Raw genomic sequence first — 72,089 nt, 5'->3', positions numbered from 1 at the left:
TGTGTGTGTGTGTGTGTGTGTTGTGCTTGCGATACCGTGTGTTCTCTACTTTAGAAGAAGGCCTTTTGGCCGAAAACTAACTTGTTTAGCAGTCTCTGTGTATTGCTCGACTGTGACTCAATTTCTCCACCATATAGTGACTAGCGGTCTATTCTTTTAATAATATTGTCAGACATTTGTGTGTGTAATTCAATTCATATTTCACTCAGATCGCTTTTGATCATAAAAAATATTCAGAAATAGGCCACTCTTCGCATTATTGAGCTATTCTATGGTCACAGAAGATAAGTTCGCCTCAAGATCTATGATGTGGCACCTGTGCCACAACCTGATTACATATCTTGTGATATCATGGTTTACAAGCTGGCCACGACGAAGTATGACCGCACAAGATTAGGTCTGTATCTTGCTAATTAGAAAAACGTTATTAGGAAGATTCAGTTTGGTTTCAGTAAAAGGGGAATTAACAAGTGGGAAATGTTAAATTATTACAAGTATCAAATATAACGTCAGTTGCTCAACTTAAGTATCGGCTTCTGAAGAATCGTAACTGAGAGTAGTCATAATGCATCCTATTAATTGGGGCGTAATCATTTTTGTGGGAAGGTCAACCTTTAGGTGGGACTTAATCACCACCAAGAGTTCCACGTTTAGAATGTAAGCAAATGACATTTGTCTAGGAAGAATTTATCTGTAGCAATATACTTTATCTAGGCTTCATTTATGGAAAGTAATTGAGTGCTATTGACAAGGATTTCAAAATGATTCCGTGTTTCTGAATTTCCAGAAGGCGTTAGAAGCTGTACCGCGGAAGCGGCTTGCAGTCAAATTGCGTGCTTATGGAATAGCGTCCCAGTTATGTGACTGGATTCATGACTTCATGTTAGAGAGGTCACAGTTCGTAGCAAAAAAATGCTCAAATGTGTGGGAAATCTTATGGGACTTAACTGCTAAGGTCATCAGTACCTAAACTTACACACCAATTAACCTAAATTATCCTAAGGACAAACACGCACACCCATGCCCGAGGGAGGACTCGAACCTCCGCTGGTACCAGCCGCACAGTCCATGACTGCAGCGCCTCAGACCGCTCGGCTAATCCCGCGCGGCACAGATCGTAGCAATTGACGGAAACTTGCCACGTAAAATGGAAGTGATTTCTGGCGTTCGACGAGTAATGTTATAGATCCACTGCTGTTCCTTACGAATATAAACGATTTAAGATAATCTGAGCAGCCGTCTTAGGTTGTTTGCATATCATGCTATCGCTTATCGCTAACAAAGTCATTAGAAGATTAAAACATGAAAATGCATCTGTATGGTGAGAAAATTGGCAGTTGACCCTAAATAACGAAAAGAGTAAGGTCATCTACATGAGTGCTAAAAGGAATCCTTTAAATCTCGGTTACACGACAGATCGATCAAATCTAAAGGCCGTAAATTCAACTTAATACCTAGGAATTAGATTACTAACAACATAAATTAGAAAGAACACATGGAAAATGTTGTACAGCAGGCGAACTTAAGACTGGGTTTTATTGGCAGAACACTTAGATCTGCTTAAGAGACTGCCTACACTTACGCTTGTCCCTCTTCTTTTGGAGTACTGCTATGCGGTGTGGGATCCTTACCAGATAGGATTAACAGAGTACATCGAAAAAAAAAATTGTTCAAATGGCTCTGAGCGCTATGGAACTTAACATCTCAGGTCATCAGTCGCCTAGAACTTAGAACTACTTAAACCTAACTAACCTAAGGACACCACACACATCCATGCCCGAGGCAGGATTCGAACCTGCGACCGTAGCGGTCGCGCGGTTCCAGACTGAAGCGCCTAGAACCTCGCGACCACCAGCGGCCGGCTACATCGAAAAAGTTCAAAAAAATGTTCAAATGTGTGTGAAATCTTTTTTTTTTTTTTTTTTTTTTGGTCATCAGTCTACTGACTGGTTTGATGCGGCCCGCCACGAATTCCTATCCTGTGCTAACCTCTTCATCTCGGAGAAGCACTTGCAACCTACGTCCTCAATTATTTGCTTGACGTATTCCAATCTCTGTCTTCCTCTACAGTTTTTGCCCTCTACAGCTCCCTCTAGTACCATGGAAGTCATTCCCTCATGTCTTAGCAGATGTCCTATCATCCTGTCCCTTCTCCTTATCAGTGTTTTCCACATATTCCTTTCCTCTCCGACTCTGCACAGATCCTCCTCATTCCTTACCTTATCAGTCCACCAAATTTTCAACATTCGTCTATAGCACCACATCTCAAATGCTTCGATTTTCTTCTGTTCCGGTTTTCCCACAGTCCATGTTTCACTACCATACAATGCTGTACTCCAGACGCACATCCTCAGAAATTTCCTCCTCAAATTAAGGCCGGTATTTGATATTAGTAGACTTCTCTTGGCCAGAATTGATGTCCTCCTTGCTCCGTCCGTCATTGGTTATTGTACTGCCTAGGTAGCAGAATTCCTTAACTTCATTGACTTCGTGACCATCAATCCTGATGTTAAGTTTCTCGCTGCTCTCATTTCTACTACTTCTCATTACCTTCGTCTTTCTCCGATTTACTCTCAAACCATACTGTGTACTCATTAGAATGTTCATTCCGTTCAGCAGATTATTTAATTCTTCTTCACTTTCACTCAGGATAGCAATGTCATCAGCGAATCGTATCATTGATATCCTTTCACCTTGTATTTTAATTCCACTCCTGAACCTTTCTTTTATTTCCATCATTGCTTCCTCGATGTACAGATTGAAGAGTAGGGGCGAAAGGCTACAGCCTTGTCTTACATCATTCTTAATACGAGCACTTCGTTCTTGATCGTTCACTCTTATTCCCTCTTGGTTGTTGTACATATTGTATATGGCCCGTCTCTCCCTATAGCTTACCCCTACTTTTTTCAGAATCTCGAACAGCTTGCACCATTTTATATTGTCGAACGCTTTTTCCAGGTCGACAAATCCTATGAAAGTGTCTTGATTTTTCTTTAGCCTTGCTTCCATTATTAGCCGTAACGTCAGAATTGCCTCTCTCGTCCCTTTACTTTTCATAAAGCCAAACTGATCGTCACCTAGCGCATTCTCAATTTTCTTTTCCATTCTTCTGTATATTATTCTTGTAAGCAGCTTCGATGCATGAGCTGTTAAGCTGATTGTGCGATAATTCTCGCACTTGTCAGCTCTTGCCGTCTTCGGAATTGTGTGGATGATGCTTTTCCGAAAGTCAGAAGGTATGTCGCCAGACTCATATATTCTACACACCAACGTGAATAGTCGTTTTGTTGCCACTTCCCCCAATGATTTCAGAAATTCTGATGGAATGTTATCTATCCCTTCTGCCTTATTTGACCGTAAGTCCTCCAAAGCTCTTTTAAATTCCGATTCTAATACTGGATCCCCTATCTCTTCTAAATCGACTCCTGTTTCTTCTTCTATCACATCAGATAAATCTTCACCCTCATAGTGGCTTTCAATGTATTCTTTCCACCTATCTGCTCTCTACTCTGCATTTAACAGTGGAATTCCCGTTGCACTCTTAATGTTACCACCGTTGCTTTTAATGTCACCAAAGGTTGTTTTGACTTTCCTGTATTCTGAGTCTGTCCTTCCGACAATCATATCTTTTTCGATGTCTTCACATTTTTCCTGCAGCCATTTCGTCTTAGCTTTCCTGCACTTCCTATTTATTTCATTCCTCAGCGACTTGTATTTCTGTATTCCTGATTTTCCCGGAACATGTTTGTACTTCCTCCTTTCATCAACCAACTGAAGTATTTCTTCTGTTATCCATAGTTTCTTCGCAGCTACCTTCTTTGTACCTATGTTTTCCTTCCCAACTTCTGTGATGGCCCTTTTTAGAGATGTCCATTCCTCTTCAACTGTACTGCCTACTGGGCTATTGCTTATTGCTGTATCTTTTGCGTTAGAGAACTTCAAACGTATCTCGTCATTCCTTAGTACTTCCGTGAAATCTTATGGGACCTAACTACTAAGGTCATCAGTCCCTAAGCCTACACACAACTTAACTTAAATCATCCTAAGGACAAACACACACACCCATGCCCGAGGGAGGACTCAAAACTCCGTCGGGACCAGCCGCACAGTCCATGACTGCAGCGCCTTAGACCGTTCAAAAAAGGGCAACACGTTTAGTATTATCGCGAAATAGGGGAGAGAGTGTCAATGAAATAATACAGGATCTGGGGTGGACATCATGAAAACAAAGGCGTTTTTCGTTGCGACGGAATCTTCACACGAAACTTCAATCAATAACTCTCCCTCCTCTGAATCCGAATATATTTTGTTGACGCCGACCAACGTAGGAAGAAACGATCTTCATTATAAAATAACGGATATCAGAGCTCGCACGGAAAGATATAGGTGTTCGTTTCTTCCACCCGCTGTTCTAGGTTGGAATGACAGAATTATTGATAAGGTGGTTCGATGAAACCTCTGCCTGGAACTTATGTGTGACTTGCAGAGTATCCATGTAGATGTAGATGTTGTTATGTCGTTTTAGTTAATTCATACCTGTTAAATTATCGCTAGAATCGCTGAGTTTCATATCGTGCTGCAACTCAGTTATTAGAAAAAGCTGTTACTAAAAGTGCCTAAAAAGGAGCAATGCAGATCTGTTGTAGTATAGGTTTCGTGGAATTACCTCGTGGAATCTGTCTCCTTGCCCCCTAAAGAAACAGTCATGTCTTTTGCCAATTAAAGATGATTCTAACGGTCAAAAAATATTCGCACTATACGCATGCTTTTTAATAAGGAAGCTTATAGCAAAAACTTGAATCATATATATCGACAGGTTTAATAACAAAACAACACAACACTCCAAGAAATCGTATGTTGTAGTCGAAAATATATTACGAGAACATTGCACCAGAACTAAGTTTTACATGTGAAAATTTTGGGTTGAAAGGCCAACGAATTGTTGAATAGAAGCAGTCAAACGGAAATGATTTGCAGCTTCAATAAATTTTTGAATGTTGAGGCTGATGGATCCATAAGAAGTATATCGCAAATAAATCTCCCATTCACGAACATCAAGATTAAAATCCTCTACCGATCTTTCAGTTTTAGTTTCTCGAGGTTTTCCGGAATCACTTAATACAAATGTCAGGATATTTCATTTGGGTAAGGACACGGGATATTCCCTTCCTTGTCCGTGCCCAGTCCAAGCGTGCGATAGTCCTACATTTCTCTCGCCCCACAAGTGAACTTCATACTTGCAGGTTCGTCCAAGTCAATAAATAGTTCCTCGTCAGCAAGCGGGCATCGTTTTGAATGTAAACTCATGAGCAGCAATACGTTAGTCCATTTTCCTGCGCTATACGGTACAAAGAAACATGCGAAACAATATGTTGCACATTGCCACATACTCTCAATGAAAGGCCAGTAATAGTTCATAGCGATTTTTCGTAAGAATGACATTTCTAAACCAACTACCTAAATTAGTGAAAATGTCAACTGTTTAATAATACCGTAAGTGGAGTATCAGTGGAAGAAGAACTTACAGGGCGACACGTGAATACGACACGATAGGACGTCAATAGCGAGCGAGGTGGTGCAGTGGTTAGCTTTCAGGACTCACGTTCGGGAGGACGACGGTTCAAAACCCCGTCTAACCATCCATATTTAGGATGTCTGTGATTTACCTATCTTATTAAAGGTAAATGCCGGGATGGTTACTCTTAAAGGTCGTGGCTGATTTGCTTCGCCATCCTTCCTTATACGTCTCTAATGACCTTGACGCCCACTTAACGTTAAAACTTAATTTACCTTTCTTCTTTTGAGTGTCACTGACAAGTGTTGTTAGCACATCAGTTAACTGAGTATTAACTTTTCCATTGATTATTAGATTTACAGATAAATGATAATGCTCTTTCCTCAACAGATGGGGAAGTGTGGAATATATAATTTTACATATTTATATCAGAAAATGAATTCCTATTCAGTGTGATACCTACTTATTTACCACACCAAGTCCTCAAAGTGTGCAAGGGGAATATACAAAAACACCTTAGAGAGCGTGACGTGTTAACTATTGAGCAATGAGACTACTAGTGTATACTGATATGGTTATCATAAACGGATAATAGACGATGGACTACAAGTACACAGTGTTGCAAAACATTTTTGAGGCTGGAGAAATGTTAACGTAAAATCGCATGTTTGTAAGATGGAACATTACTTGACGATAATGCTTCTTCTTGGGTAACAGGGCGGCCGCTGTGGCCGAGTGGTTCTAGGCGCTTCAGTCCGGAACCGCGCTGCTGCTACGGTCGCAGGTTCGAATCCTGCCTCGGGTATGGATGTTTGTGATGTCCTTAGGTTAGTTAGGCTTAAGTAGTTCTAAGTCTAGGTGACTGATGACCTCAGATGTTAAGTCCCACAGTGCTTAGAGCCATTTGAACCATGCGTAACATACGCAGTAGTAAAATCTGTAGAAATCTTGAGTCTCTGAATCTGATGTGTGAACACATACTGTTGTTATATCGGAAAAATTCTTTTCTGTGAAGTGATCGAAGTAACATCAGAGCTCTCGTCAATTTTGTTGTCGCAACATTTTCAAATTCTTGCTACGTTAATGAGTCGTGATCCGAATCTCACTTAAAGTATTTTTAACGTATACACATAATTTCATCCAAAACTATAAATGTGTTATTTTGCAAATGGAGTTAGGCGCTTTGATGATTTCATAGAAAAATTTGTGTGTGTTTTTTACTACTGTGTTCCTATTCATTTTGAACGGATTAATTTTGGTGTGGTAGGAAGAAAATCACAGAACAGGAAGCTCGTATTGTTCTAAAGTCTGTCCATGATGTACACAGACTGAGTTTCGTTTGCCCAAACAGTTAGTACAGGGTGTTATACTAGTAAATGAATGGCGTGATTTTAAAAATTAATGAGAAATCAATTTATTACTTTATATGGACAATTTTTACAGCATAAGCAGCCCCCAACTGTCCACGTTTTCGACGCGCTACCCGCTGTTCGCTTGTCATGCTTACTGGGCAACCGTAACGTCTGTTTCCAAGATGGCGTCGAAATAGGAAAAGGTTTTTTCTTCAATTTGCTGGCTTTCGGGCCGTGCCCATGCAGCCATCTCAACAGTAATGTGAATGATGGAGACACGAAAGTAAGAACAACACAACACCCAGTCCCTGAGCAGAGAAAAATCTACGACGCGGCTGGGAATCGAACCCAGATCCCTTCGCTTAACGGTGCCCACGCTGACCGCACAGCTAGCGAGGCGGACAGGTGAAAAAGGCTTTCTTGGCTCCGTTTCGAGTTGTCCAGATTTGTAGATAAACTGCAGCGAGAATTTCGTACACGGCTTAGGGAAGGCCTACCACTCAAGAATAACATAGGTAGTTGGTACAGACAGTTCGTGGAAAACGGATGCCTTTGTAAGGGGAAGAGTTCTAGTCGAACTCGAGTGTCTGATGTAAGCATCGAAGGAATGCTCAAGGCATTTCTCCGAATTATTCACAAGTCACTTAGTAAAGCACACGGAGAATTGTTCAGGGAAAATATTACGATGTGGAAGGTGTTGCGTAGGCGGTTATGTTTCAAATGGTGCAAAGCAGGATTGGCGCAGCGCCTTACACCATTAGACAAAGTGAACAGGGGTGACTTTTGTGAAGAGGTGCAGGTTCCCCTCCGCCACACACCGTTGGGTGGCTTGCGGAGTATCAATGTAGATGTAGATGTAAGAAAGAAGGGTGCTAATTTTGTACTAAAATTAGTCATCTACAATGAAGCCACTTTCCATGTAAGTGGCAATATGCACACACACACACAATGTCCGTCTCTGGAGATGCGAGAAACCACATAGGCTGATACAGCATCAGCCAAACTCTCCGAAATGAGAATGTCTTCTGTTCAGTGTCGCGCTAGAAGGTGTACAGTCAATTTTTCTTCGAACAACTCTTTTCGAGACATGCTGGAAACCTGGCTTTTACCACAGATGGACATCCGTCCTGATCATTACATTTTGTAATTGGCTGGTGCTCCACCCCATCTTCACACGATGTTACGAGAGCTTCTTAATCGTGTTCTTCTCCAACACCGGATTGGTCGTGCTGCAACAGCAGACAACACCCTCCACTCTTGGCCACCCTGTTCACCGAATTTAACAACACGTTGTTATTTCTTTCTGTAGGGGCTCGTGAATGACCGAGTTTATGTACCTCCAATTCCCGTGTCGCTTGAGGACTAGTGCGGTCGGGTAAAGCGTGTACTGCAGACCATCACGGACGACATGCTACGCCGACTACAGGAAGGATTCGATTGCCGTATAGATATATGTCGTGCGATCAAGTGCACACATGTTGAAGAATTGTGATTAATGCATTAAAAACTTGGACAGCTGGCGCTACTTATGCTGTAATGCTGGTCCGCATAAAGTAATAAATCAATTTATTATTAATTTTGGAAGTCACACCATTCATTCTTTAACACTCTGCATAATTTCCATTTGGTTCTTTTTTTTATTTTTTATTTTGTCGTGGGGCTTTATTTCTTCTTTAACTTTGCAATATGGTAAACTGTTCAGTATAACAGTGCATCTTGGGCCGATTTGAGATGTTATCCCTGCAGTCAAAGTAATAAGTGCTGGATCATCTTATACGTATTTTCTAATACTTGTCGCTATTAGATATTTGAGATTTGCAAAACTGGCCGACCTGATTAATTCACCAAGAAATTTATACATAAAGTGTCTTGTCACTTAGTGTGGTCTTCTTATCCTTTTCCGAAACGTTTATCCTATCTAGTACGGAGTTCGTTTCTTTAGGATTTTGCACATTCAATTTTCATGATCTATGTGACCGAATGCACTTCTGAGCCGCAGTAGTCAAGATAACCCGAGGCAAGCGATTCGTGTGTGCCGTCTGTTTGGAAATCGTGTAATCTGTGTGTTACCGTATTTTAACTTTTTGCGTATCGTGTTCTTTGAGGTAAGATTTGTGAACCAGCCTAGCATTTGCCTAAATGAGCGTGGGAAAGCGCCTAAAAACTACACGCAGGTTGGCCAATGTACCTACCTATGATCATTAATTTGTTCTATCTCGGTCTGGCTGACCTACCTATCTTACAAGCTAGTGTGCTGTACATTACACTATACGAGCAGACCACTGCAATTTTAGGTGGTATTTGGAAGTATGTACATGTGCACAAAGGAAGAATCAGATAAGGCGTAACATCCATTAATTCAAAGAAGCAATGGTCGCCCAGACCACATCATTCCTTCTTCGACAATTATTTCTTGAACACAATAAGACGTACATACAAAAAAAACGACGTTCCTTCAACACTCCCTATTTTTCTACGTTATTTCCATCCCGCAAGACACGAAGGCGTATATGCCCTGTCGGTACCATTTCTTGCGCTTCTCATGATCCCATTTCTTCACTGAGCGAGTCACCACTTCATCATACTCAAAACGTGTGCCTCGAATGGCATCTTTCAATGGCACACACAAATGGAAGTCTGAGGAAGATATGTCAGGGCTGTAGAGTGGATGGGGTAACCCTGTCCAACTTTGTTTAGTGATATGTTCCAAAGTCCTCTACCATGTGCGAGGCCGAGCATTATCATATTGAATCAAACAATAACCTGAGTTGTTATGATGCCGAAGTCGCTGAAAGCGCTTCTAGTTTGGCTGATGTGTTCACATATGCTTCAGAATTAATGGCGCTGCCTCTTGGCATCACGAATGGGCACATTATTAGGCTGCCGTGAATGGCCTCCCAAAACGCTGCAAATCTTGGAGCTCTGCCTAATCGCTTTTCGTAATGGCCTCACGCTCTTTGCTCAGCGACTAACGGTACTTTTGTAGATTGCTAGCGCCATAAACCGCACACAAACATCTGTGAATGTCCCAAACAGTTTCTCTCTCCGCTGTGACAAAGTCAGTGACGACACTCTGCTTGTAACGTACATGAATTATGGACGCGATTTTAAAACACTGCAACAGCTATGCTATCTATCGGGGAAACGGAAAATTTGCACGCGCGTTCTGGAAACTTCAAATGATGCATACCTAAAAATTTGCGTTTAGACCACTGTTGGCTGAGAAAAGAAATGTAGTGCATTACTTTCTGGGTGACCACCGTAGATAAAACCTGACCTTAGCAATAGGCAGTACACGTGAGGGCACGTAATTATATATTAGTGCTTAATACCGTTCAGTCTTGTATCGACCGACATACTGAAGTAAGTACAGCTTTTTTTTAAAATGTAACAGTGTGTTTTTAATGTCATTCGAAAGATTTCGTGAGTGAGTACTGCGATATAAAGCTTGTTAATGTTGTAAGTGAAACAGAGGAACGTGGAAAAACTGAGACAGGAGGCGGGGCTACTATTTGCTGGTGCAGTGTACACACAGACACGTGGCGCTGTCATTTCGGGGTCTATAGCTGCATGCAGTAATCTCACAAGCTGATTCAGCAGACGGAAAAATGTTAGCATATTTCTCAGTTACGTCTGCATCTACATGATTACTCCGCAATTCTAAATTAAATGCCTGTTAGAGGGTTCACTGAACTACCTTCAAGTTATTTCTCTACCGTTCCAATCTCGAACGAAGTGGGGGAATAACGAACACTCCAGCCTTTCCGTGCGAGTTCTGATACCTCGCATTTTATTACACTGCTCATTGCAACTGGTATAGCTGTGCGCCAGCAAATTATTTCCGCATTCAGAAGAGAAAGTAGGTGATTAAACTGTCATGAGGTAACGCCTTTATTTTAATGATTGGGACACCAGTTCGCGTATCACATCCGTGGTGCTCTCTCCTGAAATTTGCCGATAATACAAAACGAACTACCCTTCTTTGACCTTTTTCGATGTCCTCCGTGAGTCGTATTTAACGTTCATCTCACGCCGCACAGCAATACTCCAGAAGAATATAGACAAGTGTTGTGCAGGTAGTCTCTTTAGTAAACCTGATGCAGCTTCTTCTAAGTGTTCTGCCAAAAAATCACAGCCTTTGATTTGCTTTCCCCAGAAAATTTTCTGGACGGTCCTTCTGATTTCAATTATTCGTAACTGTAAGCCATAAGTGATTAGTTGAATTTTAGATTTGTATCATTTTTTCGTGTAGCCAAAATTTGATGGATTTTTTTGGTACTCGTATGGATGACTTTTCATTATCTGGAGTTAATTTTCATTATTCGCACCATACAGATATCTTTCAACTGGGCCGGACGCTGTGGCTGAGCTGTTCTAGGCGCTTCAGTTCGGAGCCGCGCTGCTGCTAAGGTCGCAGGTTCGAATCCTGCCTCGGGCTTGGATGTACGTGATGTCCTTAGGTTAGTTAGGTTTAAGTAGTTCTTAGTCTAGGGGGCTGATGACCTCAGGTGTTAAGTCCCATAGTGCTTAGAGACATTTGAACCATCTTCCAACTGGTTTCGATCAACTGATTATTTTGCGAGACGGTAAAGGAAAGCATCATCCGCAAACAATCTAAGTCGGCTGCTCAGATTGTCTCCTAAATTGTTTATATAGATTAGGAACAGCAGAGAAACGTTAGATATCACTTCTGTTTGACTCGATGACGTTCCATCAATTGTTACGAACTGAGACCTCCCTGACAGGCAATCACGAATCCAGTCACACAAGTGAGACTCCACAGGCACAAAATTTGATTAGCAGTCACTAATGAGGAACGATATATGGACTCAGTTTCAGATCCCCTGTCTATACCATTCATTACTTCATCTAAATAAAGAGCTAACTGAGTCTCACAATACTTTTGGAGTCCAGCCAATTTACTAGCGGAGCTTTTGTTGATTTACTGCTAATTATGTGAAGGTTTATTACTACATTCAACCCGTGTTTCTGTCAGGTTGGCATCTGAGAAGTGTGTAAAACTTATTTTGATGTCGAAACATGTAAATCTCGGAGCAGGGCAACAGAACTATGTGAAAACTTAATGTTGGACGGAAATGTGTGGGGTTCACGCTACATAGTTCTAAATGCAGACTAGCCAATACATCAGACTATTCGTGTGCAAGAAACCAATCTGTTTCCTATCAAATTTACGTACAGAATTCGACTGCAAAACAAAATGACCCGGGTTAAAATGTTGGCCCTGTATATTGCTACTCTTTAATTTTAGTTATAGGAGTTTTCTGGACTGCAACCGTATCATATCTACTTCTTGCCACAATATTTCGACTGGCAACTGTTCAGCCATCTTCAGGTGTCCGCCACTGGAGACAGTTACTTCACGGTGTCGGCGTTATAACAAATATTGGCGCGGAGACGCATGTGCCTTGGCAGTGTCCTATATCGAAGTCTACGCCCTCTGCGGTTATTGTTCCATCTGTGGTGCACAGGTCATTGCGCAGGGGTGAAGCTACATATCCGCCCTCTGTCGGAACGCGGACTCGCTGCGCTAAAAGCAAACAAACCACAAATTCCATACTGAACTCTTCTCCAAAATTCATCGCATACCTTGGGTCCCAAAGCCTCCTTAACGCCTCACTCTACCACACCCAGAAGTAAACCACCTCAACCTTCCCAAAACCCTTCCACACTCCCCGCACTGATCTCAAAAGTCGGCCTTGACATCACAGATGAGGAAGTGGCATCTGAACTGAACAACCTCCCGGATTTAGAAGTCCTAAAAGCCCTACAGATCAATAATGACCTCGGTCCCACTCGCCTCGTCTTTATGAAGATGGTTCAAATGGTTCAAATGGCTCTGAGCACTATGGGACTCAACTGCTGCGGTCATTAGTCCCCTAGAACTTAGAACTAGTTAAACCTAACTAACCTAAGGACATCACAAACATCCATGCCCGAGGCAGGATTCGAACCTGCGACCGTAGCGGTCTTGCGGTTCCAGACTGCAGCGCCTTTAACCGCACGGCCACTTCGGCCGGCTATGAAGATGGTATCTGTTCTTTCGGACATATACCATTAGTGATCTAGCAACCCTCGAAGAACGAAATTACAATGAATTCTAGACCATTAGCTGCTCACAGGCGTTGATAAATATCAACGGGGACAGTTGAAAATGTGTGCCCCGACCGAGACTCGAACCTGGGATCTCCTGCTGACATCGCAGTCGCTCTACCTCACTGAGCCATCGTGGACACAGAGGACAGTGCGACTGCAGGGACTTATCTCTGGCACGCTCTACGTGATACCCACACTTCCAACTTACTGTCCACAAACTACATTTGTAGTGCCCCTGCCAAATATACTCATTACTCGCGGTAGTCAATCTACCGATTCCCGTAAGAGTTTGAGCATTGTGAGTGCGTCCACACTGAAGAAGACCATTGGCCGGTAAACTTTATCTATACGAAGATGACATCTGTTCTTTCAGACATATACCTTTAGCGATCTTGCAGCTCGCGAAGAATGAAATTTCAATGCATTCTAGACCATTAGCTGCTTACAGCCGTTGATAAATATCAACGGGGACAGTTGAAAATGAGTCCAAAAGAACAGATACCATCTACGTATAGACAAGGCTTACCAGCCAATGATCTTCTTCATTGTGGATGCACTCACATTTCTCAAACTCTTACGGAAATCGGTAGATTGACTACCGCGACTAATGAGTATAGTGGGCAGGGGCACTACAAATGTAGTGTGTGGACAGTAAGTTGGAAGTGTAGGTCTGACGGGGAGTGTGTCACAGATAAGTCCCTGTAGTAGTACTATCCTCTGTGTCCTCGGTGGCTCAGTCGTATAGAACGTCTGCCATGTAAGCAGGAGATCCCGGTTTCGAGTACCGGTCGGGGCACACATTTTCAACTTTCCCTGTTGATATTTATCAGTGCCTGTAAGCAGCTAATGGTCTGGAAATCATTGTAATTTCACGCCTCGTCTGTGTCTTCTCTGAATCAGCCACTACCATAGACTTTCCCCTTAAAGATAGAGCCCTGATGTACCACAACCGCCACAGTGTGAACCTTCAGAATCCCGTCCTCAGTGGTATTATTGCCAAAATGCCGCATTTACGATTATCATCTTACTGCAGATTGTAAAAACCCACCTATCTGTCCTCGCTGCAAAGCCTTCCATTTTCTTAAACAGTGCCCTAACCTAGCATCCCCTCCTACCTGAAACACCTGCAATTACTCCCAGTCCACTTGCTCTGTGAAATGCAAAGATAAGCCACAATTTCCAAATCTGAGCTACTGTCCCAACCCATCCCATTGATAGCCCTACTCATCCCAACAATTCCCTGTGCCCAGCTGCCACTGCTGAAGATATTATCAGATTCACTACAATCGTCCTCCAAAACATCCGTCCATCTGAACGTCCAAATACCATCTAACAAATCCACAAATCCTCCAGCAAATCTTCCTTGTCCACTCCACCAACACCCAGGCTACCTACGCCCACAACCAAGTTCACTTCATTTCCACCTGCCTCAGCACTCTTGTCTAAACCTCCTCAGACCTTCATCCACATAAAGCACTCTTAGCCTTTATAGTAGCGTGACAGCACCACAAAATTCTGAACCACACCATCTGCACCCTCCCTGCCAATAAACACCTTTAATTCATACCCTATTACAACACAATATCCATACATTTATCCTTAATGAAACATTCCTCCAACCCTATCACACCATCCACACCTCTCCCTACATCACTACACAGATAATCCTTTTCTCTTGGCCAGAGGCGATGCTGCAATTGGCCACAACAAGAACATCACTGTTCAGCCACAACCCATACACAATACTCCCTCCGTACACCTTAACCTTACCCTCTTTTTTCCACACCCCTACATCTGATCTAATAACCCCATCCTGTTTGACTTCATCACCGACATATATCGTACATTTTCCACCTGGATTACTGACGCAGACCTCAACATCCATAGCAGATCCCCTGCAGATCTCCAGCAGTGACATTGTTCCCATCACACACCACATTCATCCTGAAAGCAACACCACCAATCTCCTTGGACGCCTCATTGCAGAAGTCCTAGATCCCATTGGAAGTAGCCACCCACATGAACTCCTCACCATACCCCCCACACAACCTCATCCCTGTGCATTGCATCCGAATCTCCAGCCAAAAGTTATCCAAGACCACCCCAGTACCAGCTGGAATGCCTATCAGAAATCCACAGAAACCCAGACTGGAAGCCACCCCCTGTCCTTCCAGCAACCTGATAATATCCCTCATGCTGTCTCCTTCCAGGAGCAGAACTTGTCATCTACATCTACATCTACATCTATACTCCGCGAGCCACCTTACGGTGTGTGGCGGAGGGTACTTATTGTACCACTATCTGATCCCCCCTTCCCTGTTCCATTCACGAATTGTGCGTGGGAAGAACGACTGCTTGTAAGTCTCCGTATTTGCTCTAATTTCTCGGATCTTTTCGTTGTGATCATTACGCGAGATATATGTGGGCGGTAGTAATATGTTGCCCATCTCTTCCCGGAATGTGCTCTCTCGTAATTTAGATAATAAACCTCTCCGTATTGCGTAACGCCTTTCTTGAAGTGTCCGCCACTGGAGCTTGTTCAGCATCTCCGTAACGCTCTCGCGCTGACTAAATGTCCCCATGACGAATCGCGCTGCTTTTCGCTGGATCATGTCTATCTCTTCTATTAATCCAACCTGGTAAGGGTCCCATACTGATGAGCAATACTCAAGAATCGGACGAACAAGCGTTTTGTAAGCTACTTCTTTCGTCGATGAGTCAAATTTTCTTAGAATTCTTCCTATGAATCTCAACCTGGCGCCTGCTTTTCCCACTATTTGTTTTATGTGATCATTCCACTTCAGATCGCTCCGGATAGTAACTCCTAAGTATTTTACGGTCGTTACCGCTTCCAATGATTTACCACCTATGGAATAATCGTACTGGAATGGATTTCTGCCCCTATGTATGCGCATTATATTACATTTATCTACGTTTAGGGAAAGCTGCCAGCTGTCGCACCATGCATTAATCCTCTGCAGGTCCTCCTGGAGTACGTACGAGTCTTCTGATGTTGCTACTTTCTTGTAGACAACCGTGTCATCTGCAAATAGCCTCACGGAGCTACCGATGTTGTCAACTAAGTCATTTATGTATATTGTAAACAATAAAGGTCCTATCACGCTTCCCTGCGGTACTCCCGAAATTACCTCTACATCTGCAGATTTTGAACCGTTAAGAATGACATGTTGTGTTCTTTCTTCTAGGAAATCCTGAATCCAATCACAAACCTGGTCCGATATTCCGTAAGCTCGTATTTTTTTCACTAAACGTAAGTGCGGAACCGTATCAAATGCCTTCCTGAAGTCCAGGAATACGGCATCAATCTGCTCGCCTGTGTCTACGGCACTGTGAATTTCTTGGGCAAATAGGGCGAGCTGAGTTTCACATGATCAGACGCTATATCCGCCCACGTCCCTGACAAGACCGTATATCCGCACCATCCCTCCCACCCCTACAATCCCTACAACTCCTAGAGAATCCCATCGTACATACCATTCCTTCTTTGGAGACAATGATAAATTCACATGCCACAGGCAAATACAAAGACTTATGAGGAATTTACTAACTGCGAAAAAACAGCGGGACTGGCATCAGACGTACACCAAACTCAATGTTACACTCCCCATTAACTCTCCCAAGTACTAAAAAGCATTCCATCGACTCACTGACTATAACCCCATACCTTACTATCCGCTTTTCCACGATAACCATCCCTTACCTGACAACCTGAGCAAAGCTAACTACTTTGCATCCTATCTGTCTGAGCTCTTCTCCATCCCTGAGGACTCACCTCCCATTCCTGACGACCCACATTTTACTTTCTTTTCCCTACCCTCCATGAACGTACAAAAACCGTTGTCCCGCCCATGGCTCCCAACTTCCAGTACTTGGGCAACATATCACACACAGAATAAAGTACATCAATTCCAGCAAACGGCATAAAGCAAGTACTCCAAAAAAAAATGCAACACTTCGCCCTGTCATGACTGCATTACCTGTAGACACCTCAAAGAATGCCCCCTCTCCTTTCTCATTATCCTTGCGACTCTTTACACCAAAATCCTCTCGACAGACTTCTACCCTCAACAATGGAAAATATCCAAAATCCTACATTTTCTCAAATCCCAAAAATCTCCTATTCATACCTCCTCCAACAGCTCCATCAGCCTCATCTCAATGGTTACAAAGGTCTTTGAATCCACCATTTCCCGGCGCATACATCAACACTTGAACCAACACCAGCTTCTTCCCATTACCCATTGTGGCTTTCGTCCCAGTTTCTCCTCTGATGACCATCTCCAGCACCTCACCAATATTTTATTCCACCAACTTAACTCCCATGAACCCGCTGTTTTGGTCTCCCTCGACCTAGAAAGCACCCCTATCCGTGTATGGCATTCTGGTCTCCTTTTCAAACTCCAGACAAATGCATTTTCAGTTACCTATGTATGCCTAATTGCGTTCGTCCTGTCTAATCATCCATCCTTCGTCACTATTAACAATACCAATTCCCATACCTCCCATCCCTCTACAGGAGTGCCCAAAGATTCTGTCCTCTCTTCTCTCCTTTATCTCCTCTACATCGACGATATGCGCAAACCACCCCCAAAAAGTCCATCAATTTCAGTACACCGACGACACCGCTTTTCTTGCCTTCTAACCAGCACTTCAGAAATCCCAACGATCCCTCCTTTGAAAAGTTCACTATTCCATTTATAAAACCTATTTGCGACAATACCTAGACTAATGAAAAAATTAACAGTATAAGCGTCAACAAAACTGCGTGCCCGTTTGTGTACTATTATTTGCCGCTTGTTTGATTATCTTGAAAATTTCACGAAATAAAGGGGATATAATACCTTACACGACTCAAACAGCACGTAGGGTGTTCGAGGAAGAATGGGCAGTTTTCAGCGACATGATCATTCGAAGCAAAAAAAAAAAAAAATCCAATAAATATGGACAGTAAAGTGCATATCTTAAGAGCTATGACCGCTCCTTCATCTTCGCTGCTGTGAAACACATCTTCCCTACTGAACAAGTACTCGTAGCTCTTGTAGTGCCCATATTTACTATACAATTTTTTCTTGCATCGCTCTCTAACACGCTCTCTAACACCTAGTTTCAAAATATGGAAAGCAATGACCTTGCAATATAAAATATTTGTTTTGAAGTATCGAAAATGAAATGCTCATAGCTTTTAAGGTATGCATTTTAGTGCTCATGTTTAGTAGACTTTTTGCTTCGAATGATCGTTCCTCTTACATTACTGAATACTGACCACTCCTCCTTCTAATCACATAGTATTTACGGAAATTTAACCTTTGGTCTGATCCTGGAAAGTTTGAGGATACTATTACATTATTGTACACACATCAAAAAAAGGTTTGCATCACCTCGGTTCCGAGAGTTCCGGAACCTGTACAGAAAATTGGAATAGAGATCAACATAAACATCATTTCCGCCCTTTTCGTTGCTCATGAAAACCACACATTGCATGTTGTACCACCATACAGCGAACCTTTAGAGGTGGTAGTCCAGATTGCTGTACACACCGGTACCTCTAATACCCAGTAGCACCCACTCTCGCAAAAATTCAGGCCTGTATTCGTCGTGGCATACCATCCACAAGTTCATCAAGGCACTGTTGGTCGAGATTGTCCCACTCCTCAACGGCGATTTGGCGTAGATCCCTTAGAATAGTAGGTGGGTCACGTCGTCTATAAACAGCCCTTTCCAATCTATCCCAGGCGTGTTCCATAGGGTTCATGTCTAGAGAACAGGCTGGCCACTCTAGTCGAGCGATGTCGTTATGCTGAAGGAATTCATTCACAAGATGTGCACGTTGGGGTCGCCAATTGTCGTCCATGAAGACGAATGCCTCGCCAGTATGGTGCCGATATGGTTGCACCATCGGTCGGAGGATGCCATTCACGTATCGTACAGCCGTTACGTCGCCTTCCATGACTACCAGCGGCGTACGTCGGCCCCACATAATGCCACCCCAAAAGAGCAGGGGACATCCACCGTGCTGCACTCTCTTGGCAGCTTGTCCAAGGTGTTTAGCCTGACCAGGTTGTCTCCAAACACGTCTCCGACGGTTGTCCGGTTGAACGCATATGTGACACTCATCGGTGAAGTGAATGTGATGCCAGTCCTGTGCGGCCCATTCAACATGTTGTTGGGCCCACCTGTACCTCACTGCATGGTGTCGTGGTTGCAAAAATTGACCTCGCCCTGGACGTCGGGAGTGAAGTTGCGAATCATGCAGCCTGTTGCGCACAGTTTGAGTCGTAACATGATGTTCTGTGGCTGCACGAAAAGCATTATTCAACATGGTGGCGTTGCTGCCAGGGTTCCTCCCAGCCATAATGCGTAGGTAGCGGACATCCATTGGAGTAGCAGCCCTTGGGCGGCCTGAGCGAGGCATGTCATCGACAGTTCCTGTCTCTCTGTATGTCCTCCATGTAAGAATAAAATCGCTTTGCAGAATGAGATTTTCACTCTGCAGTGGAGTGTGGGCTAATATGAAACTTTCTGGCAGATTAAAACTGTGTTCCGGACCGAGACTCGAACTCGGGACCTTCGCCTTTCGCGGGAAAGTGCTCTAACCAACTGAGCTACCCAACCACGACTAACTCCCCGTCCTCACAGACGAGGTACTGGATTAACATCGCTTTGGTTCATTCTGAGACGCCTGGACACTTCCCTTGCTGAGAGCCGTTCCTGGCACAAAGTAAAAATGCGGACGTGATCGAACTGCGGTATTGACCGTATAGGCATGGTTGAACTACAGACAACACGAGCTGTGTACCACCTTCCAAGTGGAACGACTGGAACTGATCGGCTGGCGGACTCCCTCTGTCTAATAGGCGCTGCTCACGCATGGTTGTTTACATCTTTGGGCGAGTTTAGAGTCAAAGTTACTGTGTCTCTGATTCAACATCCATAGTCAACGTCTATCTTCAGGAGTTCTGGGAACTGAGGTGATGCAAAACTTTTTTTGATGTGTGTATTAGAGTGGCATCAGTTGACTGCAGGATTAATTAGTCTCTCCTACCTAAGTAATTTTATAAAACTACTTGAGAGTAGCGAAGTGAAGACATGACGAGCAGAACGGTGACATATGCTCAGCTGTAGACAACGCAAATGAATTGCAACATTTCATTGGTAGGATGCTGAAAACTACTGTTTAATAAACAAACAGATTGCTTTCGAAACACATGTACTGCCCATGCTTGAACAAACTCAAGTACACTGCCTAACAAGAAAGGTGAAGTATCCATAAAACATGGTCGCATATCAATGTTACTTAATACGTGAACACACCATCGATGGGTATGATTTTAATTGCAATTCCCTGTAGCAGAACGGTCACCAAACTGTTGTGGTGTTGTTCGCGTATAGTGTTGTTACAAAGCCTGATAGAGTATATAAGGGTTGTGAGCAGTGTCAGATGCTGAGTGGTCACTGAAGGTCACAGAGATGCCGTGTATTCGTATGAGATAGCGTTATCAGCAGCTGACAAAGGTTGATAGGGACCTCATTGTGAGTCTTTATTTGGCCAGCTGGCCGAATCGCGTAATATCGAGCACTGTAAGCAACTGACAGAGTTTGATAGGTGCCCCATTGTCGGTTTCTATTTCGGTAGCTGATCGAATCGTGCGATCGATTTGCCCTCCATTTGGGTGTGACAGTGACCCGGCGATGGACTGCATGGCAACGCGTCGTCAAGGTTTCTGTCGACCATGTCTGACCACCACAAGGAAGGACCGCCATTTTGTGCACCAAGAACACTGTAACTGCTTCACATTTGCCTGTCCCATATCAGAACGAGTAATGGAGTCCCTGAAACATTCTGTATCGACACGTACAATTGGCCCTCGACCAGCAGCTGCCGGACTAGGGAATTAGTCCCATATGTAAGCTGCAGTTAACAGCATAACACTTAAGGCTGAGTTTTGTCGTGACTGAGAAGCGTGGATAGATAAAAAATTGCATAGCATTGTTTTCAGCAACGAATCGTTGTTCTGCCAATACACCGGATGACCATCTTCAGCGAGTGTGGCGGTGACCTGGGGAGAGGTCCCGTTCTACCAATGTTCTGGAGAGGCAAAGCGATGTTATTCCCTGCGTCATGGTGTGAGGAGCGATCGGGAATGACTTCAGGCCACAGCTGATAGTGATCGCAGGAACGCTGACAGCACAATGGTAGGACACGGTCGTCTTGTGCCCTCATGTACTACATCTCATGTACTGCATTGAGGTAGTAACATAATGCCATTTTTGATAGCACAATGGTCGTCCCCAGATGGCTCGTGTCTTCATGAATTGTCTGGATGAAGCTGAGGTACTCCTGTGACCAGCAAGATCCCCAGACAGATCTGTCCCCAATCGGAACGTGTGGGACCACATTGGATGTCAACTTTATGCCAGTGCCACATCCAGGGTACCTAGGACTAATTGCCCTGTTCTGGGGCAGCTTACCGTAGGAGAGGATTCAACGGCTCTACGACACACTTCGGAACCGAACTGGTCCATGCATCCAGGACAGAAGGGGTGCAACGTCATATTCACAAGTATGTTTATGCTGCTCAGTTCTTTGTAAATTTAACCTGATTTTGTAATCAGTGAAATAAGGTCGCATATCCTCTCAACCCGTGAAATCCCTTTCATTCTCCCTCGTCTGGGGGTGCTTCATGTGTTTTGAGGCACAACAAACAGAGGTCCTCTGAGAGTATAAAAAAATCATGGTGCAAATGGTCATAGATTCGTTTTGTTGTCAAGATAATGTTACCGAAATGTTGAATAATTTTATGTGGCGGACATCTGATAATCAGTTCCCATCACGCGGGAACCTGTTTACAGAAATTCAATAATCGTCTTTCAGGGCAGAAACAATTAATATTCTTCATCCCTTACATATCTATGCAGTGAAGATGGTTCAAAAATGGCTCTGAGCACTATGGAACTTAACTTCTGAGGTCATCAGTTCCCTAGAACTTAGAACTACTTAAACGTAACTAACATAAGGACATCACGTACATCCATGCCCGAGGCAAGATTAGAACCTACGACCGTAGTGGTCGCGTGGTTCCAGACTGTAGCGCCTAGAACCGCTCTGCCACCCCGGCCGCCACAGTGAAGATGGTGCAGGTAAAATCAGGTAGATAATATCTGACACAAAGGATTATAAGTAGACGTTCTTCCGGTGCTCCAACGCAAAAGTAACGAGTAGGCACATTAAGATGCAGTACAACAAAAAATTCTCTCTACCACTCACTTCACAGTGATTCTTAGACTATAATTGTAGATGTAGGCTCAAAATACAAGTACACTCTACGTAAAAAACGAAGCACCAAGAAAGGAAGTATCCGAATGGGACGGAAATCAGTAGATGTACATGTACAGGGAACAAATGCTTACAATTTCAGAAAAATTAACTGCTTCATCAAGAGAAAGAGCTTCACAGATAGAGCAAGTGAAACACATGTTCGTTCATCTCTATCCCTTATGCAAGCAGTAATTGACAGAGTTGTTGGTGTCCTCCTGACGGACTGACGGGTACTGTGGCAAATTATGTCCAATTGGCGCATTAGATCGTCAAAGTCCGAGATGACTGGAGGGCCCTATTTATAATGCTCCAAACTTTATCAGTTGTGAAACGATCCGGCGGCCATGAGGCCCAAGCTACCGTTTGGCAAGCACGAAGATAAGTTGTAGAAAACCTTTCAGTGTGCGGGAGTGTATTAATCTTGCTGAAATGTAAGCCCGGGATGGCTTGACATGAAGGGCAAGAAAACAGGGCGTTGAATATTATGAACGTGCCGCTGTGTGGTAAGTGTGCCGCTGATGACAACCAAAGCAGTCCTGCTATGAAACAAAATGGCGCCTTCTACCATCGCTCCTGGTTGTCGGGCCGTGTGCAGGGTGACAGACAGGTTGGCGCTCCACAACTTTCTACGTCGTCTCCAGATTCGCCTTGGGCCTCAAATGCCATCGACTAGAGTAGAATTGCCTTCAGTGATGAGCCCCGCTTCGTGCTGAGCCACGATAACCAGCGAAAATGTCTCTGGAGACGCCCCAGACAAAGGTGGAATACCAATCGGACTGACGCCCACCATATGGTCCGACATTCATGAGTGAAGGTCTGGGGTGTTTCAATGGTTTCCTATGTCTCACCTCCCTCCCCTCACCCCCTCACCCCTACGCTGGGTGCTAGATACGTTTTACCCCCAGTGCGTTTCCAAAATGATATGATCACCTTTGATTGATTTTAACACATATTCACACTTATGATACGCCAATCCTCTCCTATGTCTCACGTCCCTCCCCCCACCCCCTCCCTCGCCCCTATACTGAGTGCTAGATAAGTTTTACCCCCAGTGCGTTTCCAATATGATAAGAAGACCACGTTTGATTGATTTTAACGCATATTCACACATACGGCAACCCTCTCCTATCTCTACCCCCATCCATTCACACACCCGTAGGGATCAACTGTCATCAGGAATGTCATCATTCAGCCTAGTAAAACTACAAACCATCAAAAAAATGGTTCAAATGGCTCTGAGCACTATGGGACTCAACTGCTGTGGTCATTAGTCCCCTAGAACTTAGAACTACTTAAACCTAACTAACCTAAGGACATCACACACACCCATGCCCGAGGCAGGATTCGAACCTGCGACCGTAGCAGCAGCACGGCTCCTGACTGGAGCGCCTAGAACCGCACGGCCACCGCGGCCGGCTACAAACCATCGATACGACACTTACACCTGCCGATTTTGATTATTTTAACATGTAATCCACCCCTCGCTGCCATGCATCGCATTTTTTTTTTTTTGTTCTAGTGTGCAGGTCATGAGGCAATCTTGCGTATCTCAAAGTTTTCAACAGTTCAGTACGTGTCTGTTATTTCTGCATTAACTACTGCATTAATTCATCGTCGTAGGGGAGATGGTTTAACCTACAGCAAAGCGTAGGCTATCTAGGAAAACACAGATTTTTTTGGTCGGTACTTCTGTCTCGTGACTGATTTTAGAATCAGGTGAAGGAATGAGCATTAGACACTGCTGTAAGCAGTTTCCGCCATTTTCTAGAGTTTTTGTTGAGATAATGTTTCGTGCAGGATTTGTAAGTATTTCACGTTCACACATTTAAGTGCTGCGTAATATATTATACCTATTGGGAATACGTTGTTAATTCTTCAGGTACAGAATTTTATGGTGAATAAAAAGCTATACAGCGTGTTACAAAAAGGTACGGCCAAACTATCAGGAAACATTCCTCACACACAAAGAAAGTAAATATGTTATGTGGACATGTGTCCGGAAACGCTTACTCATTTTCTTACTTCACTTCAAATCACATTAATCATGGAATGGAAACACACAGAAACAGAACGTACCGGCGTGACTTCAAATACTTTGTTACAGGAAATGTTCAAAATGTCCTCCGTTAGCGAGGATACATGCATCCACCCTCCGTCGCATGGAATCCCTGATGCGCTGATGCAGCCCTGGAGAATGGCGTATTGCATCATAGCCGTCCACAATACGAGCACGAACAGTCTCCACATTTGGTAACAGGGTTGCGTAGACAAGAGCTTTCAAATGCCCCCGTAAATGAAAGTCAAGAGAGTTGAGGTCAGGAGAGCGTGGAGGCCATGGAATTGGTCCGCCTCTACCAATCCATCGGTCACCGAATCTGTTGTTGAGAAGCGTACGAACGCTTCGACTGAAATGTGCAGGAGCTCCATCGTGCATGACCCACATGTTGTGTCGAACTTGTAAAGGCACATGTTCTAGCAGCACAGGTAGAGTATCCCGTATGAAATCATGGCGGTGAATTGAGGAAGTACGGTACATTCTGACGAAACTAAAATGAGCTCTAACATTGAAATTAAGCGTTTCCGAACACGTGTCCACATAACATCTTTTCTTTATTTGTGTGTGAGGAATGTTTCCTGAAAGTTTGGCCGTGCCTTTTTCTAACACCCTGTATATTTCGAAATATTTGTATAATACTGGACACTTAAGTCATACTTCGTCATCGTGCATCAGCCTGTGCCATAAAACATAAGAACCTCTTTTATCATTAAACATATGATACTAACAAATGAACTGAATTTCTTTAGTGTCCTAACAATTTCGCCTGCCTTCCAACTAAGCATTTTTGTTGGTTTTCAACAGCCTCTCTTTCAATATCTATTTTACCTGTCGAAAGATAACCGTACTGTGGGAATTAAACAAAGTTTCTTACAATAAACCCAGCAGTGCACGACAGATGAAAGTTAACCGCATTATTGGGGAGGAGAGAAAACTATGCTTTTGCCTGTACTTTCTTCAAACCCTCTGACAACGCTCGTACTTCTGCTTTACGCAGCCCTCGTGATTTTTGTGGATTTTCTTGTTCTTACTGGCCCACAACCAGGCGGAAACCGACACCTGACATCGGCATTAATAAAAGAGGTAGTCATGGCAACTAGCACTGAATGGAAATGGCGCAACGGATAACTGGGGCAGGGGTACTTGGGAGCGCTTCCTAGAGAACAGAGCGTGTCCTATTTTGCACGTTACTAAGCAAGGGGCTGAAGGGCTCACACGCTCATGTGTGGGTCCCTGCGTTCTATATTTTTTAATTTTATCTATAAATGAATTCTCTTTAGATTAACTTCATTGTGATTTCAGGGTGTGTTAAAAATTGGTGATCATTCATAACCTATTTATTTTAAATAAAATTATTCCAGTTTACAACAGTTACAGTAATTATTCCAATTTATAGAGATTAGAGTTTTCAACGTATAGCTTCACTATCTTGTATGCTAATCTACACGCACATTATTGTTTTACGGAGAAGACGGAATTGCGTTTGGCCAAAATGTGAACCACCAAATTCTACCATTACTTTACATAGAACATCCACTATGTGAGAGGAGGATAACGGACAGACTGAGGACCAGACACATTAACACAGGGGATTAAAGGAGTTTAGCGGAGCGATATCTGTTTTGTCGCTATTTGAAACTCGTGCCCTTCGGAAACGAACGATCGACCACGTGGAATTACAGCTCATCCAACTACAAAGGGAGTGGAAACGGCAATCAATTTAACTATTCCGTGGGGCGGCGAATTACGATGTGACCGTTCGATGCTATAATTTGGCTACCCTTCATCCACATCCACTATTACTAGCATGGGGCACACCAAGTATTCTAAGACTCCTTCGCACAAAGAAACATTTTTACGGTTCAATTTTTCGACCAAAATAAATCATTCGCGTTTGAATATACTTCGTTGCACTCGATTTACGCGATAAAGTCTATACATTGGAACTATTGATGAAACTCTGTAGCATACGACACCCCGTGGCTTTGTACAAAGGATGGGAGCCTACTCTGTTTCCACACAAAATTTCCGAAATAAACGAGAAAGAAATCATTGCGTATATTCGTTTCCCTACATAATCTGAAGCTGGAAATAAAAAGAATCGTTTCGAATATTCAAATAGTTTTCTTCCTGAGACAGATGCACTGAGGGCACGTCTGCTCACTTACCCGTCTTCTGTAGAACTCCCAGAATGTGGCGGGCACCCGGAGGTCTTGCTGGGTCCCGATGGAGGGGATGGCCGAACCGCTTGGCAGGTGACCAACCTCTCCACCCCAAATCTTATGATACTAGAACGTCTTTGACTTCGACCTGCCTGTGCTGTATCTCTGATCCCCTACCCAGGAGTAAGTTTGGCACTACTACACTACAGAACTACTTCTGCTGTTCACCAAGTTGTATTTGGCCACGCTTTATGGAAAGGTGGGAGCAGGCTTGGGAATGTTCTCGTGCATGATTCACATTCAAGTACAAGTAATACGTGATACACGACATATATAAAAATGTGTAATGAAGCCTAACACATTGTCTATCCGAACACAAGCGGTTCCGCTGCACCCGCGTCCGGCCGCGTCGTGCAGTAAATTGGCGGCGGAGGCGCCTCAGTCTGTATTCCCGGTGCGAGCGAGCAGCGAAACCTGCTGCTTATGGAGCGGTAACTACTGTACCGGTTCACTGTGACTGGATTTTCAGCATACTTCCCGTTAATTTAATTTCGCTTCCTGGTTATTGGTATGTAGCTCAAAAATAATGTAACAGATACAGACAAATACAGTACTGACTCGATTTTCTTGATAACCAATCTTATAAATTTCAATCTTATATTTGTTCCCAGGTACATGACCTTAAAACATGGCCGGCCGAAGTGGCCGTGCGGTTAAAGGCGCTGCAGTCTGGAACCGCAAGACCGCTACGGTCGCAGGTTCGAATCCTGCCTCGGGCATGGATGTTTGTGATGTCCTTAGGTTAGTTAGGTTTAACTAGTTCTAAGTTCTAGGGGACTAATGACCTCAGCAGTTGAGTCCCATAGTGCTCAGAGCCATTTGAACCTTAAAACATGTTTTCTCTGGAGCAATTTTTGTAATTTCGGAAAAACACTGGAGCACACAAAGGGAATACCATCATTTAAAATGGAATAAGAAAATCTCTGAAACTTCTGTTACAGGGCTGGCCAGAGACGAAGGTGTGAAAAGTGAACCAAGGAACACCACACTTACTTGTATGGTTTGCTGGCATGATCTTCTTCTACAGATCCTTAGTAATCAGAATAAAATATTAATGTACTGTTTGAACGTCTACCTAACATGGACGAATTAAAATTGGACCTAACGCAAATTGTAGAGAAAAGAATAAAATTGGAACGTGAATGATAATTTTCCTCCGCAAGTACATTCTCTTGTCGATATAGTCGTACACTTCACTTAAGTCTTAACACACACACACTCACACACACACACAAACTCAAACGTAGATACACCATGTACCTATATGCACTCCAAAATAAGAGAGAGAGTGAGAGAGAGAGAGAGAGAGAGAGAGACCCACAACAAAGGAATTAGCCGAATGGTAGGAAGATTGGTAGATGCGATGTGTATGTACAGACAAAGAAATGACTACAATTTCAGAAAAAGGGTTGATTTATCAAAGAGAGAAAGCTTCATAAATTCAACAAGTGAAAAAGGCGTTGATCCATCTCTGGTCCTTACGCAAGCAGTTATTCGGCTTGGCATTGATTGCTAGAATTGTTGCATGTCCTCGTGAGGGATATCGTGACAGATTCTGTCCAACTGGCGCGTTAGATGGTCAGAATCCCGAGCTAGTTGGAGGCATCTGTCCATAATGCTCCAAACGTTCCCAATTGGGGTGGGGGGGGGGGGGGAGACCCGGGATTTCGCCGGCCAAGTTAGGGCTTGGCAAGCACGAAGACAAGCAGTAGAAACTCTCGTTGTGTGTGATTGGCCATCATCTTGCAGAAATGCTGAAATATAAGCCCACAATGGTTTACCATTAATGGCAAGAAAACGGGGCGACGAATATCATCGACGTACTGCTGTGGTGTATAGGTGCCGCGGATGACAGTGAAAATGAATGACATCCTTTTGATCAAAGTTTTGAGGGACTTCATCCGTCCACTCATGTAATAAAATAAAACACTTTGAGCCGTCCTTTCGATGTGATTTATTATACAGAAACAGTTTCGGTGACTCAGTACACCATCTTCAGGACTTAACTTGGACTTCACCCACTCAGCGTCAGTTAAGGCCTGAAGATGATGTGATGAGTCACCGAAACTGGTCGCTGTATAATAAATAACATTGATAGGACGGCTGCAGATGTTTCATTTTACTACGTAGTCAGGTTGATATTCCACCGCTGTCGAAGGCGTCTTCGTTGGTCATGAGGGCTCATTTAGAGGCGGGACTCATCAATGAAGACAATTCTACTGCAGTCAATGAGTTTCCTGGCCGACTGTCACGCTCCATATGGCCCTACAGACGGGAATGATCGTCTGAGGTGCCTTTCGTTTTCTTGCTTCCAATTCCTTCGTGGTGCGTCTTTTTTCCGTTTTCTTTTTTTTTTCTTACAGTGTATTTTGGACTGGAACACAAATACCGCAGTATAGATTAAACATAATTCCAATGCTTTGGTTATAACCATGATGCTGAGGAGATGACCAGGAGAACACAGTCGTCCGCTCCAAGATCAGGTGATTTTATTTCGGAACAACCAATGCAAGGTGTTAAGGCAGTCTGCGTTGCCCATTGCTGTACGGAATGAAAAGAAATGGTTCAAATGGCTCTAAGCACTATGAGACTTAACTGAGGTTATCAGTCCCCTAGACTTACAACTAATAAAAACTAACTAACCTAAGGACATCACACACATGCATGCCCGAGGCAGGATTCGAACCTGCGACCGTAGCAGCAGCGCGGTTTCGGACTGAAGCGTCTAGAACCGCTCGGCCACAGAGGCCGGCATGGAAAGAAAGTGAGAAGGCAAACTGCAAGATCACGCACACTTCAGCAAACATCAAGCAAGTCAGTGAGAGAATGCCTTACATCAAAAGATAAGTATACGTACAACGTAAATAAAGCTGTTCTCAACTGAAAGACTGGCTTGAACACTGCGTTGCTGTACTAGCCATCGTCCCACTGGGGGTCGTATTCCGTTGCCTTAATTTAAACAGAATTTCTCAGCGAGCTCAGGGGGACCACAGTTTACTTGGACTCCAAACCACGGTCATGCTTAGCAAATTCCACACATACGAAACATTACCAGAGGTGAAGGAAATATTAAGGAATACTAAAGTCGAGAGGAAATTGCTCCCCAGGCTTTCGATTTGTGACGTAACAGTTACACACATAGTCACGTAGGCTTATGTAATTCCATCTGGCACTCACCGTGTTGATTTGAAGTAGGTCCAATTCCCATCACACGTTTCTGGAAATCTTCTCCGCATAGTGAGGTAAATTCCAGAACTGGTAACCTCTTTACATATACTCCCAGATGTACACTTCCACACCTCAATGCTAGTAAACATGGCTGCTCAGGCGAGCCGTTCGCGACTTTATTGTGAAAAAGCAGTTATAGTCGCCACCGACTTCACAATGAAATGTTGTTCTAGTTAATACAAATGTATTTGAAATGTAAACGTACCGATCACGTCTCCACCTAACTGGTCTAAAGTTACTCGTACTATCCTTGAGCGGGAATACTTCAGCAGTTTGAGGGTGCAAAGGAACGCACTGCTGCTAAGGTAAGGTGACAGTGACGAGCGGATAGAGAGAGGGATGGACAGAAATTATGGAAATACCTCGAGAAATACTTGACTGAAGATAAACGCAGATAATAACCGGGCCTGCAGACTGTTCTCTTGTATTTGTCCGCGAACGTCGGCTGTGCAGTGACCTCACTATGATATAAGTGTCAGTTGTGGTCAGAATAGCGTATTATAGTAAACTATCATGTACCCTCCCTTTCTCTTAACCAGTTTCATAAGTAAACACGTCCAACGTCAAAGTCGGTTGTATCCTTACTGTCAGTTATGGTTGCTACAACTATTAATTTATTTTTTCTTACTGCTGCCACGTGTGTGCAACCTGTTCTTATTAATTGGTCCACTGACCTCCCTATCGGTTGTAAATGATCAAATAATAATCTAACATTAAAGCAACTTAATAGGTGCCTCCTGTATGTTACTTTATATGTCTTTCTACCCCCCTGCACTTCCTTCACTCTGTATTAGGAGTGGTGTTTCCATATTTTTGTACGACCCTAGTATGTCCAGGATGAATACGTCGAGCAGAAGCTGTAAACTCCTTGACTTCCTTACACATCTAAACTCCATACACCCCAACATCAAATTCACTATGGAGACTGAAACGGTGGGTAAATTACCTTTCCTTGACGTCATGGTCAAGAGAAGGGCTGACGGCACCCTAGGTCATGGGGTGCATCGGAAGACTACGCACACTGATCTGTATTTGCACGCAGACAGCTGCCACCACCCTTCACAGAGGAATGGGGTACTTAAAACTCTAGTACATAGGGCGCGCACTATCTCTGACGCAGAGAGTCTACCCCAGGAATTGGAACATCTGAGAACTGTATTTCGAAAAAATGGGTACTCAGAGTGGCAGATTCAACGTGCTCTCCGCCCAACCACTGCAGCACAACCTCTTGAGATGGATGAAGTCACGAGGGAGGAGGTAGGCACTGCATTTATTCCATACACAGGCGCACTCTCGGGGAAAATCGCTCGCATTCTGAAGAAACACCGGGTCGGAACTGTGTTTTGTCCTCCAAATAAAACTCGTGCACTGGTGGGGAGCGCCAAAGATGACCTCGGTTTGAGGAAGGCCGGCGTGTACCAGATTCCGTGTCAATGTGGCAAGTCGTATATTGGTCAGACGATGCGTACCGTCGAGGATCGATGCCGTGAACACCAGAGGCACACTCGTCTGATGTATCCGAGCAAGTCGGCGGTCGCTGAACATTGTTTGTCGGAAAATCACGCCATGGAATATGACCGCACGAGGATTCTGGTACAGACGTCGAGATACTGGGACAGCGTTGTTAGAGAGGTCATCGAAATTCGCACCAATGACGACCTCATAAACCGTGACTGTGGCTATAATCTTAGCAAGGCTTGGGAACCAGCGATCGGGTTAATCAAGAGTAAATCGAGCAAACGTATAGTTGTGACGACCACGGCCGACAGAGCCATCACTCCGACGTCATCTCAGACGCCGTCGCAATCTGTTCCACCGCGCGACCGTGGCGCGGGGCGCGGACGGCGGAGAGAGCGCGCCGCGGGCGGAGGGTATTTAAATCGGCCGCCGCCGCGACCGAACCCAGTTCCCTCTGAGCAGCCATAGCGTACGGATCTCCGTGCCGGCACGTTCACCGGAGCTCAGTCCGTCAGTTCACCTGATGATGGCGACATCTATGATCGCCGAAATATTGTGCCCGTTGGACACTATAGACCGGCAGCACACCCGTGGATAATTTGGAATACAAATAGATTAGGTCTTAAGCTAAAACTAAGCGATTATCCCGGAACCCGTAACGAAGTATTAGTTGCAGGTTGCGTATCTGACGGCTTGGAGGAACAAAAGAATTGCTTCTTATTATTTCACGTAACCACTGACCACATTCAAAATGCAGTCATCATTTACTGATTAAGAAGTATAATCGCATGTTAAGAGTTTAATACAATAATAGAAGTATTACAGTGAGAAGCTGTATGTTTGTCTTCTACATCTACATCTACACGGAAATTCTGTAAATCACATTAAAGTGCTTGGCAGAGGGTTCATCGGACCACCTTCATAGCTTGAAGCAACGAAACTGATGGCGAGCAAATACCCGGAATTCATTCCTCCCGTACTTGAGAAAGTGAGAACTTAGTAAAGTCCAACAAACTTTTTCTTGCTTTCATGCTCATCGTCAGATATTTAACATATTAACTCATTTAGAAAGTAATCAGGCGTTTGAATCTGTTTTACACATGGCTGTTCGATTCTTTAAAGAATTGGTGGTTTACTGGGTATTACAAATTAGGACAGTATTACATACTGAAGTCAGTGCGGCTTGTAATCCCAAAAAAATGCTTATTTATGGAAAATACCTTTTTTTTTAACTGTCAGTCTTCTGATTAGTTTGATGATGCCCTCCATGAATTCCCTCCTGTGCCAACCTTTTCAACTTTGCTGGATGTATCCCAATCATTATCTTCGTCTACAGTTTTTACCTTCCACTGCTCCTTCTAGTACCATAGAAGTTGTTTCCTGACATCTTAACACACTTCCCACCATCCTGTCCATTCTTGTCAGTGTTTTCTATATATTCCTTTCCTTCCCGATTATGCGCATAACCTTATTCCTTACCTTACCAGTCCACCTAATTTTTAACATTCCTTTATAGCACCACATCCCAAATTATTCTATTCTCTTCCGTTCCGGTTTTCGCACAGTCGATGTCTCACTGTTACACAATGTTGTGCACCAAATGTACACTTGACAGCAAAAAAAGTGGATCATTGCTGAATACAACCAACACAACGTAGCTGTGTTGCAGGTCCTCTAAACACCAAAACCTCGTGGGGTACAGTCGTTTGACTACACACACTGGGTACCGCAAGAGACTACTAAGAGACCAAAGGTCTTTATGGCAGTCAGTCTAAGTGTCAACTAATATCGTCATACAAAACATTTTAGAAAACGCGTTCTTAGCGATGAGACACCCCATAACACTCATAAACTAACCTTAATTACAACAAGTGACATTCCAAAAGTTCTGAGAAAACAGATTATTTTACATATATCGTACAGTAAGCCTTAGTCAAAATTAAATACTTGAGACAATATATGGAGTTACAAAGCTCTACGGCAATTGGAAAAAAGCTTTTCGCTCTCTAAAAGGTTTTCCATCTGTGTGCTTAAGGTCGCTCAACGGCGAGTGGCTCTGGAAACTGGATATTAGACGAACCAGTAGAAAAACGCGATTAACGGCAACAAGCACTCTAAGGAAATCTCAACATTAACAGCGAATCACCTGTAATATCATTGTTCTCGTAACACATCAACAGCTACGTGTACACAAATTTGAATTTAAAATGACGTGACCAACGCCGTCGTTCTGGACCTGGATTTAAACCCAGCACCTATAGCCATTGCTAACTAAGCTAAGCTTTGTTTGTGCCTTATTGAGACCAGATCACCAGGCGTAAAGAGACGTGATGTGTAGAAGTTTGCACAAGTATCAGTTATCAATTCAGATCCCGAAAATAAAAGACGAAAATGTTGGTACTGAACTGGGAATCATGTCATAACAGTTACCGTCCTGGGAATTACCCCCAACGACGTTTAATATGGTGTCATTCACAAGGAACAAGGTATGCTCATGTTTAAAATTGAAATGCCATCATATAAAGCTTGTGACAGGGATGCGAACCCAGCACCTAATCGGATTGATAACGAAGTACAGTCATGCTCAAAAGTATCCGGACGACCTGGACTGCATTTCGCCTAATTCCCCTGCAACCCACATAACGCAGCTGTCTAGCAGGTCCTCTAATCGCTCCTTGCTACAGTCGTTTGACTATTGAAAATGGATCCAACAAGTCACCACTAGAAAACACTGCTCTGTATCGCAATAACTCAGGATGTAAAGTAATACCACGATACTAAAAATATCAGGGAACACCTCATCACAGATAAGACTGTCCTTAAGGCTTGTAAGCTCGCATTTATTGCAATAAATGACATACCTGAAATGTTATCACTCTCATTATTACGTCAGATAGGTAATGCACGTAGTAAGTTCGTCGTATTCATGATTTCCTCTTCAAAGTAACATACCATACTTGCTATTTAACACAAAATGTCGTTAAAAATTTACGTTATTCACGAGCAGCTAGTTGAGAATACGTATGAACTTCAAATGACACGACGAACCGACCCGTTCTGCATATGGATTCAAACCCAGGTCATGCAAACTAAGATTTCTTTACTGACGGAAATTAACAGTCATTCCTGGCTAGCGAATCTGAACAGGTCCTGGAATTTTGGAGAGCGAAGTTGATTATGTGTGAGTGCCTAAACTTTGATAATTGACACACAATCACTTTAACAATACTGCTCTGTGTACCTGTGCAGCTTCGCAAAATCATGGAATCTTTTCACAAAGTATTTCACTTGCCGAAAACCAAACATATCTAACGGTTGCACAAGAGGTGTACAACCTGGAGCAATGGCAATCACGTCTACTCCCACACTAAAATTGTACAATGCATGATCCTTCTGTCCTGTATAGCTGTCTGCGTAAGGAGCAATCACACGTTCATTAAAGTCTTTCACCAGTCTTTTCTCCATTTTTCCTGACGCACTGCAATTCACTACCGCGCAGTTACTTCGCATCGGACGGACGGACGGACAGATAATAATTGTCTGAAAATAAAAAATTAAAATTTTGACTCGAGGGAAGACTCGAACCAAGGACCTTACGTATCGCAGCTGCTCACGCTAACCACGGGACCACGGCGCTCCTGAGCTATGTAATCGACGATGTTGCGTATATTGCACATGCACTACTCAGTTTGTATATTTTGCTTATTTTTTTCACAGTTCCACACAACTTCTTCCTGTTTTCTCGACTGATCTGTGTTCAGTTTTTCAAGGCCTATCCACTGTGCCAACTTATAACTAAATCTGAGGGGGGTGCGATGGGGAGGTTCCCTTGTTAGTATATAATACACGTTTTGTGCACTTATAACATGTACTCAGTGTCTCTGAAACAATACGTGCTGCACGACGGAAATTACTTTCTGCTGAGGCACTTCATTTACATCTCAATGATATACGACTACTAGAGAACATAGCTCTTTACGGCAATCAGTCCACTTGTAAATTAACATCACCGTTTCGTAGATATTAGGCAACACGTTACTACGGATGAGTAAGGCCTTTAGGTTTGCAACTAAACATGCTACTCCTAACTACTACTGAATATGAAGTTGATTATTAACGTGTCTTCATAACCATGTGTGCGGCGTTCGACTCTCAGTCAGCATAGACGTTTTCGTCACCTTATTTCTAGTTAAACGCGTGCACATCTAGCTGATGGTGGACCAACATTGGACATTTCTCGTCTGTTCCTGGTTAGACAATGACGGTGGTAGGCGTCGGGTTCGAATCCCGGTCAGGCAATACAACTTCAGTCGTCATTTAAGGTTCCAACCCCACTACTGGTGACAAACTGTGATATCTACATTCTGATTATACGTACTTATTCAACAATCCGATTAGGTGCTGGGATCGCATCCTTGTCCCCAGCATTACATGATGGCATTTCAATTTTAAACGTGTGCATTCTTTATTCCTTGACAGTGCAACACTATACAACGTCTTTAGAGGTTAATTACCAAGAAGGTAATTGTCATGTTAGGGTTCCTGCTTTCGTACAAACATTATCGTAATTTACGTTCAAGTTGAGAATTGATAACTGATACTGGTGCAAACGGCAATATTTGACGTCTCTTTCTGCCTAGTGATCGAGTCTCGATAAGGCACAAAGCTTTGCTTGATTAACAATGGCTTTACGTTCTGGGTTTGCATCCGGATCCAGAACGAAGACGTTGGTCATGACATTTAAAGTACAACATCGTGTACAAGTAACTGTTGATAAGTAATGTGAACAATGATATTACTTGTGATTCGCTGTTAATGTTGGGATTTCCGTAAAGTGGTTGCCGTCGTTAATCCCGTTTTCTTTTAAATGCTTAGTATTACATAAAGTTGATGCGAAACCACTCCCCGATGAACGTTGAACGAAGTTCAGCATGTGTTGGGTAAACCTTTTAGACAGCAAAGAACTTGTTTCCAATTGCCATACAACTTTATAAATCCATATACTGTCTCAAATATTTAACTGTGCCTAAGGATTACTGAACGATTTATGTGACAAAACTAGTTGTCCCATAACATTTTAAATGTCACTTATTGTAATTAACTTTAGTTTACAAACGTTAAGGACTGTCTGATCTCTTCTGTACTATCGTGGTGTTACTTTACATCTGGACAGACTGTCATAAAGACCGGTGTTCTCTAGTAATCTCTAGAGGTACCCATTGTGTATCTTACAACGACTGTACTGTGGAGGGTTGCGACTATGTGCAACACAGATATGCTGTGTTGGTTGCATACATTCAGGTGCAGCCTGCACGTTGGAATTCAGGAGTGACCCACTGTCGAGTGTATATTCTCAGAAATTTCGTCTTCAAATTAAGGCTTACGTTTGATGCTAGTAGACTTCTCTTGGCCAGGAAAACCCTTTCTGCCAGTGCTAGTCTCCTTTTTATGTTTCCCTTGCTCCGTTCGTGATGGGTTATTTTGCTACCTGGGTATCCCCTGTCTATCGGAACATTTTTTCTTCTATTCTCATATACTTTTACCCGTGTTAATTTTCATTATTAATATTGTATGTGAAAAACGCATGTCGTGCAGTGCTTATTAACAGCACGTAACTGCTCCACAAAAAAGTAAATCAAAGCAATCACACATGAAAATGGAACAAATTAACCATGACACTTTGCCCTATGTGTTATTATCGTCATTAGTCAAGCGTATCTTGAAACGCTGGGTTTCGTTTGGAACGAGGCTACATTAAATCAAGTTTTGCCGGAGCAGTGTATGGTGTGCTGAACAAGAGCTGCAATCTGTTGACCGCATACCGAACCTCATATCGCACGAGAGCGAAATAATAAAGCGGCGGCTCATAATGAACCACACAGCAGGGGTTGTGGGTTTCTGTGCAGCTGGGTGGATACTGTTATGCACATTGCGGCACGTAGTGGGCTTTACTGCGTCCAGTTTTTGAGCTGATGGTGCGAAATAGTTGCTGTTATTTGGCTTTCGAAACAAACAGTCGTTGCAAAATGATAATAGAAGATAATTAGAAGCCCTCTAATAAACAGAAACTGTGAAAATATTGCAGTGCGTTGTTGTGCATTAATAGACGTTAGCAGAAAATGTGTTTCAACTCATACATGTACCTGAATGTCACAATCTGTAGGGACAGACGTACGTAGGCAGGGTTTGATTTATTGACAGGATATTGGGAAACTACTGTCAGTCTACAAAGCGTCACAAATCGCTTGAACGTCCTGTTGCTCAAATGTGCGGAATTCATTCAAAATAGGAACAACAGCGGGTACTGAACATGTCAAAAGATCGATAGCACCAATGGCCAGAGGTTTGTTTCACTTACAGGATTCCGTAAAGGAAATGTGGAAAAGCTCCAGTTGTCAGATTATTCAAGGGAGAGACAAAGTATCGTGTGAAAGCCTACTTACAAAATTTCATGAACCTCTGTTAACCGTAAAATCTGTCCGGTTCGCTCCCGTAAGGACCGTGAAAACAAAACTAGACTAATTACAGCACCCACAGAAACATTTCAGCAATAATTTTTCCCGCGTTCCATACGCGGTTGGAAAGAAAATAATGAACCCAGAATGTAGTACCATACTAAGTACCCTCTGCTATGCACTTCACAGTTGTAGAGAATGTATGTAGATGTAGATGTAGATGTGAGTAGGGACCTGACAAAGTAAGCCGCACATACCGTCCCACACTAAGACCATTACGCAACAAAAGTGGCATATTGTCAGAGAGAGCACACGTTCCGAGTATACTGTGGAGACAGATCTGCTGAGGCGCAGATAACAGGCGCATCACAGTATGGATATAAACGGTGCGCCAACTGTAAACATATTACGGAGTTGAAGTACATGCGACAGTACGAATCTTGTGGGCAAAAATGTCTAAATGCCATGTGGATTCACCGTAAAATTCTGGAGGCACATGGACCAAATGCAGCGTCACGTTCAGCTTTAATGAAACTGCGCCAATAACCTCACCGAGGCAACACAGACTTAGGTGATGCTGATCTGGAAAGAGGTCCATCGACTTCGACCACAGAGGACAATGTCCAGGCAATCGAGGAAGAACACTGCAGAGGAAAGAGATCTTCCAAACATACGGACGTTCACACAGCGGTTGTAGGATCGCTCCGTGACCTAGAGGCGGATTTCTACCGATCGGTAGAAAGTTCCGATCATTAATTACGGAGACTTGGTGACTATGCTGAAAACGTGTCACGTATCTGAGTCACTCTGAAGTGTAATGCAGCATTCAATAAAAGTTACTTGACCTACAATAAGAATGTTGATTTCGCAGTCTGCTTGCATACTCATGAACTCCACTACGTCCAAGACATTTAATACGCTGTGATCACATGCGTTTGTGTTGTCTGACTACTTTCCGTATTCATGTTAACTTCTTGAAGTCTTTGTAGAGGTTGGTTTTTGGTCCCAATATTATAGTCATCCTTTTCACTATAAGAGTCGAGGGGCACGAAATGGATGCAGTGGTTGGGAAGGGAGTGAGACACGGTTGTAACCCATCCCCGATGTTATTCAATCGGTACATTGAGCAAGCAGTGAAGGAAACAAAAGAAACATTCGGAGTAGGTATTAAAATACATGGAGAAGAAATAAAAACTTTGAGGTTCGCCGATGATATTGTAATTCTGTCAGAGACAGCAAAGGACTTGGAAGAGCAGTTGAACGGAATGGACAGTGCCATGAAAGGAGGGTATAAGATGAACAGCAACAAAAACAAAACGAGGATAATGGAATGTAATCGAATTAAGTCAGGTGATGCTGAGGTAATTAAATGGTTCAAATGGCTCTGAGCACTATGGGACTTAACATCTATGGTCATCAGTCCCCTAGAACTTAGAACTACTTAAACCTAACTAACCTAAGGACAGCACACAACACCCAGCCATCACGAGGCAGAGAAAATCCCTGTCCCCGCCGGGAATCGAACCCGGGAACCCGGGCGTGGGAAGCGAGAACGCTACCGCACGACCACGAGATGCGGGCGCTGAGGTAATTAGATTAGGAAATGAGACACTTAAAGTAGTAAAGGAGTTTTGGTATTTGGGGAGCAAAATAACTGATAATGGTCGAAGTAGAGAGGATATAAAATGTAGACTGACAATGGCAAGGAAAGCGTTTCTGAAAAAGAGAAATTTGTTAACATCCAGTATGGGTTTAAGTGTCAGGAAGTCGTTTCTGAAAGTATTTGTATGGAGCGTAGCCATGTATGGAAGTGAAACATGGACGATAACTGGTTGGACAAGAAGAGAATAGAAGCTTTCGAAATGTGGTGCTACAGAAGAATGCTGAAGATTATATGGGTAGATCATATAACTAATGAGTAGGTATTGAATAGGATTGGGGAGAAGAGAAGTTTGTGGCACAACTTAACTAGAAGAAGGGATCGGCTGGTAGGACATGTTCTGAGGCATCAAGGGATCACCAATTTAGTATTGGAGGGCAGCGTCGAGGGTAATCGTAGAGGGAGACCAAGAGATGGATACACTAAACAGATTCAGAAGGATGTAGGCTGCAGTAGGTACTGGGAGATGAAGAAGCTTGCACAGGATAGAGTAGCATGGAGAGCTGCATCAAACCAGTCTCAGGACTGAAGACCACAACAACAACAAGAAAAGAGAAATATGGATTACGACAGTCGACATCATTCGTATAGTATGTACATTGCTGAACAGTTGCCGAAACACCAATTATTTACTGTAGCTTTGTGCAGGATTTTCTAATAATAACGATTCTCATAACATGCATGTAATTCTTTAAGCACATTTCATAAAACAGTTAGAGGCAGAAAACAATGAGCAGGCGGAGTTCAATATGTTTTTCTTTTGTGTATCTTCCACATTTCATGTTAACTTAATTTTTATTGCTACTTTCGTAGCCGTTATCGTTGGCAGTGGCGGCCCGTAGGTATATATTATGGGTGTTCACAAATTTTTTAATTTGGAGAAATACGAGAGAGTGAAATTAATAGCATCTGCTGTAAAAACCATTATGGTTATCAACATATTTATACAACTTCAGCTGCTGTCAATAATAATAATATGCATAACTTGTTTGAAAAAGTAAGAATTGTTTTTGTAGAATTTTGTTGTTTTGTACACAGTTAAGTACAGTTTATGGCGAGAAGGAAATTAGCTTTCACTACTCTCCATTTCGCAGCTTTGCGTATGTTGGAGTTTTCGTACTTTTTTATTTTTTCGGACAAATGTACAAGATCCGTAATACATGTATTAGTTAACGAATTAGCTTCCGGGCTGAAAACCGATATATTCACGTTGCACCCACACAACTTACGCTTATTATACACTTCTTCGTTCGCTTGTAGTCACGTTTATTTGATTTCATCACTTTCTCAGACAACGGACCTGATCTGAGGCCCTAGTTCCTTTGTGGCTCACTTTTCTTGGTAATTTTCTTATCTGTTAGGACTTAAAACTATTCAATAGAATTCATGTTGACACTGCACAGGAAAGCCGATTACTGCAGAGTAAACATCCAACTACAAACACCAACTGCCGTCTGCGAAAATGATTAAATTCAAGTAGCCACTGTCTTCCAACAAGGTCACTCATTAGAATACAAATACGCTAAGAGCCATAAGGGCCAAAAGCACGCCGTCTCTGACCCCAGTGAATATCGGAGAAACCAGTGAGACAGCTTTTCGTAAATGTTCATATATATGTACAATGTGGACCTGCAGTACAGATAAACCTGGCCCATCATAATATGAAAAGATGTCAGAAACATGAATAACTGCTACAGTTTCACAATCGACTGTGATGTGTCTAGAATGAAATTTTCACTCTACAGCGGAGAGTGCGCTGATATGAAACTTCCTGGCAGATTAAAACAGTGTGCCGGACCGAGACTCGAAGTCGGGACCTTTGCCTTTCGCGGCCAAGTGCACTACCGACTGAGCTACCCAATCACGACTCACGGCCCGTCCTCACAGCTTTATTTCTGCCAGTACCTCGTCTCCTACCTTCCAAACTTCAGAGAAGCTCTCCTGCGAACCTTGCAGAACTAGCACTCCTGAAAGAAAGGATATTGCAATATCCTTTCTTCCAGGACGGCCCGTGAGTCGTGCTTGGGTAGCTCAGTCGGTAGAGCGCATGCGCGCGAACGCCAAAGGTCCCGAGTTCGAGTCTCGGTCCGGCACACTGTTTTAATCTGCCAGGAAGTTTCGACTGTGATGTGCTTTATGGCTCTCAGCTCCTCAAATGGATTACTGTACGATAAAATCAAAAATTCAGTATACTGTATCTCATTCAGAATTCCACGAAATAGGTTTTTCCATCAATATAACTATAATATATACTGATGTCCGATCTAATTTTGCTGTACAGTGAGTGAATTGGCATATCTATGGAATGTACTACCTGTTTTGGGGATTTATGCCAAATGAATGGGGATAAAAGTCTGCTGGACTGTGGTACCACCTGGTGGCACTGATGTAAACTGTGCATGTCGAGAAACGTGCATGATGTTTAGCAAATCCGTGTCTATTTGGCCTGTAAGCCAATTACGTCACGCCAGGTACGCAAGCGCAAAAGCTTCTTAAAGAGTGCACAACTGAAGGTGTGCTCGGGACCCCGATGCCAAGTTTCAGTGAGTCTAGAGGATCAATATAGCTCAGGCGGTAGATTTAGTGCCGTGTATTTCAGATTATCCCATCTACATTACGTTTAACGGCATTCAGAGGAAACTAACCAATAAATATGCAAGGTGTTCGCGTGCTCTTGTGCTCTCACACAACAGCCACCACTGATCATTGATACTCTTCGTTAGCGTATGTTTTAGTTTGTAGGTATGTAGAGGGCGTGACAAAAATTGAAGCACCCAAGAGGGGAGGAAGAAACAAAGTGAAACTTCACTAGTTGTGAGGGCATGTGATGTTGTTTCAGTGATACCAAAATCGATTCAGATTCACAAAGAACTTGGCAGTATGAGACTACTTATCAGTTTTACATTGTATCCCCTCTGGTCTGGATACATGTACTGGTTCGGTTGGGAAGGGTTTCATAGAGCCGGCACCATAAAGCCGTTATATCCTCCCATGAGGCGATCTACCCCACAACTGTTATAACTGGCCCTTGTTGGCGTGGATATTGGCACTGGGGCAGGACTGACAACCGAGCTGTTACCACACATGCTCCATCTGCTCAGAGGTGTACCTCAGTATCAGGCTGACACTTCATAGAGATGTATGCTACGTGTGGACGAGTATTGTTCAGTTGGAAAATGCCACCACGATACCGTCACATGAGAGGTAATGCATGAGGGTGCAGAATGCCCGTGACGTATTTTTGTGTCGTCAGAATTTCCTCAGTCACCATGTAATATCCCCTTCACTTATCGACCTTAATGACAGTGAAAAATTAAACAGCGTGCACCTAATTTGAGAAAAGCAATCGTCACCGAAGTTAATTTGTCGGTAAAGAGGGAGGAAAGGGATACATCTAAATTGAAAGGAAAAATGCAAATGAAATTGGTGGAAATTAATTTTGAGAAAAGGGTAAAATTAATAAAGAAAGTAAATGTGCGGTCGTTACGTTAACAATTAATTGGCGTTAATTAGATATTTGAGATTTGGGGAAAACTACGTTCGCCAGTCCTATGGACAACTACTATAATAACTGAAAATGAAAGATTAATGCGCATGTATTTAGCACTAAAAGCGTGGCAACTGAAGGTTGACATGTGTTATGTGAAAATTGAATGTTTGTCAGAAAAAATAAATTTCGCTACACTCTGACTCAATTTAGCAAAAGAATTAATAAAACCTAAAAATTGAAAGTTAATTTAGTGACTGAAATTAATAGTGAGCTTTGTTTCTGAAGCACTACGCAATTCAATAAAATAAGGTTAGTCTTGGGCTACCTCAACAATCATTTCAAAAGCTACTTGAATCTACGCAATTTAGAAATAAGAGATTTAACTTTGAACTTGAATTAAATGATTCTGAACAATTAACAATAGTAAAATTTAGTACGTACCAAGATGAGTTGCAGGTAAGCTAAAATACGGCAACAAAACTTGCACTCTTAATTTGTTCTTGTGTAATCTAAATATTGTAGCCAGCTATGAATACTTTAACTGAACTTTGAAATTCAAACCGTGAAATGGAATGATATTACTTTAATGCTGGCGTATGAATTTCGACACTCGGGTTCATTCCAGAAAAGGAAGGGACCCTGCTTGGTAATGAAATTGGGACAATGAGCAACAAAGGTTCATGCTAAGTTGCTGTATTTTTGTGATGCAACAGTTTGAAAAGCTGAGGTCTGCCATACTGTTCTAAAACTTTACGTGCTTCCAGTCTTCTTTGTTGGTTGATTGAAGATTTGCAGTCGTCGATTGGGGAGGTGGCGACAGTCACTCATTGTCGGCCGTCGCTGTTGCAGAAGCTGGATGTTGGCGCGCCTTCTTCTCGACACGGTCACCAGGCGAAACGGGCTCTTGATGTGCGCCAGCTAATGCTTCCCGTCCGCGACACCGTGTCAGAAACTATCATAGCAAGTCGAGCGCAATTACACGCTGCCAAACCCCGAAAGCGCGGCAACTCGCGGGAGCGTCACACAACACACCTGCTCCACCGCCCTATTCCAGCCAGACTCCCTCTTCCCGCGCTCCATGCGGCAGAGTTAACACTACCAAAGATCCTAAACACTTTGGTTCTCCACACGACCTATCGATGTAATCGTTCGATAGCATAGTCTTCCCTAGGCCAGACTCAGCGTAAAAATACAAATAATATTTACAAAACAAACCAATTATACATCGACACATACACACACACACACACACACATATATATATATATATATATATATATATATATATATATATATATAAGAACAATTACAACGTATAAAGACCAGAAATGTCATATCTTCAGGTAACAAAATAAGGAGAAAAATTTGTAGTACAATAGATGGAAATAGGAGGATAAGCTATTCCGGCGTTACAACCACTAGCCGTGACAGCAAGTCACACCTGATAGCTGCCCACACCGTGACGCCAGGAATACCACAGCAGTGTCTCTCCAAAACGAAGGAGGAATGGGACGTCTCACGGTTGCTAGACAGACAATAGTCATCCTGCATAGTGCAGAACCGGGATTTATTGCAAAACACAACAGGACGAATTTCATTGAGAATACATGGTTCACAGTCACTACAACAAACGCAGCCATATTTATTTGGATGTTAACAGCAGCCTTGTGTCCGATCAACGGTTGCAGGAAGCAGTGGAAGATGAGAACCGGTTGGAAAGTTTTGGCTGCACAGTACTACGATCCTTCCTTCTTGCAGCGAGCAATGTGGTGCAGTGGTTAGCACACCAGCCTCACCTTCGATCTCCAGAAAGAGATCGACGGTTGAAATCCGCGTCCGATTATCCGGTTCTAGGGTTTCCATGATTTTCCGCAATGTATCCAGGTGAGCACGTCCAATATCCTTCCGCATCCATGAATCATTCCAAACTTGTATTGTAATGACCTCGACTTCGACGGAGCGTTAAACCTGATCTTCCTTTCTTCCTTTTGCATTACGGTGGTCAGACGTAATGAGCCTGAACCTTGGAACCTTGGTGACGAGTATGACTGCCCTCAGTTCGACGTCGGGCCACTGTCACATCTGAATGCCTGTCAAAACTGGATAAACCGCAATGAAGCCCCTTTCAAACACTTCCAGGTGGCTAACGCTGCCTCATATGAGTACGTGTCATCTCCCTGTTCTTCACTGTGGTTACTCAGTATCTCATACTATTCACGTGCTATATGTACCCTTCCAGAACTGGTAAGAACACTAATCGCGAACAATACCAATACACTCTGCTGTCCTTTTGCCTCTCGTATTGAAATGATACAATAATCATTTACCTATTCGTCGAAGGATGGCACATATATGAAATTACATTTATATACGACCATGACTTCTGGGTGTTTCGCTTTTTGTCATGCAGTGTATGTGAAGAAATAAAGTTACCGATGATGTTAATAATGCTATATTACACATGAGTAACACTATTCGTCTGCTTAAATTGCAATTATGTCAAGTACAAGTATGTGAGGTAACGGGCGAGTTGTGGTCTCCCGGAAATATTATACACTACTGGCCATTAAATTTGCTACACCACGAATATGACGTGCTACAGACGCGAAATTTAACCGGCAGGAAGAAGATGCTGTGATATGCAAATGATTAGCTTTTTAGAGCATCCACACAAGGTTGGCGCCGGTGGCGACACCTACAACGTGCTGACATGAGGAAAGTTTACAACCGATTTCTCATACACAAACAGCAGCTGACCGGCGTTGCCTGATGAAACGTTGTTGTGATGGCAAGTGTAAGGAGGACAAATGCGTACCATCACGTTTCCGACTTACATAAAGATCGGATTGTAGCCTATCGCGATTGCGGTTTATCGTATCGCGACATTGCTGCTCGCGTTGATCGAGATCCAATGACTGTTAGCAGAATATGGAATCGGTGGGTTCAGGACGGTAATACGGAACGCCGTGCTGGATCCCAACTGCCTCGTATCACTAGCAGTCGAGATGACAGGCCTCTTATCCGCACGGCTGTAACGGATCGTGCAGCCACGTCTCGATCCCTGAGTCAACAGATGGGGACGTTTGCAAGACGACAGCCATGTGCACGAACAGTTCGACAACTTTTGCAACACCACGTACTATCAGCTCGGAGACCATGGCTGCGGTTACCCTTGAAGCTGCATCACAGACAGGAGCGCCTGCGATGGCGTACTCATCGACAAAGTTGGGTGCACGAATAGCAAAATGTCATTTTGTCGGATGAATCCAGGTTCTGTTTACAGCATGATGATGGTCGCATCCGTGTTTGGCGACATCGCGGTGAACGCACACTGGAAGCGTGTTTTCGTCATCACCCAGCGTGATGGTATGGGGTGCCGTTGGTTACACGTCTCGGTCACCTCTTGTTCGCACTGGCGGCACTTTGAACAGTGGACGTTACATTTCAGATGTGTTACGACCCGTGGCTCTACTCTTCATTCGATCCCTGCGAAACCCTACATTTCAGCAGGATAATGCACGACCGCGTGTTGCAGGTCCTGTACGGGCCTTTCTGGATACAGAAAATGTTAGACTGCTGCCCTGCCCAGCACATTGTCCAGATATCTCACCAATTGAAAACGTCTGGTCAATGGTGGCCGAGCAATTGGCTCGTCACAATACGCCAGTTACTACTCTTGATGAACTGTGGTATCGTGTTGAAGCTGCATGGGCAGCTGTACCTGTACACGCCATCCAAGCTCTGTTTGACTCAATGCCCAGGCGTATCAAGGCCGTTATTACGACCAGATGGGGTTGTTCAGGGTACTGATTTCTCAGGATCTATCCACCGAAATTGCGTGAAAATGTAATCACATGTCAGTTCTGGTATAATATATTTGTCCAATGAATACCCGTTTATCATCTGCATTTCTTCTTGGTGTAGCAATTTTAATGGTCAGTAATGTATGTTCGGAATTGGGGCGGCCGCACAGTACGCCCGTCAAAGCCGGGGCCCGGCAGCAAACACGTGGTGGCAAACGTTAGCCGGACGAGAGGGGTGGCCCCAGCGCATGGTCCAGCCGCGTGGCTGGGAATTCCGCTGTGACGAGGACGGTGCTTTGTGTCGATGAAGGAGATGTCTATGCCGGGAGTGCCAAAGATGGCGGACTTTGTGAAACCTTAATAGCAGACATTTCACAGTCTGCATAGAAATTAAAAGTAGTCAGATGAATCATGATACCTCTAAAAGAAACATGTACATTACCACTGTTTGCACGACGATTCTGATGTGTAATTAGAGTTTCAATATGTTTATTAGTTTAAACTTTAGCATCTGACTGTAAATTATACAAGTAACACCCAGCAACGAATTTCCAAAATCTAAACGCTACATCCGAATTTGTCGATCGACGTGTCTTTAGAAAGCTATTAGTGTAAACCTAAATTGGCATGAATTACAGGCATGCAACTTGAATAGTACATGAGTTATTGGAGGTCAAAGTGGCCGATTGCTATCGATCGCGTCAGGTCATAAGTGCTCCACAGTTAAACAGAAAAACGTTTGCAGCATGCTTATAAACATATTTATTGATCCATGTCTTTGTTTATATCCGATGTATGCTGTTCATGAAGAAGTTAGTTAAATATTTACTGTCTTATAGGAAACACAGAGACATTAGACTACTGGCCTACCTTTTGTTCTGTTCCTTTGATATATGTTTATTTAATTTGTTTATGTATCTAATAATATGTGTTAGAGCGTTTTTATTGACCAGCCATAGGAATATTTATTCAATTTCAAGTTATTTAAATGTAAATCCAGTATTTCGAAAGTGCTTTATGTTTGTGAGCGTACGTTAGCTTGGAGACGTGGAGCGAACGCTCTAGCCAATAACAGCGCTTGTGACTAAGGGAGGCGAATACCGAAGTGAATGGAAGGAAGTTCTGGAGAGGACGGCACAGGACATGGGATTCCGGGAGGGTAAGGCGCGACGGACGCAGAATCGGCGGAGAGACTTGGACAGTGTGGAGCGCTTTGCGCGTGCTCGCGGGACATAGAAATACTTCGGAGTATTGCCATGGATTCTACAGTGGAGACGTAGTACGCGTTTGGAAGTCAATATGTCGCGAGCTATGTTGTTGTTCATAACTAATTACGTGAAGTAGGAATCTATTGTTGCCCTGTTATTCAACTTGCATTTTATTTAATTGCTGGACCATCGACACCAATAAATGTTTTGCAGAAATATACCGCATTCTCAAAAGTACTTCTACTATCGTAGTCATCATTTAAACTCATTGAGATAGTACCTGCAGAATTTACTTAATTGCAAACTTTTGTTTATAATTTTATATGTTACTTTGATAATTCGCAATTGCCGAGTGATAGAAACCTTCGACCATTCGATTCATGTGCGTATTCTTATCGTATACTGTAGCCTCAGCAGTATTTGGCTTCTAATGCGGCAACTACCTATCCCAGCCATAGACAACGAAACTAGCCAAACCTTTTGATATTGCAACGCTGAGTCTGAGGGTGCATAATTATTTGGAAAGCCCGCACGTACAAGACATTAGTGTTTCCATCCACCATCCCCCCCATGAACCATGGACCTTGCCGTTGGTGGGGAGGCTTGCGTGGTTCAGCGATACAGATGGCCGTACCGTAGGTGCAACCACAACGGAGGGGTATCTGTTGAGAGGCCAGACAAACGTGTGGTTCCTGAAGAGGGGCACCAGCCCTTTCAGTAGTTGCAGGGGCAACAGTCTGGCTGATTGACTGATCTGGCCTTGTAACACTAACCAAAACGGCCTTGTTGTGCTGGTACTGTGAACGGCTGAAAGCAAGGGGAAACTACAGCCGTAATTTTTCCCGAGGCCATGCAGCTTTACTATATGGTTAAATGATGATGGCGTCCTCTTGTGAGAAATATTCCGGAGGTAAAATAGTCCCCCATTCGGATCTCCGGACGGGGACTACTCAGGAAGATGTCGTTATCAAGAGAAAGAAAACTGGGGTTCTACGGATCGGAGCGTGGAATGTCAGATCCCTTAATCGGGCAGGAAGGTTAGAAAACTTAAAAACGGAAATGGATAGGTTAAAGTTAGATATAGTGGGAATTAGTGAAGTTCGGTGGCAGGAGGAACAAGACCATTGGTCAGGTGAATACAGGGTTATAAATACAAAATCAAATAGGGGTAATGCAGGAGTAGGTTTAATAATGAACAAAAAAAAAGGAGGGCGGGTAACCTACTACATGCAGCATAGTGAACGCATTATTGTGGCCACGATAGACACGAAGCCCACACCTACTACAGTAGTACAAGTTTATATGTCAACTAGCTAGGCAGATGATGAAGAAATTGATGAAATGTATGATGAGGTAAAAGAAGTTATTCAGGTAGTGAACGGAGACGAAAATTTAATAGTCATGGGTGACTGGAATTCAAGAGTAATAAAAGGGAAACATAGTAGGTGAATATGGATTGGGGGAAAGAAATGAAAGAGGAAGCCGTCTGGTAGAATTTTGCACAGAGCAGAACTTAATCATAGCTAACACTTGGTTCAAGAATCATAAAAGAAGAAGAATCCTGGAAATACTAGAAGGTATCAGATAGATTGTATAATGGTAAGGCAGAGGTTTAGGAAACAGTAGTTAAATTGTAAGACATTTCCAGGGGCAGATGTGGACTCTGACCACAATCTATTGGTTAAGAGCTGTAGATTAAAACTGAAGAAACTGCAAAAAGGTGGGAATTTAAGGAGATGGGACCTGGACAAAATGATAAAACCAGAGGTTGTACAGAGTTTCGGGGAGAGCATAATGGAACAATTGACAGAAATGGGGGGAAAAATACAGTAGAAGAAGAATGGGTGGTTCTGATGGATGAAGTAGTGAAGGCAGCAGGGGATCAAGTAGGTAAAAAGACGACGGCTAGTAGAAATCCTTGGGTAACAGAAGAAATATTGAATTTAATTGATGAAAGGAGAAAATACAAAAATGCAGTAAATGAAGCAGGCATAGAGGAATACAAATGTCTCAAAAATGAGATCGACAGGAAGTGCAAAATGACTAAGCAGGGATGGCTAGAGGACAAATGTAAGGATGTAGAGGCTTATCTCATAAGGGTTAAGATAGATACTGCCTACAGGAAAATTAAAGAGACCTTTGGAGATAAGAGAACCACTTGTATGAAAATCAAGAGCTCAGATGGAAACCCAGTTCTAAGCAAAGAAGGGAAAGCAGAAAGGTGGAAGGTGTATATAGAGGGTCTATACAAGGACGATGTACTTAAGGACAATATTCTGGAAATGAAAGAGAATGTAGATGAAGACGAAATGGGAGATACAATACTGCGTGAAGAGTTTGACAGAGCGCTGAAAGACCTGAGTCGAAACAAGGCCCCGGGAGTAGACAACATTCCTTTAGAACTACCGACGGCCTTGGGAGAACCAGTCCTAACAAAACTCTACCATCTGGCGAGCAAGATGTATGAGACAGGCGAAATACCCTCAGACTTCAAGAAGAATGTAATAATACCAAATACAAAGAAAGCAGCTGTTGACATATGTGAAAATTACCGAACAATCAGTTTAATAAGACACAGCTGGTAAATACTAGCGCGAGTTCTTTACAGACGAATGGAAAAACTAATAGAAGCCAACCTTGGGGAAGATCAGTTTGGATTCCGTAGCAATATTGGAACCTGTGAGGCAATACTGACCTTACGACTTATCTTAGAAGAAAGATTAAGGAAAGGCAAACCTACGTTTCTAGCATTTGTAGACTTAGAGAAAGCTTTTGACAATGTTGACTGGAATACTCTCTTTCAAATTCTGAAGGTGGCAGGGGTAAAATACAGGGAGCGAAAGGCTATTTACAATTTGTACAGAAAGCAGATGGCAGTTATAAAAGTCGAGGGACATGAAAGGGAAGCAGCGGTAGGAAAGGGAGTGAGACAAGGTTGTAGCCTCTCCCCGATGCTATTCAATCTGTATGTTGAGCAAGCAGTAAAGGAAACAAAAGAAAAATTCGGAGTAGGTATTAACATACGTGGAGAAGAAATAAAAACTTTGAGGCTCGCCGATGACATCGTAATTCTGTCAGAGACAGCAAAGGACTTGGAAGAGCAGTTGAACGGAATGGATAGTGTCTTGATAGGAGGATATAAGATGAACATCAACAAAAGCATAACGAGGATAATGGAATGTAGTCGAATTAAGTCGAGTGATGCTGAGGGAATTAGATTAGGAAACGAGACACTTAAAGTAGTAAAGGAGTTTTGCTATTTGGGGAGAAAAATAACTGATGATGGTCGAAGTAGAGAGGATATCAAATGTAGACTGGCAATGGCAAGGAAAGCGTTTCTGAAGAAGAGAAATTTGTTAACATCGAGTATTGATTTAAGTACCAGGAAGTCATTTCTGAAAGTATTTTTATGGAGCGTAGCCATGTATGGAAGTGAAACATGGACGATAAATAGTTTAGACAAGAAGGGAACAGAAGCTTTCGAAATGTGGTGGTACAGAAGAATGCTGAAGATTAGATGGGTAGATCACATGACTGGTGAGGAGGTATTGAACAGAATTGGGGAGGAGTTTGTGGCACAGCTTGACAAAAAGAAAGGACTGGTTAGTAGGACATGTTCTGAGGCATCAAGCGATCACAAATTTAGCATTGGAGGGCAGCGTGGAGGGTAAGAATCGTAGAGGGAGACCAAGAGATGAATACACTAAGCAGATTCAGAAGGATGTAGGTTGCAGTAAGTACTGGGAGATGAAGAAGCTTGCACAGGATAGGGTAGCATGGAGAGCTGCACCAAACCAGTATATATATATATATATATATATATATATATATATATATATATATATATATATATATATACTCCTGGAAATTGAAATAAGAACACCGTGAATTCATTGTCCCAGGAAGGGGAAACTTTATTGACACATTCCTGGGGTCAGATACATCACATCATCACACTGACAGAACCACAGGCACATAGACACAGGCAACAGAGCATGCACAATGTCGGCACTAGTACAGTGTATATCCACCTTTCGCAGCAATGCAGGCTGCTATTCTCCCATGGAGACGATCGTAGAGATGCTGGATGTAGTCCTGTGGAACGGCTTGCCATGCCATTTCCACCTGGCGCCTCAGTTGGACCAGCGTTCGTGCTGGACGTGCAGACCGCGTGAGACGACGCTTCATCCAGTCCCAAACATGCTCAATGGGGGACAGATCCGGAGATCTTGCTGGCCAGGGTAGTTGACGTACACCTTCTAGAGCACGTTGGGTGGCACGGGATACATGCGGACGTGCATTGTCCTGTTGGAACAGCAAGTTCCCTTGCCGGTCTAGGAATGGTAGAACGATGGGTTCGATGACGGTTTGGATGTACCGTGCACTATTCAGTGTCCCCTCGACGATCACCAGTGGTGTACGGCCAGTGTAGGAGATCGCTCCCCACACCATGATGCCGGGTGTTGGCCCTGTGTGCCTCGGTCGTATGCAGTCCTGATTGTGGCGCTCACCTGCACGGCGCCAAACACGCATACGACCATCATTGGCACCAAGGCAGAAGCGACTCTCATCGCTGAAGACGACACGTCTCCATTCGTCCCTCCATTCACGCCTGTCGCGACACCACTGGAGGCGGGCTGCACGATGTTGGGGCGTGAGCGGAAGACGGCCTAACGGTGTGCGGGACCGTAGCCCAGCTTCATGGAGACGGTTGCCAATGGTCCTCGCCGATACCCCAGGAGCAACAGTGTCCCTAATTTGCTGGGAAGTGGCGGTGCGGTCCCCTACGGCACTGCGTAGGATCCTACGGTCTTGGCGTGCATCCGTGCGTCGCTGCAGTCCGGTTCCAAGTCGACGGGCACGTGCACCTTCCGCCGACCACTGGCGACAACATCGATGTACTGTGGAGACCTCACGCCCCACGTGTTGAGCAATTCGGCGGTACGTCCACCCGGCCTCCCGCATGCCCACTATACGCCCTCGCTCAAAGTCCGTCAACTGCACATACGGTTCACGTCCACGCTGTCGCGGCATGCTACCAGTGTTAAAGACTGCGAAGGAGCTCCGTATGCCACGGCAAACTGGCTGACACTGACGGCGGCGGTGCACAAATGCTGCGCAGCTAGCGCCATTCGACGGCCAACACCGCGGTTCCTGGTGTGTCCGCTGTGCCGTGCGTGTGATCATTGCTTGTACAGCCCTCTCGCAGTGTCCGGAGCAAGTATGGTGGGTCTGACACACCGGTGTCAATGTGTTCTTTTTTCCATTTCTAGGAGTGTATATACACATATATATATATATTGTTTGTTCTTTGGTTTTTGTGGTTCTTTGATGTGGTGTCTGTATCATATCACACCCCTTGCCCGGTTTGTATGCGTTTTCTGTACCACAATATATCGTGCATGTGGTTACAGCATGGGAACGGCGTTGCTGAAGTTTCATGTCTTTACGTAAAGAATACATATAGGGAGTAGATTTTTTATTGTGATTATTAGACATCATTAGTAGTAGTAGGTATGACAATACTGCAGAATTGTTGTCTTTATTTTAGATAAATTTGTTTTCCTAAATGATCACGAGAAGTAAGGTACGGCTATTAGCGAGCTATGATAAATCAAAAGACGATAGCATAACGGATAAGGGGCAGGTTAATAACGGGGATAGTTTTGGAGATGAGATGGGCACATTTCGAGCTGTGCAGGGAGACAGGATCGTTGATGAGGAATGCGATCTTAGAGCAACGTCGCGGCCGTGATTATGATAGTGAGGTAGAGTATGAAACAAAGACAGCTACGCAGGTCGAGACGGTAGCAGAAGTTTACAGTCGAACAAGAGCAGACAGAGGCCAGCTCGGGCACGTTAGTACTCTAGCGCCTATGTGTTCAGAGTTACATCGCCCATTGGTGACAAGGATCAAAAAGACGACAGTAACACAATACTGAGCTTCCTACTATCACTGAAAGAAACGAACAGCGTAGGAAGGAGGAGAAAGAAGACGACAAACAGCGTAAGAAGGATAGGGAAGAAGTTGACAAACAGCGTAAGAAGGATAAGGAAGACGTAGCTTCATTAATCGAAGAAGGGGCGCAGAGGAACACTCATGCAGTAATTTCGCATCCAGGGGAAATTCGTGAGGAATTACTAATAGTAAAGAAAAAATGTGGAGAAGGAAAAGAAATGTCTGTCGTTGCACAAAAACTAGCAGGCCTAGCAAAACGGCAACAACAGGGGCAATGAAAATCGCGGAAGCAACTTATAAACTCGTAGGGCGTTCTTAAAAACTCCCGGTTACTATCACCACGAAACGAATGGAAGAAGTAGAGAGTCGGATAGCAAAATTAGAGCAAAACGGGCACACGAGCACTACGTGTTCGGATACAAATGGTGGAGCACACAGAATTGTGTCTCCGAGGGAAAGCCCGCCGTGATCTAGCCCAGTAACAGAGTGCGGAACTAACGATGCGCACGCAGAAACAGTGAGTAATAGCTCCAATAATTGCACCCCACCCAGGAGAGTGAATGCTGAATGCCACTTCCACTGTGATACAGAGGCAGCACATCACAGGTACCAGCAAAGTAGATCAGGGCACCTAGTAGAAGTGCGAGTTTCGGAAACGACTGATAACACCAATGCGAGGATCGGACTGGATTTTGATCACAATCACTTCCTGTCGATACTAAAATTCCAGAGGTTCAAAGATAATGGAGGGTCGATGCATCCCAAGAGCTGGGTGATGCAGTTCTCAAATTCATTACCGTCATGATGGCCAACCCAGGCAAAATTAAAATTGATGTGTGGACACACCGAAGGCGAAGCCGCGGGAAAGATGCGGGGTGTGGCAGCGACGTGTCGGACTTATCAGGAATTTGTTGGTGCGTTCCAGCGGGCCTACTGGTCAAAGGAAACGCAAGACAGGATTAAAGAGGAAATAATATTTTGTCCTGAACTGGAGATATTCGGGCAAAGGAGCGCAACCAAATTTTTCGATTATTTACCCAAGAAGAATCAATTTTAGATAGTCCATATAGTAACGGAGAAATCATCGAATTATGTTTTTCCAAATTGCCTAGGTAGTACCAGACGTTTGTAAGGAAGTGTGGATCTGACAAAGAGGCATTCAAGAGTCTGTTGCGTGAACTCCAAGTAGTCTTTGACAAACAAGACGCAAAGGACAGGGAATCATTTCCATACGCAAATTCTAGCTGTGTTTAATGCTAAACACATTGTTAGCCCGCACACCTCGCAAGTTATTTCTCTATAACTCACAACGACGTGTGGGGGAAACACAAGAGTAGTTCATACATAAAATAAAGGCGTTATAAATATCTCAACGAACTGCTTCGTCTAAACGAAGCACATTGATCACAAAATGCATGAAAAATTTCTGTAGTAAACCAAGCAACAGAGGGTCGTAACTTTGAAAACACCCTGTTTCCTCCGAATTTGGCCGAAAGTCGTATTTGGCGAATACGGTACAGAGGCTAAGGCATACATTTCCCAGTACTGTACATTAGCGCCGCGTTTGCCACCACCATCCAGGAAGCTCCCTGTCTAGCTGATTGTTCCGACATTTGCGCATGTTTGGCTGTTAATCCACAGGCGTTGTTAAAAAGCTCGTTTCTACAACAGAAAAAACATTGACGTTAATTATTCGGTGAATTTTTGCTCAAACAAAACATGGAAGAGGAATTTTTGCCTGCAAATCTCCTGTGCTCTTTGCCCGTGACAAATATGTATGCATCTAAAAATCAGCCTTGTTAGGCGCTACAGTCTGGAACCGCGTGACCGCTACGGTCGCAGGTTCGAATCCTGCCTCGGGCATGGCTGTGTGTGATGTCCTTAGCTTAGTTAGGTTTAAGTAGTTCTAAGTTCTAGGGGACCGATGACGTCAGCAGTTAAGTCTCACAGTGTTCAGAGCCATTTGAACCATTTTTGAAATCAGCCTTGTACATTCGTCTATGTAATAGTTGACCAAACTCATCTAATCAAAACGTACGCTACAGATTATGCCAACAATTCGCCCTCCATTTGATCCTCAGCATTCTGTTTTGTAGAAAAGGCAGATTTTAGAATTCACCTGTGTGAATGTGAAAGCTGTTGCATTCCACAAGGCGACAGAGATTAGACTGAACGTCCAGAACGACTCAGGAAGAAGCCGAATAGGCTGGAACTATTGGTGTAGCACTATCAACAGGGCGTCGCCGAGTTGGAACACCAAAGATGTGAAAAATCAGAATATGCTTCGATTGTGCTCTTTTGCGCTTTTCTCACAGTCCATGTTTCATTACAGTACAATGCTGTGCTCCAAACGTACATTATCAGACTTCTCTTGGCCAGGAATGCTCTCTTTGCCAGCGCTTTTCTGCTTTTTATGCCCTTCTTGCTTCGTCTGTCATGGCTTATTTTGTTGCGCAGGTAGCAGAAAACATTAGCTTCGTATCCCCAAACCCATCTCTGCTACTTCTCATTGCTTTAGTCGCACGGGGTAGCCGTGCGGTCTATGGCGCCTTTCCACGGTTCGCGCGGCTCCCCCCATCGGAGGTTCGAGTCCTCCCTCGGGCATGGGTGTGTGTGTGTTGTCCCTAGCGTTAGTTAGTTTAAGTTAGATTAAGTAGTGTGTAAGCCTAGGGACATTAAAAGCAACGGTGGTAACATTAAGAGTGCAACGGGAATTCCACTGTTAAATGCAGAGGAGAGAGCAGATAGGTGGAAAGAATACATTAGAAGCCTCTATGAGGGTGAAGATTTGTCTGATGTGATAGAAGAAGAAACAGGAGTCGATTTAGAAGAGATAGGGAATTCAGTATTAGAATCGGAGTTTAAAAGAGCTTTGGAGGACTTACGGTCAAATAAGGCAGAAGGGATAGATAACATTCCATCAGAATTTCTAAAATCATTGGGGGAAGTGGCAACAAAACGACTATTCACGTTGGTGTGTAGAATATATGAGTCTGGCGATATACCATCTGACTTTCCGAAAAGCATCATCCACACAATTCCGAAGACGGCAAGAGCTGACAAGTGCGAGAATTATCGCACAATCAGCTTAACAGCTCATGCATTACAAGAATAATATACAGAAGAATGGAAAAGAAAATTGAGAATGCGCTAGGTGACGATCAGTTTGGCTTTATGAAAAGTAAAGGGACGAGAGAGGCAATTCTGACGTTACGGCTAATAATGGAAGCAAGGCTAAAGAAAAATCAAGACACTTTCATAGGATTTGTCGACCCGGAAAAAGCGTTCGACAATACAAAATTGTGCAAGCTGTTCGAGATTCTGAAAAAAGTAGGGGTAAGCTATAGGGAGAGACGGGTCATATACAATGTGAACAACAACCAAGAGGGAATAATAAGAGTGGACGATCAAGAACGAAGTGCTCATATTAAGAAGGGTGTAAGACAAGGCTGTAGCCTTTCGCCCCTACTCTTCAATCTGTACATCGAGGAAGCAATGATGGAAATAAAAGAAAGCTTCAGGAGTGGAATTAAAATACAAGGTGAAAGGATATCAGTGATACGATTCGCTGATGACATTGCTATCCTGAGTGAAAGTGAAGAAGAATTAAATGATCTGCTGAACGGAATGAACAGTCTAATAAGTACACAGTATGGTTTGAGAGTACATCGGAGAAAGACGAAGGTAATTAGAAGTAGTAGAAATGAGAACAGCGAGAAACTTAACATCAGGATTAATGGTCACGAAGTCAATGAAGTTAAGCAATTCTGCTACCTAGGCAGTAAAATAACCAATGACGGACGGAGCAAGGAGGACATCAAAAGCAGACTCGCTATGGCAAAAAAGGCATTTCTGGCCAAGAGAAGTCTACTAATATCAAATACCGGCCTTAATTTGAGGAAGAAATTTCTGAGGATGTACGTCTGGAGTACAGCGTTGTATGGTAGTGAAATATGGACTGTGGGAAAACCGGAACAGAAGAGAATCGAAGCATTTGAGATGTGGTGCTATGGACGAATGTTGAAAATTAGGTGGACTGATAAGGTAAGGAATGAGGAGGTTCTACGCAGAATCGGAGAGGAAAGGAATATGTGGAAAACACAGATAAGGAGAAAGGGACAGGATGATAGGACATCTGCTAAGACATGAGGGAATGAATTCCATGGTACTAGAGGGAGCTGTAGAGGACAAAAACTGTAGAGGAAGACAGAGATTTGAATACGTCAAGCAAATAATTGAGGACGTAGGTTGCAAGTGCTACTCTGAGATGAAGCCTTAGCAGTTTGGCCCCATAGAACTGACCACAAATTTCCAAATTTTTTTTCTCATTACTTTCGTCTTTCTTCGGTTTACTCTCAATTCGTATTTTGTACTCATTAGACTGTTTATTCCATGCAGCAGATTCTGTAATATTTCACTTTCACAGAGGACAACAGTGTCATCAGCGAATCTTATCATCGATATCCTTTCGCCTTGAATTTTAATGCCAGTCTTGAACCTTTCGCTATGTTTCCGTCATTGCTTCTTCGATGAACGGACTGAACAGTAGGGGCGAAAGATCACATCCCTGACATACATCCTTTTCAATCTCAAAACTTCGTTCTCGGTCTTCCACTCGTATTGTTCCCTCTTGGTTCTTGTTCATATTGTATATTACCAGCCTTTCTTCATAGCTTACCCCTCAGAATTTCGAACATATTGCACCAACTTGCATCGCCTAACGGTTTTTTGGAAATCGACAAATGTTACGAATGTGTCTCGATTTTTCTCCAGTCTTGCTTTCATTACCAACTGCAACGTGACAGGTGCATCTCTGATGCCTTCACCTTTCCTGAAACCAAACTGATCGCCATGCAACACATTAACAATTTTCTTTTCCTCTCTTCTGTATGTTACTCTTCCAGCAACTTGTATGCATGAGTTGTTAAGCTGACTTTCCAGAAGTTCTCGCACTTGTCGTCTCTTGCTATCTTCGGAATTGTGTGGATGATGTTTTTCCGAAAGTCTGATCGTATATCGCCAGTCTCATACAGTCTACACGTCAACGTGAATATTTGTTTTGTAGCCACTTTCCCAGACGATTTTAGAAATTTCCATAAGATATTATCTATCCCTTCTGTCTTATTTGATCTTAAGTCTTCCAAAGCTGTTTTAAATTCTGACTCTTATACAGGATCCCATATCTCTTCCCTTTGGACTGCTGTTTCTTCTTCTGTGACGTCGTCACACAAGTTCTACCCCCTTATAAAGGCCTTCAATGTACTCTTTCCACCCATTCTAATTGTAAGTCTGTGTTTCTGAATTTCTCTGAATATCTTAGTAGTTACTTCTTTCGACAAACATCTGAAGTAATTCTTTTGCCCATTATTCCTTCGCATTTGTTGTTCCGACTTCCGTGACTACCCCTTTCAAAGATGTCCATCCCTCTTCAATTGAACTGCCTACTGAGCTATTTATTGTCGCGGTATCTACAGCTTCAGAGAACTTCAAGCGCATCTCTTCATTTCTTAGCACTTCTGTATCCCATTTCTTTGCTCACTGATTTCTCCTGACTAGTCTCTTATAACTTCAGCGTACTCTTCAACATGAATAAACTGTGATCGGCGTCTGTATCTGCTCCTGGGTACGCTTTACAATCCAGGATCTGATTTAGTAATCTCTGTCTGACCGTGGTGTAACTTAATGAAATCGTTCTGCAAAGATAACAAAAAGGTGGGAAGGCAATCCAATCCGAGGAGTAATCTGGAGACACAGAACCGGAGAGACAACAAGAACCAACGGTGAGTTACGACAATGGGACGACAGCGAAGCGAATACACCACCAAACTTTTTTTTAAATAATAATGAAAAAGTGGATCCATCTACATCCACACTAGCATAGTGACCATCAGAAAATGTTCTACTCTCATCTCTTCAAAGATTGGACAGTGCGGAGGGGGAGAGTAATGGAAAGAAATATACTAAGGAACAACAAACAAAACAAAACAAAAAAGTTCAAATGGCTCTGAGCGCTATGAGACCTAACTTCTGAGGTCATCAGTCCCCTAGAACTTAGAACTACTTAAATTTAAATAACCTAAGGACATCACACTGTAAGTAGGCTATTTAGGATTTTTTATATTGGTAGCGCTCTGTATGAAAATCACTGGCTGTGCTGTGTGCAGTCTGTGGCTGGTTGGCATTGTTGGAATATTCACTATTGTAGTGTTGGGCAGTTGGATGTGAACAGCGCGTAGCGTTGCGCAGTTGGAGGTGAGCCGCCAGCAGTGGTGGATGTGGGGAGTTAGATGGCGGAGTTTTGAGAGCGGATGATCTGGACGTGTCTCCATCAGAGAGGTAAATTTGTAAGATGTATGTCGTGAATTGATATATACAAATATATATATATATATACTCCCAGCTAAATATAAGATTCTAACTACTGAAGGCACTAACTACTGTTAGGCATACTAAGCTAATGAAACATTTTGATAGGGAAAAAACAATGCATTTCCCTTAATAGTGTTCAAAAGTAATTATACTTTTGAAATGCATTATACTTTTGAAATGCATTGTTTTTTCTCTATCAAAATGTTTCATTTGCTAACTATGCCTGTCTGTATTTAGCGCCGTCAGTAGTTAGAATCTTTTATTTAGGTGGCAGTATTGCCCCTCGCTGTATTGCAGTAGTTCGAGTAACGAATATTTTTGTAAGTGATTCATGAAAGGTATAGGTTATTGTATAGGTTATTGTTAGCCAGGGTCATTCTTTTGTAGGGATTATTGAAAGTCAGATTGCGTTGCGCTAAAAATATTGTGTGTCAGTTTCGTAAGGATTTTACCAGCACAGTAATTCATTAATTTTTCTAAGGGGACGTTTCAACACACATCCATGCCCGAGGCAGGATTCGAACCTGCGACCGTAGCGGTAGCTCGGTTCCAGACTGTAGCGCCTAGAACCGTTCGGCCATCCCGGCCGGCTAAGGAATAGCAGGTCAAGGGCAGAGGGAAGAAAGTGCCATGTCAAGCACCATGGGAGAAAAACCTCTGAGACAGTCCATACAGGTATTAAGAGCAGTAGCTGTCTTGCTTGCTACGTGTGTTTTTTCTCTATCAAAATGTTTCATTTGCTAACTATGCCTGTCTGTATTTAGCGCCGTCAGTAGTTAGAATCTTTTATTTAGCTGGCAGTATTGCCAGGGCAGGTTATGTAAGTAGCGGGTATCACGCAGTCCGATACCAGCGCCCTTGCCTGTTTCGTTATTGACAGGTCAATACAAATTTTTGCCACTCTGGAGGTCGGATGCAAGCAGCCCTTGGTCCTTGGCGCTGCTACATGAGAGTCTTCGGCTGGCTGTGCTCCCATCTCCTCGGTTGGAGTGGGAGCAACACCGGTAACCAAAGGAGTGACGGCCACACGATGGAGTCTTTCTCCGCCTTCCACTGTGAGGGTGGGGCGATGGTGGAGGCAGACTGGTCTTCTGTGACAGCACGCGGGTGCCTTATCTTACTGAGCTACATATTCCATGGATCATTTGAACGACTCGTTCACTGAAACGAGTCAGTTTACAGGTCGTGTATACACGATTAATGTTAACATTAATGAGCACTTTATTGTTTTCGTCCTAATCAGACAATTAAACTTGAAAACAATTAAAACTGTATAATTTAGACAATATCTATGTCATAAGCACCATGATGGCGGCTGTTGGCGGTGTATGAATATGTCAGAGCATAGACGTTCGTGTTCTAATGAATCTCGCTCCATCCACCATCACAGTGTTTACAGTCGGAATAAGATCTAAATTGTAGACCGAAACCGGTTGCAAATAAAATAAACATGTGTTGCGATCGAGACTGTTTTATAGAACTGTAATACACTACGTGCCATTAAAATTGCTACACCAAGAAGAAATGCAGATGATAAACAGGTATTCACAGGACAAATATATTATACTAGAACTGGCAAGTGATTACATTCTCACGCAGTTTGAGTGCATAGATCCTGAGAAATCAGTACCCAGAACAACACCTTTGGCCGTAATGACGGCCTTGATACTCTTGGGCATTGAGTCAAACAGAGCTTGGATGGCGTGTACAGATACAGCCGCCCATGCAGCTTCCACACGATACCACAGTTCATCAAGAGTAGTGACTGGCGTATTATGACGAGCCAGTTGCTCGGCCACCATTGACCAGACGTTTTCAGTTGGTGAGACATCTGGAGAACGTGCCGGCGAGGGCAGCAGTCGAACACTTTCTGTATCCAGAAAAGCGCGTACAGGACCTGCAACATGCGGTCGTGCATTATCTGGCTGAAATGTAGGGTTTCGCAGGGATCGAATGAAAGGTAGAGCCACGGGTCGTAACACATCTGAAGTGTAACGCCCACTGTTCAAAGCGCCGTCAATACGAGCAAGAGGTGACCGAGACGTGTAACCAATGGCACCCCATACCATCACCTCGGTTGATACGCCAGTATGGCGATGACGAATACACGCTCCCAATGTGCGTTCACCGCGATGTCGCCAAACACGGATGCGACCATCATCATCCTGTAAACAGAACCTGGATTCATCCGAAAAATTGACGTTTTGCCATTCGTGCACCCAGGTTCGTCGTTGAGTACACCGTCGCAGGCGCTCCTGTTTGTGATGCAGCGTCAAGGGTAATTGCATCCATGGTCTCCGAGCTGATACTCCATGCTGCTGCAAACATCGTCGAACTGTTCGAGCAGATTGTTGTTGTCTTGCAAACGTCCCCATCTGTTGACTCAGGGATCGAGACGTGGCTGCACGATCCATTACAGCCATGTGGATAAGATGCCTGTCATCTCGACTGCCATGTGGATAAGATGCCTGTCATCTCGACTGCTAGTGATACCAGGCCGTTGGGATCCAGCACGGCGTTCCGTATTACCCTCCTGAACCCACCGATTCCGTATTCTGCTAACAGTCATTGGATATCGATCAACGCGAGCAGCTAGGTAGTAGCTTAAATCGGCCGCGGTCCATTTAGTACATGTCGGACCCGCGTGTCGCCACTGTGTGATCGCAGACCGAGCGCCACCACAAGGCAGGTCTCGAGATACGGAATAGCACTCGCCCCAGTTGTACGACGACTTTGCTAGCGACTACACTGACGAAGCCTTCTCTCATTTGCCGAGAGACAGTTAGAATAGCCTTCAGCTAAGTCCATGGCTACGACCTAGCAAGGCGCCATTAGCCTTACATAGTTTGATAGCTATCGTATGAAATGTCTCATCAAGAATGCTGTATTCACATCAAAGAATAAAAGATAAGTATTCGAGGAGCTGCATACTTTTCTTATGAGAATTCACTACTTATCCTGTTCCAGAATTCACGCCCGTCTGCGTTAGATAGCGTGCATTTAGGCCGCCTCTATCTACAAGGTGTTGGCACATTTACCAACACATCAAGATAACCCTCATTGGCTTCGACAGGTACAGCATCAGCAACCGTGGAGTGTTAACTTGTGGTGCGGCATCGTCGGAAATGTCATTGTGGGGCCGTAAGTCATTCCGGGTATTCTAATTGGCAATAACTGTGCACAGTTCCTGCGAAACGTTCTGCCCATTTTGCTGGAAGAGGTACCACGAACTACACGTCAGTGCATGTGGTTCCAACATGACGGCTGTCCTGCTCTTTCTTCCCGTGTGGCTACAGAGCTGTTAAATGAAAAGTTCCCGGATTATTGGATAGGACGACGTGCTAAAGTGAAGTGGCCAGCCCGGTCTCTTCATTTGACCCCTCTTAATTTTCTTTCTGTGGGGAGCAATCAAACATAAAGTGTATGCTCAAATACCAACTACACCAGACGATATTAAGCTACGTATCATCGAAGCGTGCGCAGATATCTCACGTGAAACCCTCGCAGCCGTTCACAAATCATTCGAACGGCGACAACAAATGTGCATTGCAGCCGAGGGGAAGCATTTTGAGACATGCTTCAGTAAAGTTTTGTGTCATGTGCAGTACGTATTTTACATCTTTGTGTGTATTTGCTTTGTATTGTGATCAATAGTATTTTCAAATAAAAAACAAATACGTACGAAATAATTGTAACCAATAAGGGCCTCCTCATTTACATTTGTATTTCTGTGACTTAAAATGTATTAACATCTCGTAGTATTTTAATACTGTGCGTTGTCTACTATTTTGGTATCACAGTTGCAAATAGCTGAATAATATTTGCGCGACATTATCAGTTAATTTTTGCGCAAAATATCGCAGTATGTATTACTATTGCCGGGTAAATGGGCATGTTTGTGTAAGGACGGGCTCGCGACGTTTACCATGTACTCCATGTACTCTACCCAATAGGAAAGGTCGCACTGGACAACGCCGCTTCGAAGGACGAACACCATGTGAGAACATATCTGAGTCTCAAAAACTATTCGCCGAAATATTATGATACACGCATATTTGAAATCGTCTTTTTAAGCCCACCATGTAACACTAAAATTTATCATAGGCTTACATTTAAAAAAACAAAGATGGCCTTATATCTCTGTAATAAAAAATAGCACAAACATGAAACGTGATGTATTCAAGTAGCCCCTGTCCCTGCAGTTCACTGTCCAAACGGCGTCTTTGTATCTATTACGGTTGGGGAGATGCAAGGGGTATTATGACTTAGCTGCCTCATCGTGTATATGCGTTTCTAAGGATATCTCGAAAACCAGTCGTTAATTTCATGATGAGTTGTAATAAAATGACGAGAAACGTCATATTCATCGTTAAAGAAATATTGTAATTGGCGTATTATGAGAGTACGCTGTTTGAAGGCAACGGTACATCGCTGATCAATCCAAAACGCATTGTTCTTGGCATAATTTGTCATAACTAAATTTCAATTAGTAACATGGCTACGAGTAAAGATACCAGTAGCTGTAACACTTTAGGTATAGTCATAAAACAGTTGTGGTCGATTTAGTGCAGTGAGTAGCGTGACAGATTAGTAAGGAGAACTTTTTTAATAGGTACTGATATTTTCTTATCATTTTAATATAAGTATATGATATATTATGCAATGTTACGTAAATTCAGGTGCACTCTTTTTGAGGAGTGAGTTTGCTCGATTGGCTTCATGTACAGGCATCTTGTACAACTTGTAGTAAGATATTTTGCCGTGTCTTCTTTTAAGTGTTGTATTTCATATGTTGTAACGATTCTGCTGCTGAATAGGAAGAGTGACCAAGTAAGAATGACCCTAGCGTTTTACTAAAAACTGAGAACGATGAAATAATTGTTACCTCATGTGGAGAATTACTGTAAAGTTGTATCGCACTGTTAGCAATGGAACTCTTATAAGCCGATGTCCCTATTCACTGGACATGGTACTTTCCTTTTTGCCTTATAACATTTTCACGGATATTTAAGTTTTTATTTATGTATGAAGAAGCTTGCACAGGATAGAGCGGCGTGAAGATCTGCATCAAACCACTCTCTGGACTGAAGACCATAACAATAACAATCCTACTGACAGAGCGACCCGATTAGCATATAGACAATGGAGGAAATATACGTTTTAGTGGAGCTAATACAGGTATTTTCCGCCCGTACATTTCGTAAATAGTGATTTACGCCAGATACAGCCAATGACTGCGGTTGGAGTGTGTCTGCCGTCGCGTATACCACGTTGCGGCTCACGTACCGTGTGCACAAGTCGCGTCGTTCCTGAGTGTTCAGCAGCACGCTGAACTCCACACGCTGAACGTTGACGTTCAAAAGCACGGTCTGTGTGCCACTAGCTTTAGCGTGCACAGGCGACTGCCGGAGATTTCCGCTTCTGCAGCGCCAGGTTTGGTTTTGCCGGTCGACGTTGCCTTCTTCGCCGGTGTCTCTATGCAGCTGGGGCCGCCATATCGCCGTTGGCCAGGATGCTGCTTGAGAAAGCCAGGCGGCAGCGCCAGTTGGCAACATGGGTCTGCCGCAGTGGGCGCACGTAGTCGTTTCTTCCCTGCGTCTCTCGCAAGTTAGTTAGTTAGTAAGTTACTTACGTGTTCCATTGATCAATAGCACGGAAAAACCGTTATGATGTGGACCGTTTCAAATGCACAAGAAATGCGTACAGGAAATAAGGTGTTTTTTTTTCTTTTTTACACTATAGTGTTGTACCTAAATATTTCTCTTATCTATCCCATTCCTTTAAATGGCACAAAATGCATATATTATATCTCCAGGTTTATTTATTCATATTCAAGATTTCATCTATGGAATAGTAGGAGTTGAACGTCACCGTTCATTTTAAGCTGGTCCATGTTGTTGAGAAAAAATTCCATTACTGAGTAAATGTACTGTGAAGCAGTTGTGAGAATTCCTAACCTTTTAAACAGATGCCTACAAGATGAGCGACTATGAACCCCACACATTATTCTAACTACTTTCTTTTGAGCAATGAATACCTTTTGCCTAAGTGATGAGTTGCCCAAGCATATTATTCCTTATGACATCAGAGAGTGGAAGTATGCAAAGTATGTTAGCTTACTAATTTCTACATCCTCAAAATGGGCAATTATTCTGATTACAAAAGTTGCTGGACCTAGTTGCTTTAGGAGATCCAAAATATGACTTTTCCAATTAAGATTCTCATCTATATGTACACCCAAAAACTTAGTATGCTCTACCCTGGCTACTGACTTCTTTTGATGTGTTATGTTTATTGAAGGAATTATACTTTTTGCAGCAGAAAATTGGATGTACTGTGTTTTTTCAAAGTTCAGAGCAAGCCCATTCGCAGAAAACCAATTAATAATTTTTCCAAAGTCCTTATTTGTATGATTTTCTATTGGACTTTCTTTTACTGGATTAATAATTATGCTTGTATCATCAGCAAACAGTGTCAGTTTAGCATCTCGTTTCACATAAGAAGGGAGGCCATTCACAAATATCAAGAACAGGAGGGGACCCATGATCGAACCTTGTGGAACACCTAATGTAATTTCACCCCAGTTAGATGAAGTGGCAAACTCCTTTGAATCACTCGAAGCATATAAACAGACTTTTTGCTTCTTGTTCCATAGATATGACCTAAACCACTTATATGCTGTTCCATTTATACCATAGAATTGTAATTTCTCTAACATAATATCATGGTTCACACAATCAAATGCTTTGGATAAGTGGCATTTTACTATTTAAAGACCCTATTATGTGGACAGTGAAACTATATATTGCTGTCTCAGTGGAACAGCATTTCAGAAATCCGCACTGTGGTTTACTAAGTATCCCATTACTGTTGAGATGGTTAACCACACTTGAGTACATTACTTTCTCAAAGATTTTTGAAAACGCTGTACGCAAGGATACTGGCCGGTAATTTTTGACATCTGTGGTTTCCCCCTTTTTGTAGAGAGGCCTGACAATGGCATATTTTAACCTGTCTGGAAAAATACCCTGAGTCAGTGATGCATTACATATGCGACTCAAAACATGAGCTGTAATTGCTCCACATTGTTTTAATAAGATGTCATCTACTCCAACAGAACATTTATTTTCCAAAGATTTAATAATTTTTCTTATTTCACAAGAGGTTGTTAGATGAAACTTAATCTGAGAAAAAATTTTTCAAAACTGACTCTTCCATGTACTGCCTGGCCTTTTCTTTTGAACTATTCTCACCAATGTTTTCTCCTACACTTAAGAAGTGATTGTTAAATACATTGGCTACCCGTGTACTGTTGGTTACGAAGTTCTCGTTCTCTTTAACAGTAATACTACCTACCCCAGTGGTTACTTTTCCTGTCTCCCTTCTAACAACATTCCATATTGATTTGATTTTATTGCTGCATTTGTCAATTTCTTCTCTAACATACATATTTCTTGATTTCCTTATAACTTTTCTCAGTATGTTACAATAATTTTTATACTGTAAAACTACTTCTGGGTCTTTACTGGTTCTTGCTGTCTCATACAGTTTTCTTTTTCTTTCTGAAGACACTTTAATACCTGTATTAATCCAAGGTTTCTTTGAAAAGTTTGTGGTGTTACATTCAGTAATTTTCTTTGGAAAGCTATGTTTAAAAAGGGATATAAATTTATCAAGAAATATGGTGCATTTATCATTAGCATTTGGCTCGCCAGAGCATTTTACACACTCTGAAGAAAATGGATCAGTAGTTACCCAAAATTTAGACACAATGGCCATAACCTGCTCTGTTACTCAGTCCTGTCACAAACTGAACCATATGTGGAGAAATCGTTTCTCACGGATATACTTTGCGTAATTTTGAGCATCAATTCGCATTATTAAACTCAAAATAATCCGTTTTTCTTCCAAAATTAAAGTAACCATGTCAGAGTTTGGTAGCGAACTCCAGAAAAACATAAATTTAAAAAAAAACGTAAGTAATTATGAAAAGGCTGTGATTTTGTTCAGTCATGGAAAGCCAACCAAACTCGCACATCGTCATGAGTATGGGGTAATATGACATCGCACTGAATTTAAACATAGTTTGGGTAGCTGACAGCTGTCAAAATTCCCACCAGTAGCGTTATTGCACCAATAGCGAGCGAGTAAAAAAAAATGGTTCAAATGGTTCTGAGCACTATGGGACTCAACTGCTGTGGTCATAAGTCCCCTAGAACTTAGAACTACTTAAACCTAACTAACCTAAGGACAGCACACAACACCCAGCCATCACGAGGCAGAGAAAATCCCTGACCCCGCCGGGAATCGAACCCGGGAACCCGGGCGTGGGAAGCGAGAACGCTACCGCACGACCACGAGATGCGGGCAGCTAGCGAGTATCCGTGCTATGATTGGTCGGCGCTGGGAATTTAATAACGGGAGCTACAACGTACGCAGTCTGCCACATACCATACCAAAATAAGTAAATGCGCCTGATAAACGCACTGCCCATGTTCATGAAAAACACACCTCCAGAACAAGGCGTAAAACACGTGTAATAAAATGAAGTAACAAAAGAGAAAAGGTAAAAATTAATTACTAGTGTCAGCACTGCTTGCGAACACTCTTTACAGAAACTACTGTTATTTAAGGAAAGCAAATATTAAGAAACGTTCGGTACAAAAGGAAAAGAAATTTTAACTGAATTCTTGTGAAACGCTTTGAGTCTTCAGAGGCGGAAAGCACTTTGCACTGCAGCTTACCACCTTTGCAGTCGACGTCTTGAGACGTAACAGCCAGCTCTTTGCTGTTGGCGGTGTAATTAAAGTGGCTCCATCAATTGTGTACTGCAATGAATATCTCCTCTTGCTTAAAGCACAATTCTTGAGGCGATAACGATTATCCTTCGTTGCATTTCACCTGTCACAGGCTGGTTGGATGTAATCGTTACTGCACAAATCCTGTTACCTATCTGCACGACAATAACGTCTGTCACACACAGGGCACGTCCCGTACACATTTTTCAGACAATATAATACTCAGCTTGAATCTCAAATCGTGGTATTGCAATCCATACTGTTTTTTCAATCACTATCGTGAATTCATAGTGCAGGCAAAAACAGTATCACTTGTAATAAACAGTTCGAAAGTCTCCACGACCAAAATTAATGCTTTAAAGCGCGCAGCCGCTCATTAAGAAGCAAACGATATCAACTTTTTAAAGTATATTAATTCGTGCAAATCAGTAAGGGCAAACAGTTCGGTTCGGTTCTAACCACAGATATCGTTTTTTTTCTTTTTTTATGTCCATCTTTTTGACTGTAGGTCTTCGGGACCACGGCCGTTCACTACTGCAAAAAAATGAAACTCCTAGAGCCGTCTTTATGATCTTATTTATTGTGTAGTTTCGGCGCTTCAGTGCGCTACCTTCAGGCCTTTGTTGATGTTGAAGGGGTTATCAGTCCATATATTCGCTGCATAAGTGGCCAATGTAACTGGTTTAGGTAGACTGTAACTGTGTTTTAGCACTCCAACCATCAACCATCATGGTGACAATGGGCTCCCCTTGTCCCCAGTCGTTGCGGACATCTTCGTAGAAGCTTTTGAGCAAACGGCGCTACCTCTGCACCGTTACGCTCACGTTGCTGGCTGCGGTATGTAGATGATATGGTCAACAAGGAACGGCTGGGAAACTTATTGAACATTGCTTGTTGCTTAGCAATCCTTATAACCAATTTATTGAACATCATAACTCATTATTAATATGTTACAAGGTCCAAACAGAAATGTCTCTTTCTTTAGAACAATTCAAACTGTTAAAGAACCGAAAGTATAAATGCCTCCTTTCAGTAGAATAAAATAAATATTAAAGGAAAACCAACGGGCATTACGGAATACAACTTTACTGGGGCCTCACTTTAATCTTTTAACCTACCACGAAGTTTCATATCAGCGCACACACATTCCTCAGACTGTGGCTAAGCCATGTCTACTCAATATACTTTCTTCCAGGCGTGCTAGTTCTGCAAGGTCCGCAGGAGAGCTTTCGCGAAGTTTGGACGGTCGGAGACGAGATACTGGCGGAATTAAAGCTGTGAGGACGGGTCGTGAGTCTTACTTGGGGAGATAAAATGGTAGAGCACTTGCCAGCAAAAGGCGAAGGTCCCTATTTCGGGTCTCGGTCCGGCACACAGCTTAAATCTGCCAGGAAGTTCCAATCTTTAACCATGTTTCAAATTTTTCTTATCCAAGAAAGAAGTATATCAAACATGAATCAATTACAATTGGTGAAACCGACGTCAGATCATGACACAAAACCACAGGTGGCACAGAAAACTCAAAGGCAGACCTCGGGCACAAGTCCCCGGCCGCAACGAGACAATCAAAGTAGTGGTGTAACTATGACACAAGCAGCAAAGCTTTGTTAGACTGTGCAAGGACACAACAATAAACCTTTTGCCCGCCTCAAGGATACAACACTCAAGGCAAATACATATGCGAGAGCAGCAAAACTCAAAAATTAATAAAGTAAAGTAAAGTAAAGTAAAGTAAAAAAAAATTAATAAAGTAAAGTAAAAAGGACTTAGCACGCTTGGCTCTTTGCTTCGCTACGCGCGTGACGCAAGTCACGTGACCGCGCGTGGCGCGTGGCCTTGAGTGTGCGAGAGAGAGCGCTTGGAGCTGCGAGCCCTAGTATTACTAGGCTCGCAGCGGGCAAAAATCAAGATTATCAGCGGAAGTGACGTAGCGATAAACTGCGCGCTCTGGCGCTGCGTTGCAGCACGGAGCGTCATTCGCTCTGCGAACGTCGAGGAGTGCGGAAGCATAGCACTGGGTCTCGCTGGGCCTTGGCTTGCTACGTTTACTTGTATTAACGTGCCACAGCAATGCCTCTGCGACGTGCATGGCGTCGTCGCTGGCGACGCAGCGTTCCTGTTTACAGATCTTTGAAAGCAATTGATATTGACTTGGCTGGTCAGTTCAATAAACAACAACTGATTGGAGGTCCAAATGTGTTTCGGGGACTTAAACTAAATTTCACGTGTGATGTACAAGCTCTATTTGGAGGGAGTACATGGCTCACACTTGCAGTTGTGTGGGGCAATCATTGTGATTATGGTGGCCTTGAAGCTTTTCCAGATGCAAATATTTTAACATGGAAGACATGGAGTATAGCAGAGACAACTGGACTCTTATCTAAAGTGCAAGAAAACGAGAGAAGAGGGCAATGAAGAGGAGCTTTCGCTGGCGCACATGTGAGGGAGATCCGTGATCGGCTAGGCAACATCCTCCGCCTCCGAGGTTTGAAACCGATTTTCCGTTGCCCCCACTACGTGACAGGTTCCACCAAGGATGCAGTCAACAAACTAAATACTGCAAGACTAAATGGTGAGTGTAGAGGCGCCTACATAGGGGAGACAGGGAGACAAGTTTCCACACGAGCAGCAGAACATGAACGTTATATGCTATTAGCACAGCATAATACATTAGCAACAGTCGAACGCCAGCTTGACTATGGACAATCTATCTCGTTCCAAGAAACCCGTGCGCTGGCGAAAATGTCGTGGAACGTGGCAACGCAAAATTCAAGAAGCGATTTAAATTATTAAGGAGACGGACATTATCAACAGCGACATGACTGCTACGAACTTCCGGCGTCCTGTGTGCCAGCTAACGGGCCGCGAGCTGTCACGGGAAGGGAGCCTCACCCTACACGGACGCGCCAGAGTAAACAAACAATTACAGGGGAACTGTCAGTGCATTTCTGCACACACCAGGAAGAACATGCGCCTACCAGGAGCCAAGCCGGCTAGCCGTAAATAGCTTCTTTCCTGCCTCATCCTTCCGTCGTGACTAGCGTGTAATGTTCTGGGCACAGTAA

Source organism: Schistocerca serialis, chromosome 8, assembly GCF_023864345.2.
Source record: "Schistocerca serialis cubense isolate TAMUIC-IGC-003099 chromosome 8, iqSchSeri2.2, whole genome shotgun sequence".
Classification (NCBI taxonomy): domain Eukaryota; kingdom Metazoa; phylum Arthropoda; class Insecta; order Orthoptera; family Acrididae; genus Schistocerca; species Schistocerca serialis.
The sequence above is the reverse complement of the archived record's forward strand: the minus strand, read 5'-3'. Positions refer to the sequence as shown.